The sequence below is a fragment of the Hypomesus nipponensis genome, chromosome 24 (genome assembly GCF_054491055.1).
Source record: "Hypomesus nipponensis isolate SF chromosome 24, ASM5449105v1, whole genome shotgun sequence".
NCBI classification, from domain to species: Eukaryota; Metazoa; Chordata; class Actinopteri; order Osmeriformes; family Osmeridae; genus Hypomesus; species Hypomesus nipponensis.
Genome location: NC_140384.1, coordinates 1,841,561 through 1,904,495, shown reverse-complemented (window position 1 = coordinate 1,904,495; position 62,935 = coordinate 1,841,561). Strand labels below are relative to the sequence as shown.

Genomic DNA, 62,935 nt, shown 5'->3' with positions numbered 1-62,935 from the left:
GCCCGGGTTTTTGCCTCCGTGACCGCCAAAGCCGCGTTCCGCTTGGCCTGCCGGTACACATCAGCTGCCTCAGGAGTCCTACCAGCCAATAAAGCCCGATAGGCCTCCTTCTTCAGCTTGACGGCATCCCTCACCTCCGGAGTCCACCACCGGGTCCGAGGGTTACCGCCGCGACATGCACCGACCGCTTGCGGCCGCAGCTCCGGTCAGCTGCTTCAACAATGGAGGCCCGGACCATGGCCCATTCGGACTCAATGTCCCCGGCCCCCCCCGAGACATGATCGAAGCTCTCCCGGAGGTGGGAGTTGAAGCTCCTTCTGACAGAGGGTTCCGCCAGCCGTTCCCAGCAGACCCTCACATTACGTTTGGGCCTGCCAGGCCTGACCGGCGTCCTCCCCCACCATCGGAGCCAACTCACCACCAGGTGGTGATCAGTTGACAGCTCCGCCCCTCTCCTCACCCGAGTGTCCAAGACATGCGGCCTCAAGTCCGACGACACAACTACGAAGTCGATCATCGAACTGAGACCTCGGGTGTCCTGGTGCCAGGTGCACATATGGACACCCTTATGCTTGAACATGGTGTTTGTTATGGACAAGCCGTGTTTAGCACAGAAGTCCAACAACAGAACACCACTCGGGTTCAGATCGGGGGGGCCGTTCCTCCCAATCACGCCCCTCCAGGTCTCACTGTCATTGCCCACATGAGCATTGAAGTCCCCCAGGAGGACGAGGGAATCCCCGGGAGGAGCGCTTTCCAGCACCCCCTCCAGAGACTCCAAAAAGGGTGGGTACTCTGAGCTGCCGTTTGGTGCATAAGCACAAACGACAGTGAGGACCCGTCCCCCCACCCGAAGGCGGAGGGAGGCTACCCTCTCATCCACCGGGGTGAACCCCAATGTACAGGCGCCGAACCGAGGGGAAACAAGTATTCCCACCCCAGCTCGACGCCTCTCACCAAGGGCAACTCCAGAGTGGAAGAGAGTCCAGCCCCTCTCAAGGAGACTGGTTCCGGAGCCTGTGCTGTGCGTCAAGGCGAGCCCGACTAAATCTAGCCGGAAACTCTCTACCTTGCGCACCAGCTCAGGCTCCTTTCCCGCCAGCGAGGTGACGTTCCACGTCCCTAAAGCTAGCTTCTGCAGCCGAGGATCGGACCGCCAAGGCCCCCGCCTTCGGCCGCCGCCCGTCTCACACTGCACCCGACCCCCATGACCCCTCCTGCGGATGGTGAGCCCACTGGAAGAGGGTCCCACGTTGTCTCTTCGGGCTGTGCCCGACCGGGCCCCATGGGAAAAGGCCCGGCCACCAGGCGCTCGCCATCGAGCCCCACCCCCGGGCCTGGCTCCAGGGGGGGGCCCCGGTGACCCGCTTCCGGGCAGGGGCAACTGAGAACCATTGTTGTATTTCTTCATGGTTGGTTTTTTGAGCCACGCTTTGTCTGGTCTTTCACCTGGAACCTGTTTGCCTTGGGAGACCCTACCAATATATATATCTATCTTATTGACTATGGAAACTTTATCATTGTAATCATGAGCAGTTTTGAGGATTTGTGTATTGATGAGCAAGCAGAGTTGACAGTAGAAAGGTAAATGTTGGATAAAGCAAACATTAAGATTTCTTATCAGTTAAATACTGAGAACCTAGAAATGTTTACCGTGACAAACAGTTGTTACGTTACAAGAAACAAGAAACCAACCCAATTGGCCAACGCTAACGTTTTCACACTCCTCATTTACATAAAGTTGAGAAAATCCAACTTTCGCCGCCCCGCTCGCCTTCCCACAATGCCCTACGCGGGCGTCAACGCCTGGTTTCATCGAAAAGGAATGGGAAGCCAACGCCCCGCTCTGCCCGCCCCGCTGCAGTGTGAACGCAGCGTAACCGTGCGTGTCGACTAGCGGAGCGTCGGCTTTCAATCCATTTTCAATAAAACCGGGCGTTGACCCTCGCGTACGCTCCGGGAGCGTCCGGGAGCGTACGCGAGCGTCAACGCCCGGTGTCTTGAAAATGGATTGGAAGCCGACGCTCCGCACCACTCCGCTCTGCGTAGTGGACACGCACGGTTGCCCCGGTTAGCACCAGGTAAGTTTTGAAGCATAAGTTGCCATAGTAACTGCGTTTGAAAGTTGAACCATAGTAACTGCGTTTGAACGTTGAAAGCGTAAACTCGATTTATGGAACAGGCCTCAGAGAACGGTGTTCATAGTGAATGGGGAAAAACAAAGATTACAAGCCATTTGTTATTACAGGCAGGCGGATACTACATCGTTGAACTGTGACTGTCATCAGAACCCAGTACATGTCAGTAACTCATATAAAATGGATGAGACAGAATATTGAACAGATGATAAGCTCTCTTCTTATACCTTTGGGAAACTGGGCGTAGTGTAAGACTATAGTAATTCTATTGTACATTTTTTGTTGGTTTGGTTTACTTTGAGAAAATGTAAGTCACCGACCAAACACTCCCCAGCAGTAGGTGGCGTGCACCTCATATATGTTGGTTACAATTTGCCAAGCTCTCAACCGAAGAAATTAACGAGGAAACGTGGTTTGGCGTCACTCTACGCTGACAGAATATTCGAACCAATGTGCGTTTAATACATTAGTTTCGTTTGCTGAGCGTTTCATAGTTTCACAGCAGACTGGTAATTAAAACATTTCCACCAAGACAACAAATTTACCGAGTTAAAAAACTTTCGAGGTCAAAATGAGGTTTTACGTTAGTGTCTAACGTCACTGGATAGCTACATTTGTACATTTGCTACACACATGGTGTGTATCGTGGACTTGCTAACTGTTGCTAACCTTTGTTGTTATATTTTTCTTTTAGAAATACTGCCTACCGCCAGTCATGTCTGAGGACGTTTTAACAAAGAAAAGCAAATTTGCACCAGCCAACGTGAATGATTTCAAGGTGGGGGACAAGTGAATTAGGCTTTTCTTCCTCAGCTATTATATTAAGTACTAATCTTATATAATAGATACACATTTTATTAAACGGAAATAATTCATGTAATGGTTTGGATTGGGTTTAACCCGTATTGTAGTTATTTTAAATGTATAGCTGGAAGTTCAAATTAGACTCCGGATCCGCTTTCAAATTCGGTTTCTGTCAATTAAACGTAGCCTTATTCTCAAATTCAGAGGCAGGTCCAGGCAAAGTGGTACCGATTCTGACGTAGCAGTAATGTTCACTGCTCAGGAAGTAAAAAATCCTGAAACTACATTTGTCGATCTCTTCACCAATGTTTTAACTGAAGTAATGTACCTATTGTCTTACTTCCAGAAAAAAAAGTCCAAGAAGAGAAAGTTACCCTTAGGATTTGACCACCAGGAACAATCTTACAAACAGGGAAAGATGGACCAGACGGACAATAAGACCCATATCAAGACTTCATCATTGTTCAAAAACAACCCAGAAATCCTTGATGTTGACCGGTATATACACACACACCTACACACACACACTCAAGGTACCCAGTGGTGGCTTGTGAAAATGATTCTAGGTGGGGCTGTGAAATATTCAGTAACCATCCTAAAAAAAATGAACACAAACTGCAAGTTCTCTGTGAACTAGTAATTATTTAATTAATGCACACAGCTATAGGCAAATGTCCACATTTGTGGACAACCAATATCATTACACTCAGTTCAGAAATATTGAAAATCAGACATCTGGGCACTTGAGCCACTCTCCTGAGGCCTGTTCTATAAAGCGAGTTTACCGAATAAGCCAGACTTATGTCAGTTAGTCGGACTCATTTCTAGTTCATTCGGTTCCATAAAGCTTGCTCAATGTAGGTCAAACTTTACCATGGCAACTTAGGCTGCGAAACTAGTCTGGTCCAGGGCAAGCTAACTGTCAGGCTTAGCGTGACTCGGTGCTTAACCAGACCTTCCTGTAACACTGACCAACGGGAAAACGATGATTTACCACGAATATTAAATTTTCATGTTCAACATTGACAGAAATCAACTCAAATAGCCTACATAGGCTACAACATTTAGCCTAATGCATTAAACGATGATGAACAATGATTTGATGATTTGCCACGTTACGTAGTCTAGTTTGTGATTTCAAATGTTTAAGCGTCAGGCATAGGCCTATCTCAATCTACATTATCTGAGTATAATTATTATAGCTATATAGTTGTTAACAGTAGTCTACAATTGCAAAAAAAAACTAAATTCATAAGCTACATCCTCCATTTTCCCAACAAGTAGTCTAGTAATTAATAGTAGGCTATTTATTTAAAACAATGTCAAAAGTTACGTGTTAAGACGGTGTCTGTTTTTAACCCTTGTGCCGTCTTCAGGTCACATGACCAAAAGGTTCATAACGAACCATCATTGTGTTTACCCAATACAAAAGCAAATAAAAATAATTTTCTTTTAACCTTTGCAATGTGGGGGGTCTGAGACAGCCCAACGGTTAAAAGAAAATGCTTCACTTTGTTTTTGTATGCGGTAAAGTTGTCGCAAACGAAGGTGGGTCACAATGACTGATGGGTCAGAATGACCCGAGGAGAACACAAGGGTTTATCAACGAAGTAACTAAAGGTCTAAAAAAGGACCTCGACCTACGTAGCCAATGGTTCATTTCAATCATGGCGTGTCGTTTCATTTTGATGAAGCGGTGGATGAGGGACCTGTAGTACAAGGCTTAAAGGGAACGTTCTTTCTGGAAGAAGTCACGTGGCTGGGTGCATTGCTTTTGCCATGGTGGATTGTATGATCCATGTTTTACCTCTCGGGCTGCTTAAGAATAGGGTGCACACGCAATTAGCTTGACTAGAATTAGTAGGACTGCGTGAGCTGAAATGGGCCTTTATGGAACCGCTTTAGCCCCGCCTGACATGTTAAGCTAATTAAAGTCTGGTTTGGAACTTTAAGTCCAACTTATTTGAGCGGCCTTTATGGAACAGGACCCTGGTATTATTAGGAAACACAACACAACTGTAAGACTAAATATTAAGGATTTATAGATGAATTTAACCCAATTATCTTTGATAGAACGTGCCTGTTCTTATCCACTTCTCTGTTGTGTTTCCTCACCCCAATCCAGTGACCTTTGTCCAGTTGCGTAGCGATATTGTCTGTCTAGCATGGCTAGCTGTTTTTATTTTATTTTCTCCAATAAATGTTTCATGTCCTTCAACTCCTGTAACAGTCCATGCTGTATCCGTTCCGAATGGTTTAAAAAGCAAGCACGGGAAGCAAAATAAGGCATTGACATGACTGCATCCAGGCCTTTCTGTTGTACCAATCGCGGGAGAAACCTCGTGTATGATTTTGCTCTACCCTTTCGCTCGCCTGTTGAGTAATTTTGATGTCACGTTGATCTGGGCCAAGCTCTTTTATTATTCTTTTCTCCACTAAAGTTTTCCTCTCAAAAGGATTTTGGAGAAGATATCTGACAGAATTTGAGAACGGCTGAAGTCCAGGGTGTATTGAGTCATTCATTTTCAATAATGTAAAGTAGGCCCGACAGCTGCAAAATCACTGTAGACAAGTGTTTCTCAAACTTTTTCAGACCTAGGACCACTTGGCCAATAAATAAAAACTTGCGGACTTTTTAATTAAATAGTAGGCTATATCCCCGGAACAACAGGCCTCCAGACCTTGCGCCATACAGTTGTTAGCGGCACATGATTTTTGGATAATGTAGGCTCTTCTGCTAATTATAATTTCCACTAAGAAAAAAAGTTGAGAGACTGCTTAACAATCCGAGTGTTAATCAAGCGCGGACCCAGACGTTGTAAATATTCTAGCCCAAACCAGGACATGTGGGTTTGATGTGACGCAGATAGGGTTTTCCACACAAAATGTTTGGCCATTATTTGAGCGCAAAATAGTTTTGGGAGATTTATTTAAATTATACAAATTAAATTTATTTATTTATAGCCGTTTTTCAATTGGTAAAACCTTATCTAGTGATGCCATCACGCCGGCCCTGCTCCCATCCTCCCTGATGCGTATTGTTACGGTTGGGCCGCCCGGCCCAGCAATCGGTAGCCTATCTGAGAAAACTTTTTAGAAAAGAGCATGAAGTAAATTTTAAACACTTCGCCAGGGAGGGCGGCGCTCTTGTGCCCCCTATTGACCAGCTGCTACTGTTACTATGTTGATGCATGCACAATGCATCAGGTTATCTTGGCTATTGCATTGCTCTGTCAGTTTTTATGACTTGCATCGTAGCGTTTTCAATGTGCCATGTCGTTTGTGTGGTCATTGCTGCTATTATGAGAGTATTTCTCCAGCTGATTTCATAGATTTTTTTCATGTTTATCTTTGAGTCACTGACACCCAGGGTGGTGGATGCAGCCTTGAGTGGCAGTACGATTTGCACTATTTCTGAAATATAAGTAGAGGTCCTGCAGGTGGTCCCTGAAAGTGGCCATGTATTTCATATTGTTTGATGAGTCTTTGTAGGCAAGGGCCAGTCTGTGTGCAGCACAGGCCACTGTCACAAGTTTGGGGAAGCTGTCTGTTAGCTGCTTTGCAACTCCATTCACACGCCCCAGATTTAAAAACAATATTTAGTTACAATATTTAGGGATTCAACCGCCAAGATACACTCACATGGTTTTAAATAATTACTGTATTTGAATAAATGCCGCAGCGTTTATTAAATAACGTTCATTTTTGGTGCAGCGTTTATTCGAGAGCTGCGTTTTAATTAGTAAGAGATATTTCGTGAATTATAGCTGCAGTGCAGCCATAGACAACTTTGTTGCTAGCATTGTGACAAATGAGTCATGCAGCTAAAAACGCAGGTTTCATTTACTACCGCTGACCTCTTTGTCTATTCTTTGTTTGTCTATGAGCGCGGCAACTCCCTTTCTCATTGGCTATCAATTAGGTGTGCGTTGGTAGTACAACTGTCTCAAATACAAGTGTTCTACATTGTAAAAATCTGAAGCAGCATGCCTAAACGTTCATACACTTTAGCTTTCAAACAAAAACCTGTGCAGAAAGTTATGTACATGTGTAATAAATACTGGGGTCGAATTTAACCAATTAAATAACCGTTTTCAGATTGTTTTGGTGCAGCGTTTCATCAAGGGCGGCGTTTATTCGATGGTGGCGTTTATTCGAAGTAATACGCAGGGCTCGACATTAAGGCTTGTCCGGGACAAGTGGATTTTTTGGGGTCGCATATGCGACAAAAATTGGAACGGGTGTGACTTAACATTTTCTGAGGTCGCACCGGAGCACCTAACCTCCTCGCATCTGCTGCCTCTCCAGGAACGAAGAGTTTGTTTCTTCTTTGACGAAACTCACACTCATGGTTGGATCATATCGTGGTCTAAACTAATCAGAGACAGAGATGGGGCGGGACCTTGCCTTTGATTGGCTGTGTTCCAGATATTCCTGTAGGCCTACACTGCTCCGTGCTCTTACGACCTGAGCACCAGAGAATAAGTTATGGCGGGCCTGATCCCAATCCGCCCCGCGTGAGGTAAATAAAAAATAAATGTGTTGAGCGCTAGTAAATTGTCCTGAAAGACGAGTGATCAGGCGATTTACATATGTGCGCTTGCGCAACCTCACCGACAGGAGAGTTAGCTGTTGGTTAGCCCCCTCAAAAATGAAAAACAAAAGGTTGATACAGAATGTAGAGTTAACAAGACATGGACTTCTAAGTATCTGTTTACTGAGGTCAAAGTCAAAGCTGTGTTCTTAGTTGGTGGAGAACAGGATTACAATTTCAATTGGCACTAAGGGACTAAAGAAAAAAACTAACGCGGACATAAAAAAGAACTCGACTGATTCAGTGGGCGCGGATTGTTGATGGTTTGCTACTTAAACTGCAGACCCTGATCATCAGCTGTCCTTCGCATATCCATCTCAGACATTCAGACAGATTTCGATGCACTTGTTCAAGGCCACTGGATTTCTCTCACAGAACAAAATAAACTGAAAAAAGTTTTGCTTTTTGTATGAAGTTGATCAATTGCATATCTTTAACATACTGCAAAACAACTTTTCAGTGTTTGTGAAGATTAACGAGTTACAAATAAAAGTAAACACTGATGTAGTGATGGTTTTTGTTTTCTACTGTTAATAACTTCTATAGTCCATTTGACTTACACTAAAATGTAAAATATTTATATAAATATTTATGATTTGATGCGGCCCTCCAACGTATTTTAGGTTTCTCGTGGTCCTTTGTAAAAACTTCTATAATCTATTTGACCTACACCAAAATGTAAAATATTTATATAAATATTTACAGAATATCCTTATTAGCTAATCTAAATATATACTTTACTGATTTTTACAATGGGAGAAAATGAATATTGAGCAGAATTAAGTTCAAGTTATCATTGATGCGGCCCTCCAACGCATTTTAAGTTTCTCATGTGGCCCTTTGTAAAAAATGTATTGCCCACCCCTTACGGAGCTGGGCCATGGAGCTAACCCATGGAGCTCGGATTGGAATGCTAGGGAGCGTGTGGCAAGCTGGTTTAGCCAAGGCCAAAGGTTTAGAAGTCCAAATTACAGGTGTTGGCCATCTGCAGGGCCTGCGACAACAAGGGGGGACCCGCTATAAGACTTTGAGACATGAAATGGTAGGTCTCATTTCAGGGAAGCACTTTTAAACAGTACCACTTTCTATTTTGAAATGTTTTACTTTGGTATGTGGAGCTCGATAAAAAGGGGACCTTCAATTTGTGTTGACGCGAGGAATAATTTGGGTGCACCTAAATTTTGTGCTGGTGCACCTAAATAAAAAAGTTAGGCACACCAGTGCAACCAAGGCAAAATGTTAGTCTGGAGCCCTGCTTTCAATGCTGTAACCTAACACTAACCAAGATTGTCTATGTGCTTAGAAATTTCTCATTTTCTCCCTCTTTCACCCCCTTCTCACTATTTACCATCCCGTTTATTCCATCTTTCTCCCTGATTCCACGCCCTTCCTTTGCCCCCCCCCCCCCTTTTCTCTCCCCAGACCAACTGTCACCCAAGTTAAGGAGAATGTCTTCACCAGTGACTCCTTCTCTGAGCTTAGCCTGCATCCACACCTAGTCAGTACCACAAACCAGTCAACATTTTCTGTATATGTGTTTTCCTATCACCATTTGTCACAGCTCTTAGGTCCAAACAGTGTCTTCTGTGTTTTGCTGTGAACAAGCTGACGGTTAATTGTTGTTTTTCCAGGTGGTAACTCTCAACAAAGTCCTGAACCTCACATGTATGACCTGGTGAGGTGTGACAAAATAAAATGGAAGCATGGTCTAATTTGTCGTCAGCTCTCTACTGCTTTCCTGTTTCGACAATCAAGCAGCATATCAATCACAAACTGTTCATGTATCTCTAAAACAGTTTGTTTTTCATGGAATGTCAGTCCCTAACTGTCTGTCTGTGTGTGTCTGCAGTGTACAGAAACAGACAATTCCTGTCTTGATGTGTGGACGAGATGCTGTGGTTCGCTCGCAGACGGGCTCTGGTAGGACACCTACCTACACACGCTACAGTTAGCATATGTGACAGGTGCTGGTATTTTGGTCCTCAAGTAGGTCAGGGTAATTTTTCAGTTTTGTTGGAAGTTTAATAGTTGAAGAATATATACTTTGAATCATGGTAGCACTTAATCAGTTAGGAGAGAAAAGGGGATAGGGCTTCCACAAGAAAACCATCTATGTGGGTATGAACATAAGCGTGTCTATTGCGCTTTGTCTTTGGTAGGCACTTTCTTCCTCTGGGTTCATCTTCGATTGAATAATTTCATTTATCATGCATAGGGTTGCAAAGGGGCGGAAAGTTTCCGTTAAATCTGCGGAAAGTTTCCACGGGACTTTTGGCTCAGGAATCTTGGGAATTTTGGAGAAAGAAAAAAGGGGCAACGTTTTTTGCAAAAGCATATAACAGGGAACTTTAATGTAGTTGAGAACGCCTTGCTCAGCTGGACCCTGAATTATGAACTATTAAAATGTGTGAACATGAACTGAACCAGTTAATGTAGATAGTGAACTTTCCCAACACTCATTACCAAGCACAGAGGTCTTCAACCCTGGTCCTCAGGGACCCCCTGTCCTGCACGTTTTAGATGTTTCCCTGCTCCAACACACCTGATTCAAATGAATGGGTCGTTATCTAGTTATGCAGAAGCCTGTTAACGACCATTCATTTGAATCAGGTGTGTTGGAGCAGGGAAACATCTAAAACATGCAGGACAGGGGGTACTTGAGGGCCAGGGTTGAGAACCACTGACCTACCATATTGATTACTTAGTAAACTGAAGCTATGTTCATTTTAATACCAAGTTTATTTGTATACAGTAGACTACATTTTTACAGCAGTGAGAGTAGGATGTCTCAATGGAAACGGTCGAATTTTACTGCTGTGAAATCACGTTCAATGTAGTAAATCCCTTAACGTTTCACCTTATCTAAAGAAACCATTTAGGGATTCTGTGTCACCCCCTTAAGTAAATACCTTAGCTAAGGAGAAATGTACCCTTAAGTGTCATACTTAAGGAAAAAACTTAAGGTGTTTTGTGCAACCGGCCCCCAGGGTTGAAAACCTCTGGTCTACAGGTCTACGTCTTAGTTTTAAATATTTTTTTCCAAAAAATAAGGCCTTAAAAAGTATTACATTGTCTTAAATTAAGATTGGATGGGTCTTAATTTTTTTGTGTCATTGCCTGCATTTTCGCAGTGACATCTGTTCTGCCAGGTCGAATATTTTTTTTGTAGGTTATGCGCTGCGTTGTCTATGGTTAGGTCAGAGCGTAGCCTACTGCGCAGATTTTGATGACATAAAGCATCAGCAATACATGTAATACAGCTATGGTTGATAGCCACTCAACTTAGATATATGGGGAAATGAAAGTTCAATTACAAATGGCTTGAAAAGAATGAGTATTCTTGGTTATAAATAAGTCATAACTCATGAGAATGGATCTATAAAGACTCGTTAGTACACGTCAACGTTTGTCTGATAAATCTTTCTTTATAGTGGAGGTTTGCAAAAAGATAAGATCATGCTTCATCTAGTCAGCCTATCTGATTTCTTACGTAGTGTGTAAAAGCTGTATTTTGATCGAGACAGGAGCACCTTTATTTACATCAATAAGGATCGGTATTGTGTACCATTTTACAAGAACTACAACAGTGACCTTAGAGAACTACAACTCTTTATTAACTGTTGGACACGTCCCCGAGGGTGGTGTACTGTGGGAAGGCAAGAGGTGCAGAGCGTTAAAACAACGCTGTAGTGGACACATACTGTTAGAGCAATTTAATAGATTGCCCACATGCGTACCTTTTTACCAGCTCCTATCACATGTTTTAGGATTAAAACACATGCAATCAACACATGCATTCCGTTGTTTCTGTGTTTGTGTGATAAACACAAATGGTAATACAAAGACCAAAAGTAAGGCATGTGTACAGTTCTGTATTATTCCCCAGGTAAAACTCTGGCCTATGGGATTCCACTGGTCCAGGTACTACAGTCAGTGGAGCCAAAGATCAAGGCAAGACTTCATTCACAAATATTGTTAAGGGCAGTATCAATTAGCACTTTTCAGAGACAATTTCTCACCCATTCATTTTTTTATGGGAATCACTTAAAAGGCCTGCATGTGGCAATATTGTATAACTGGACACACACAGCAAGTTATGGACACCCAGAAATGGAAGTGAATCCTATTCCATGCAAATTATTTGTCCAAGACAAATGTAGCCACCGTGTCAATGACTGACAACCAATTTCTCTGCGAGGATGTTGAAAAACATAGTTCTACTGATACCGCCCTAGATGGACAGGCTTTTCAGACTTGCATCCTCCCTCCTCATCAGTTGACTGTGATGGGCAATCCTGTACACAGGCATTGCAAACTGTGGTTTGGAAATAATTACAAGTTGTGTAACTTATTAATCAAGCTTATTTGTACGTCACAATTCATACGTAGGAGCAATTCAGTGTGCTTTGCAGAGAAAAATACAATAGAATAAAAACATTGAAATAATAGTCCAAGGGGGGTACATGATATAAAAGTTTACATTAAAAAGATAATATTAAAACAGAGAATAAGAAATTAATAGGAAACAAAATAAATACAAATAAAAACATTGCTACTAGATTCCATTGTGGATTCCACGAGGGATGTTTTGGGATGTCAGTCAGTCCCTGACACACACTTTTTTTTACCTCCATAATTTCAGAGAGGAGATGGACCTCTGGCTGTCATCATTGTCCCCACCAGAGAAGTAGATTGTGGTTTCTATCCTCTGTTCATCTTTCTCTGACATTCTCTCACAACACACACATCACGCATACAGTTCAGTTGTTTAACACAGATTTGAACTTGTGTGTTGTGCTTTCCCCCTCAGCTGGCCCAGCAGACCTACCAGATCTTTCTGAAACTTCTTAAGGTGAGTGTTTGAGCTATGTTTTGAAAATGCAATGCAGTCTAAATACTATTATCATGTGACAAATGGTACAGGGGCAATGTATATAAATTAGGGCTGTCAAGCAATAAAAATGTCATCGCATTATTTCATATGATTAATTGTGATTGAAAAAATGTATTCAATGTATTGCAAAATTATTGAATGTATTTAATCTGTTAAAATGTTACCCCAATAAATGATAAACTAAAAAAACATTGAAAGGGTGTAGGCCTACTTAAAAACTTCAAATAGGTCTAACTCGGGGGTCGGCAACCCAAAACGTTGAAAGAGCCATATTGGACTAAAAAAAACTAAAAACAATTCTGTCTGGAGCCGGAAAAAATTAAAAGCCTTATTATAAGCCTTATAATGAAGGCAACACATGCTCTAAGTGTCTATATTAGCTATATTAGTCTACTTTCAAAATAAGTACAGGGCTGCCAACTTTTGCAAAAACCTTGGAGTGAGATTTGGTATTTGGTCCCCCTCCCCGCCCCCCCTCTCCAGTGAACTTTTCTGGGGGTATCATGATTACAGAAAGGGATAGTATTATTTTTTATGTTGATACATTTTTTGAGACTGCTAACGATCCGAGTGTTAATCAGGCACAGAGCCAGACTTTGTAAAAATTATGGGATTAGCCCAAACCTTGGACGTATGGGTTTGATGTGATGCAAGATAGGTACTTCCACACGTAATGCGAGCGCACATAAGAAATATTATGGCCATTATTTGAGCGCAAAATAGTTTAATTGAGCTTCATGTAAAATAAATATAGACGTTTATCAAAAAACCTTGTCTAGTGATGCCATCACTCCGGCCCTGCTCCCATACATCCTCGCTGACGCAAAAAATCCTTGACGGGCCCAGAAGTGAAGAGGCCCATCTGGGACTCTCCCGATTACCCACCCTGGCCCTTGTAGCGGGGTCTCGTCGTGTTAAAATAGAAATACTTAATTTATCATAAAGTTCGGGGCACCACCCTAATATTGGTTTAGGACATTAGGGAATCCTATATTTAACATGTAATATTCAGTCTCATCTTTAGGAATGAATTCGTTCTAAGTGTAGAGCCAATCGTAACATCAGTGAACACGCACGTCAAAATATCTTTACAATGAATTTATTCAAGTAAGGTAAACGGATCTTATGAACAAGTTAGATTATGGATTTAATATGAGTTATTGGTTTCAATGAACAGAATGAAATGGACTAACTTAAAGAAATACAGAAATGGTAAGTCAATGATTACATCCTTACAAATCATAAACAGAGCTCACGCCAATGTCATGTCTGGGAGGAAAGAGCGTTAGCCATAGTTACGTTTGATCAGGGGTTGATCAATGAGGTTGAGGGCGGTTTGCGCCAAAGGTTCATTTGAAGAATCGGAGGTGAAAGCGCGGCTGCGCTGCCGGGTCATGTGGCTGAGTCTGGGGGATCTCAGTCAAGTCGCAATGATAATTGCGTTTTTGGTTCTTCTGTTGAAACGTCCAGATAGTGTCGCGATCACTATAAAGTTGAATCTCAGGAGAAGCTTGGAGACGTCCTTTGGAACGCCAATCCCAATGGCGTTCATGCCATGGTTGGTTTCGCTGGAGTCCTTGATTGATGGTCATCTCGGATATTTATACAGTTCAGAGTTTGAGGGAGGACCTGTCTGGGGTCAGACGTTGATTGGGGGAAGCTGGGTTGTCAACTCCCCCCTCCTTCCTTCACACCTACCAAAGGTGTGATCTGGTCTCTGGCTGGTTCAAAAGATCATTCAAATATTGTTCTGGACATCTTGGTACAGTTACAAAATATAGTTGAATGATTGTTTTATTAAGAGAGCTTTGTGTCGATACCAAGAATGACATGGTTATCTTTCAGGAAGAAGGAGTAGTTACTAGAATCAAGATTTCAGTGAACACAACATTAAAACAAAGTAACAAACATGACACAAATATCCCTCTCGTAATTCTCCACCTTGTACTCTCGTGGTAAAGGTGAAGTCTGAAGAACTTTCCCCAAAAGTTCTGATTAAGGTATGTTCTTTGTTCAAATGCCGCCAAAACGGATGCAAATGGTTGCTGGAGACGTGTCGTCTCAAGCACGCCCTTTGAAGCTTGCAAGCTAGCAGGAGGGCTGAGATTGGGGAGGTCCTCCCCCCCAATTCTATGGTTCCTTTGCATCGGCGTTTGGTGGGTAATCAGCATACTGAGGGTGTCACAAGGGCTGATTAGGTTTGTCTGATGTGATTGAATCACTCTTCAGGTGTGGCAAGATGTTGGCTCCGTGTGGTCTTGCTTACCTCACTACACCCTGATTACAACGTTAACAAGGCTACTTGGTTGTCGTTGCCTTTTCAGCGTGAGATATACAAGGTGTGGCGTGAGGGCGTAAATGGTTGAAATGCGTGTGTCTCACGGCCAATTCGTGAGAGTTGGCAGCCCTGTAAGTAGGCTAGGTCAATAAGATAGATAGGTACTTTATTATCCCCAGAAGGGAAATTATTTTGTCCAGACAGATAGCTAGAAAGCTCACGCAGTCCAGAAAATCTTGTAGCAACAGCAGTAGCTAGCGATCTCAGTCACTACGAGTTTGATACACGCTACAATATTACCATTATTAGCGAACAATATCAACAGCAACGAGATCTGGAACGTCTCGTTTTTCAATCACAAGCATAATCATGAAACGTGTTATAATCATAATAATCTTAAAACGTGTTTGTGGTTGAATGACATGGAAAATCCTGTTCGCGTCAATGGCTTGTTAAGGTTAACTATCGCTAGCCAAGATCGACGTTATCCACCCGGAAGTAAAATATTTGTTGTTGTGACGTCAGGCTGAAATGTCCTATAGTTTTTGTCTATCGGAAAATAGTAGATTGGAATGTTCAGAATCACACGTGACGGTACTCTGTGAGGCCCGCTTTCGAACAATCACATATCTGTGACGCTACAAGTTTGTCCCCCCCCCCCATGTTCAGAGATGACTGATAAGCAGACATGCTATTTATGACTATGTAACTTTTTATACTTTGCAGTAAAAGTGGCTCTTGTATTGACTTATCATTGTGGCTCATGAAAAAAGTTGTGAAGACCACTGGGCTATAATAAAAAAAATTGGGTCTGAGCCAAGAAAACCAAACTAAGTGTGAACACGACAGTCAAACTCCACCAGCAATGAGCAGTAGTAAACTAGAAAACTAGCATAGAGTTTTTGCACCATTTCGTGTTTATGTAAACACACAAGCCACAGTCCAATTTATTGTTCAGGGATCAAACATTTGAGAGCAGGATAGCAAGCAGTGATCATAGCTTTTAGCGAGAAGTTCAAAATTAACAGGCTACACTTGTCATTTTCTGCAATACTTTGACCGTGCCCTGTCAATAAATAAAGAACAATACATGTTTTGCCAGGACAACTGGATCTATCAGACTCTTGAATGTTTAAGAGACCATTTCAATAGCTCTTTATAGACCTACTGATCGCAAACTATAGTTTGAGTAGTTTTTAGCTTTGTAATTCTGTGAAAGTCAAACACTGCCTCACTAATATATCACAACACTTACATTATTTATTGGTGAGGGGCTTAGTGAGTGTGTTCCGTAAAGCTACGATATTGAGCTTAATCAACGCTTGTTGGATAACATTTTGGAGCTTCTGTAATTAATTGTCTTGTATTCTCATAGACCAGTGTTTCTCAACTGGTGGGTCACGAGCTGGTGTGGAGAGGGCCTGTCAAAAGATATAACTTAAATTGGTATAAGTTACACAACTTCCAATGTTGCGCTTTTATTTTGAAAGGTACGCATTCACTGTGAGACACCAAGGAGATGGCTGTCTTGGGTTATACTGTTTTGGTGCCATTTACCACCCAAACAGAAACACCACCAGCACCCCCCCCCCCCCCCCCTGTAATGTTGTATGTCTTTTTGGGGGGGGGGGGGGGGGGTCTGGCTCCTGTTTAATTATTTAATTTCATATTAATCTTTCCTACTTTTCCTCTCCCTAGCCTTTCAACTGGATTGTCCCTGGTGTTCTTATGGGGGGAGAGAAGAGGAAGGCAGAGAAAGCCAGGTCAGTCTTGAAATATTGGTATCAAAGGCAATATTTGTACAGTAGTTTGATAAAAGAAAAATAGCATAGGAAACTTGCATAAAAACTAGTGCTGTCAGTTTAACGCGTTATTAACGGCGTTAACGCAAACCCAAATTAACGGCGTCAATTATTTTATCGTGCGATTAACGCTCTTTTTGGCCTAGCAAACTTTGTAGTTTTTTTCACATGCTGTTGCAACAACTACCGACGTTAGAAAAACTACAACACCACACCGGATCTAGCTAGACCGGAAACAAAACAACAGGCACGCCAAACACTCGTTTGGCTTGCGAGGTGGCTAAAGAGTAGTAGCAGAGCCCGTTTACGGATATTAGACATTCTCTGGTAGTAGGCTAACGTTACGTTTTTGAGTGGATGACGAGCGCGAGATGCCGAAATGGATGCCAATAAGATTCTGAATGGTAAGTTTGCTTTTAAAAAGTTGCCAAATGGTTCTATTGACAAGACCAGTGATCTGTGTGTTTTGTCGTTGTAAACTGACCTATCATCGCAGCACGTCCAGTCTGAAATACCACTTGATGGCCAAGCACACAGCTGATGCGAATTCTCTGCCCCCTCGTCAAAGCCAGGCGATTGCAATGTTGTTTTCAATAAAAAAAATATTTGCACAAAGCAATCCGAACCACTTTTCTATGTTGATAAGAGCATTAAAATTTGAAAAAAGATTGGGACAAAAAGAAATCAGGGACATTTAGAATAGATAAAAATTTGCGATTAATTGTGATTAATCGCGAGTTAACTATGACATTAATGCGATTAATCGCAATTAAATATTTTAATCGTTTGACAGCACTAATAAAAACCTATGAATGTGTGTGAATAGTTAGCAGATTAATGTGAAAGCTTTTAAATATCCAACATCAGTGACCAACCTCACTAATGCTAAGCAAGACCCACAACAATGTTCCAAAATGTAGAAAGCCTTTCTACAATAGTGGAGTATATTATAGCAGCTCCATGTTAACCTCTCTTGTGTCATGCCCCTCTGGTAGGATTATTATATAGAGAATGACATGCTACACATTAGGGATGGGCATAATTAATCGTCGATCGATTATTGATCATTAAGAATTTCATCGATGACATTATTTGTTCATTGATAAAACTAATGCGTGTTCTGTTGCGTAGTGCGAGTCTTGAAGGAATGCAATGGATTTTGCTATGTGGCAGCAATTAAACATTTTACCAAACAAAGCCAATGTTTGGAAAAAAATGCCACAGCCCTACTCAGTTACCGGCGAGTTTCCATGTATTTCAAAACTAAACATGAAGAGGTTACGGTGAAGTGTAGTGTGAGACAATTTTGACTTAAAAATTACTTTGTTCACTGCCAATAGGGCTGCCACGATAACTACTTTTTCTTGTGCAATATATTGCACCAAAATTAATTGTGATAAACAATATTATTGCACACACGTCAATTGTAATTTTCAGTCCATTTTATGCCACTGATTACATAATGACCTTTTTCTGCTTGAGAGGTGTGGCGTGAGAGCGTGTGAAATGGTTGAAATGTGTGTGTCTCACAGCTAATGCGTGAGAGTTGGCAGCCCTGTGTTTGTCAAAAGTTTGCAGCATATTTGTAAATGCTGGGTTTTCTGACCGTGTTTAATGGCTGCATCTCTTTGGCTATATAGCGAGTTACGCTATCCGTGAGTGTGCACCATTTCGCGCTGTCACGTTTACATTTGCACTGTCGGGAAAAGGCATCTGTAACAGAACTGTATGGAAGACCCCTTTCCAGCTCCAGCTGCAGTTGTTCACAGGTTGAAAAACTGGGTGGGATGACAGTTATGTATTGCTAGGTGAGATGTTAGGTTAGTTGCCTCTTCGTTTCCACTTGTTTTAAACAAAGTTGACACACCGGCTCGTTGACGTTAATTGACTCATCTCATTCGTCTTAAAGACAAAATGTTCCCACACTGGAACTGAAGATTGCGGCTTTGAAACCAAGTCCATTTTAACTTGTTCTTAACTAGCTGTAGATGTCACAAAACAGAACACTTTATGACACAGTGAGTTCACGCCTTCTCTTCACCTGTCGGTGTCCACTCTGTGTGTGGAGACGCTAGTCCCGCCTACGCTTTCAACACAGAAAGCAGACAGGATGACTGAGGCAGCTGGATCGACTAAAATGTAGGTGACATTCGTTCTTATGTAAAAATTAATGTAATCATTATTTGTTATAAAAATGATCAGTTGCAATATATCGCAGCACCAAAAATTATTACGCTCATTTCCATATACCGTGCGATAAATCAATATATTGACTATCGCGAGAGGCCTAACTGCCAACACTGCAAAGCTGAGTATAAATACAACTCCTCCACGACTCAAATGATGTACCACTTGAAGAACGTATACGACCCTGGTTAGTGGCGGTGCATCCTGCTCTCGGTGTTAGCACGGAGGAGCTGCGATGCACAACGAGCAGAGAAAATTACCCAACGGATCTGCAAGTCCATCAAGATGGAAATGCTACCCTTAAGTATTCCAGGGCTCCAGACTGAGAATTGTAGGACGGCAAGCAGAACATTTAGGGGCACACCTTAAATTGACCTGCAATGCAATTATTAATGTATAACTTTTAGTGCTGTCAAACGATTAAAATATTCAATTGCATTAATGTCATAGTTAACTCACAATTCATTGCAATTAATCGCACATGTTTCTATTCTTAATGTCTTAATGTTCATTGATATCTTTTTGTCCCATTATTTGTTCTCATTTTGATGATCTTATCAACATGTACGAATGGAATGCTTAGTGCAAAGTTTTTTGTATTTTTTTTATTGAAAACAACATTGCAATCCCCTGGCTTTGACGAGGGGGCGGAGAATTCGCAACAGCTGTGTGCTTGGCCATCAATTGGTATTTCAGACTGGACGTGCTGCTATGATAGCTCAGTTCACAACGACAAAACACACAGATCACTTTGGTCTTGTCAATGGAACCATTTGGCAACTTTTTAAAAGTACATTTTCCATTCAGAATTTTGTTGGCATCCATTTTGGCGTCTCGCGTCTGCCATCCACTCAACGTAACGTTGGCCTGCTACTCTTTAGCCGGCTCGCAAGCCCAAACAAGTGTGTGCGGCGTGCCTGTTGTTTTGTTTCCGGTCTAGCTAGATCCGGTGTGGGGTTGTAGCTATAGTTTTTCTAACGTCAGTAGTTGCTGCAACAGTATGTGAAAAAAAAACTACAAAGTTTGCTCGGCCAAAAAGAACATTAATCGCGCTATAAAAAAATTGACGTAGTTAAAATGGGTTTGCGTTAACGCCGTTAATAACTCGTTAAAATGACAGCACTAATAACTGTATTACGGACAAATGCTTTGATAGTAAATAGACTTAACTCACAGAAATTAAATGGCTAAATTTATAGAAAATCAACTTAAATAGTTTGGTTCCCAAACTTTTTAGGCCATGCACACTTCTACATCCCGACCGGGTTCACGCACTCCCCCACACCTTAAAAATGCCAGGAGGAGTCAGGTGGTTGAGCGGGTAGAGCGTCGGGGTAGTAATCTGAAGGTTGCTAGTTCAATTCCCGGCCTAAAATCCACAAGTGGCTTTCTTTTGAACTGCAAATGCAGTGCTCCATTGGATAACAGCTGCTCCTGAAATGACAGCTGTGGGACAGGGATGGAAACTTCATATGGGTTGCGAATCTACGTCTGAGATGTGTCCATCGGTGGGAAGTATTTCCGTAGCTGCTCAGCAACTTGTTTGAGGTGTTCAATTATGAGTCTTTTCACATGTTCACCCATGATCACGTTGTTTACCTCCAAGAACGCTTGAAGCGAAGGGAAACACAGGAGCGTATTCCCACTCACACAGCTTGTCCAGAGGCCTGTTCCATAAAGCAAGTCTACCGAATAAGCCAGACTTATGTTCGTCTGACTCATTACTAGTTCATTCAGTTCCATAAAGCTAGCTCAACCTAGGTCTAACTCGGTTACTATGGAAACTTAGGCTGCAAAATTAGTTTGGTCTGGGGCAGGCTAACTGTCAGGCTTAGCGTGACTTGGTGCTTAACCAGACCTTCCTGTAACACTGATCCAACGGGAAAACGATGATTTACCACAGATATTCTAATTTTCAACATTGATAGAAAATCAACTTAAATAGCCTACAACATTTAACCTAATGCATTAAACGAGGATGAACAATGATTTGATAGCCTACACGCCACATTACGTAGCCTTGTTTGTGATTTCAAATATTTAGGCATCAGGCATAGGCCTATCTCAATCTAAATTATCAGAGTATAATTATCATAGCTATATAGTTGTTAGCAACATACTGGCATGACACATTTCAAACATACATTCATGTCGTAATCGAACAATGCACTAAAACCAGTTCATACATACTTCTTTAAAAACACTGAGCACCCCTGCTCCAATGATCGCTTCCCTCCCTGCAACATAAACAGAGAAAAGCTTTTCCCGCCCTAAACGCTAAACATTTTGAAGCTGTTCAGTGCACACACAAACCCCGTCCCGTGTTAAATCACCTCTATGCACACCTACTACCACAGTAACACACCCTTGTTCATATTCATATCATACACGACTATGATCTGGCGGAGAACCACCGCTTTACGTGACACTCATTTGTTATATTTGCTGAAATGTATTTACTGTATATATATATATATTTAAAAAAAAGCATTTTCTCTAGACCACACCCCACCAGAAAATCTGAGTATAAACTGCACTGGAATATATGCCGCACTTGATACGGGAACCAAGCAATGCACAAGTATAGGAAGTACAGCATGCCATTGTGTAACACACTTCGAAAACGAAAGTGTGTAAGGTATGTTTTCTATTGCCCGGGAATGAACTAATATTTACCTTTTTAGACTAGTTTTTTGACGATCCTCAAAGCGCAAGTTATTTTTCCAAAACTGTAACTAGCTTGCTTTAGTTAGCTTCTGGGCTAAGTTACCTAGCATAATACTGGTAGCAATGCTACTACCAGACATTCCAACCTGCAAAAACTAATTTCAGGGAAGTGGCTTCACCGGCTATGCATATGCGACGTTACGCTGTGAGACCCGTATTTGAACGATCACATATGTGCGACACTACTCCTTAACGGGTTAAATAGCATTCACAAAAAAGTGTTTCTACTGTTGTTTTATTAAAAACGTTCTTTAAGTCGCTTCAAAATATAAACCGCACCACCACAAGAAAAATATAAAATCGGGTTATAAACCGCAGTTTTATTTCAGAAAAATACGGTAACTATTCATATTATATTTAACTTGAATATATCAGTTTTGCACAAATTTGTGCAGAGAATTGTGATACTAAGGCCCGATCCCAATGTCCCCCCTAAGCCCTGAACCCTCAGACTTACTTGACGTCACCTTGTAAGTGATTGAGTGCAAGAGACTGCAAGGGCTCAAAATGCTATGAATTGGAATAAGGTGGTGGGCTGAAGCTCAAAATCGTGCATTTGAACGATCCCTGGTGATGGGGGAGCTGGATTTTTCTGTATCGCTTTAAAACTTTTCTGTAACCCTTAAAAAATATATGTTGGCATGTCCACATTTTTCAAGAAACAAACATTTTGTTTCTTTATCGACACAGTCATGTTTTCCGGACAACTATGGTCCGCATCCAATAAGAGCTCATTACATGACACCTTCATAAAATCCACCAATTGTATACCCCGATATTCAAGGCGAGTAAAGTAGGAAGTAAACATTCACATGTGCATTTTGGTTAGCAGGTATATTGTCAGTGGTCGACTGGGCTTCAAATGTATGGAAAAAAGTAAAACAAATGGCTAATTTAGGTATTCTCTAAAGAATCATTGCAACATTCCACTTAAATGAGCATATTTGTCATATTATTGCGCTGCTATTAGTCATCAGAGCAAGTTAACAGTTAAGTGATAATGATATGTGGAGAACATTGTTCAAATAAATGTACAGTATTGTTTTGTGTGTTGCCTAAACATATAAATGACATGAATCAATGATATCCGCAATTATAATTGGCCAAGAGTAGGTATACCACATCAATACAGTGTTTCCCACACATAGACTAATTTGTGGCGGTGCGCCACAGAAACAACACTGGCCGCCACATATTTTGTTTCGTAAAAAGAATGTTTTTACACATTATAGCATCAGATGTTTAAAAACAGTCCAACTCAGATGTTGTGTATTACTTTTTACAGGGTTTTTGGGGATCACTTGCAAGGGCTACCCCATTCAGGGTCAGCCAGTGTCGATTTTAAGTCTTCTAAACACAAGAGGAAGAGCCAAGACTACATTAACACTTTCAACATGCTACATATTATGGTATTCGTTGTATAAAAACTTCTCAATAATTTTCATATTTCTTTGTTTTTTGGCTATCCTGAGCACAGCCAGCTTAGTCTCCAGGTCAGAGAGGGCCCAACAGTTTTAATCACCACCACTGATTTAAAAAATGAAGAAAATAAGTTAAATTAAAGACACAGTGACACAGAAAGCAAGAATTTAATTAAAGCTCACCGAGCTACCATTGTGGTGCCGAGACTTGTAGGCTTACTAGGCCAGCTACTTGACGCATGGTCACCTAGGTTGTTTTTACTATAAGCTGATCCTTTTACAAACCATTCGATTAGCTGAAAAGATGATACACAAGTTCTGGTTGGTTAGAGACTTGGGTAGTTGAGACGATTGCCTGATAAAGTTGCTAACTTTGAACTAAGCTACAGAAAAAATGTGCAAGAATTGGATGTGCCAACAAACACAAATGTTTTAAGAAAAAAAGGACGTTGATAATATCAAAAATCCTGCTCCTCCATCGACAGGGACAAATCATTTCAAAAACTAAAGCAGATACGCGGGCTCGGCACACCACCTAAATGGTACCATACTTTGCTGCATTATCGGCAAAATGCTGTTGGATCAAATCTGATGTAAGCATATTTGTAATGTTAATCATCAAAGGACAACCTTTGACAAAGGACACAGTTCTGGCTATATTAATCAGTGAGCTTTGTGTTTAAACTAACATGTAAACTTTTATTTTCTAACTATGTTAACATCAGGGTTGGTTGCTCCTTCCATGCAGGCCGCCACAAATAAGTCAATGTATGGGAAATAGTAAGGCACATACTTCTGGCCATATGGTGGATGTCACACCAACAGGTGATTTCAACAGGAGCCTCTATATTTGTGTGTTTATTAGAAAAGGTAACCCTGAGTCTTTGTATTTCTTCACAGGCTTCGTAAGGGCATTAACATTCTGATCTCCACGCCAGGCCGTCTGGTGGATCATATCAAGAACACCCTCAGCATAGCCTTTAGTGCTACTCGCTGGCTTATCCTGGACGAAGCAGACAGGTAGGCCCTGACCTCTTACCCTGTACTAGCAACATGACCAACATCTATGACTTAACCTCATCTATAACTGATACTAATTTCTATGAACAACTCGGATTTAGATTCAAGTTCTGTGTGCTGGTGGAATACTGCAAGATAACCTGCTTGTGGTTCCAATTCAAGATTTGGTGGTGTGTTTGTTTGCTCGCCCAGGACTCTAGACTTGGGTTTTGAGAAGGACCTTACAGTAATCTTAAACTCCCTCAACTCTACTGCCCCCTCCAGACAGAATGTCATGCTGTCTGCAACTCTCACAGATGGTACTCATTATTTGACTGGCACCATTGTATCTCTCTCTCTCTCTCTCTCTCTCTCTCTCTCTCTCTCTGTCTCTCTCTCTGTCTCTCTCTCTGTCTCTCTCTCTGTCTCTCTCTCTGTCTCTCTCTCTGTCCTGTCTCTCTCTGTCTCTCTCTCTGTCTCTCTCTCTCTCTGTCTCTCTCTCTCTCTGTCTCTCTCTCTCTCTCTCTGTCTCTCTCTCTCTCTCTCTGTCTCTCTCTGTCTCTCTCTCTGTCTCTCTCTGTCTCTCTCTCTCTGTCTCTCTCTGTCTCTGTCTCTCTCTCTCTGTCTCTCTCTCTGTCTCTCTCTCTGTCTCTCTCTCTGTCTGTCTCTGTCTCTGTCTCTCTCTGTGTGTTTAAAAAAAAACATATATATATATACACACAATTCTTCCTGTCACTAATAGATTTGTGTGTGTGTCAGGCCTGTCTCGGTTGACGGGGGTGTGTATGAAAAACCCTGTCAGTATCCATGTATCTGAAAACTCAAAGACTAGCTCTGACATCGCCTACCTTGATGTTGCCGTCCAGAGCCAGACGATGAGCTTTAGTGTGCCAGACAATCTGCAGCAGTATGTGGTAGTAGTACCCAGCAAACTCAGACTTGTCTGCCTGGCGGCCTTCATCTTGGCAAGATGCAAGGTAAACACTGGGAACCCTAATGCAATGCAGTCAAGTTTAAGTACAACACATACCAGCACATTATGTTGTTGAGTTGTACAATTCCTTGTGCAAACCAGATCATTTTAATGTGTGCTCATTCACGTATTTCCTCAGTTTGAAAATGGCCACAAGCTGATTGTGTTCGTGTCCAGCTGTGAGGGGGTAGAATTCCTCTTCTCTGTCTTCACCTCCGTATTGTGCCACCCAACCACCAATCAATTGCACCCACTAAACTTCCTGCGTCTCCATGGCAACATGAAGCAGAGGGTAAGGTCCCCCTTATTTCACCTTTCTCCTTAACTTTGCCTATTTCCTCTCCCAGCACTTACCCCATCAATACCTGCGAGACCCATTTTGTTTGTTAAATCAACATTTTAGATTAAAAAATAAATAAAGTTTTTAGGTAGCGCGAAATCTGCTATGTGACAAAATAATATGGGGTCACTAACATTGGCCATTTTTTCACCGTTTTCATTTTCACTGAACTGCACCATAAGTGTCCTATTGTGTGAAAAAAGTAAAAGTCGTAAGTAATATACAAATAGCATGAGAGCGATTTATATTTATTGTTACACACTTGTTTTCATATAATGGCATTTATTTAATGCAAAATTATGAATAGCACAATTTACACCCCATAACTTGATAATAAAGTCAAATGTTTTCTTTCAGCCTAACAAAACTGTTTAAAATTAGTAGTATCTTAAGATATTCTGAGAACACTTTTTTTTGTCCTTTTTAGTGCGTCACAACAAAGGACACATTTTAGTTAATGCATGATAGGAAGTGAAAGGTGTTACATATCTTCTTTTAATAATTTTAACTTTGAATAATAAATTATATTTAATTTTAATTAACAATACAAACTGTAGCATGTATACCATGTTTTTAGAAAAAACTTTTCACCGACAACTTTTCACCCGGACATGAGTAACCACGGTTGGCACCCTCTGCTGGGAGTGTGTTTGAAACTCAAGGACAGTGGGAGGGTTAGTTTGATGCACTTGGGAAATTGCCGCCCCCCTCTTCATGCTGGCCCGGGCAGCTGCCTGTTTCGCCCGGCCAAAAACCGCTACTGTTCAGATGGTCAGTGTGAATCATGTTAAGGCTGTCCTAATGTTTACCTTTTAGGAGCGGACTGAGGTGTTCCAGGAGTTTTCTGCCTGCAGAGACGGCGTACTGCTCTGTACTGTGAGTCAGACAATTTGAATACACAAGTCTGTAGGACCATTAACATTCAGGTTGGCCATCTAGTAAATCATGAGGCCTTAAACTGCCACTTTCTGCATTGGCTATGTCTGTTATAACACATTGATCAATTGTTGTGTTAAAACAGCATTTCCTGTTTCTCTCCCGTTCAGGATGTGGCATCGCGAGGTTTGGACTTACCCAAAGTCACCTGGATAGTACAAGTGAGCATTCCACCTCCTCTTCTCATCTCACTGTACTTTTCTTCCCCTTCTGTTAACTGTCTTAACCTACTGTGTGTGTGTGTGCGCATGTGCGCATCAGTACTCCCCTACCACAGCAGCAGAATATGTGCACCGTGTGGGTAGGACAGCTCGCATTGGGGCACAAGGAAACAGCCTCCTCTTCATCACCCCTGCTGAGACGTCCTACATATCCGAGCTGGCCAATCACAACATCAGGTTGGTAATTCAGTGACCCTGACAGATGTTTGGTTATGGGTTTCTGACTCTTTCAGCACTTTCATCCAAAGCGACTTAGAAACCGTGCAGGTGGTAAACTGTAATCTAGGCTACAAAACTCCCATCACTGCAAGATGGTACTCACTTGGTAATGTTGTCTCTTTTTGATTTTTAGCCTTTCAGAGATGAAGCTGCAGGATATCTTAAGTTGTCTGATGCTGGATGACGCATATAAAGGGCGAGGAAAGTACCACAAGGTCAGACTCTGATAATCATTTGTCAAGATTATTACCACTGACTTAATGAGAAACTGTGTTTGAACTGTAGTCTACTTTTGAGTCTGGAACTTGCTTATCTGGACTTGCAGTCTCTAACCTTACTTTAACTTGCAAAGTGCTGTGGAAATCTACGCCATAGAGTGCACAGTCATACGGTTCAAAAGTTAAGTATGTAAACACACTTTCAACTTTGCCCCATTGGTGGCGATAGATTGCTTGAGAAACTGGGATGAAACTTGGTCAGAAGAGGCACTGTACTGTCCCCAACCACTGACAAATTTCAAAACATCCCATAACTGGTTCTATGGGCTGCCATAGACTAACATGGCTGAAGAAAAACTAAAGAGGGTGCCATTTCTGGGGAAATTGTGAGGTATGCTTGCGTCGGTTGAAGATGGGTTCGTTTTTGTACTTATAAATACCAAGTATGCATACTTAGTATTTAAGAAGATTGCATAGATTAAAAATCATACATTTGTTACTTATACTTATTTCCCTTAGTGTACAAGGTAATGGTGATGGGCTATGTTGCAGCCTTACAAAGTTGAAACAGGTGCATCAAAACGAAGAAATTGGGCAATCCTGTGTAAAAATTGTCCTAACCTATATTATTTTTCTTCTAGTGATATATTTGATCATTTACTCATATTGCATTTCATTAATAAAGAACCGTCTTTGAAACAAGCTGATTCCAACAACGTTGTCACTGGAAGTATCAGCTGGAATCGTGATTCAAACAGTAGCCTACCATCTGCAAGGTGAAAATATGCCCCCAAAACTTGAATAAGCTTGAAATGTATTTCTGGAAAACTGGCTAATATAACGTTCAGAGTGATCATTGACTCATGACTAGCGGGTCATGTGACCGGCTGTCTGCAATTCTGGGAATTGCAGGAGCTAACCAGTCAAAGGGGATATAAAATTACAGGCTGCGTAATCGTGTGTTGGTTTTGTGATGTTGTGATAACGGCGTATAACTAGCACTGTGGGCTTGTGGGATGCCCGAACTACAGCAAATATATATATTTTTTTTATCGGCTAATGATTCGTTAGTCCCATGTTTGAATACATGCAAAAATGCTTTTATTTATCCCAAGTTTATCTGCTTTTGAAAACATAGCTTATTGGCTATTTGGTCAGCAACAATACTCTGGTAGGTTGTTGCATTTAAACAATGCTCAATTGGTACTAAGGAGCCCAAAGTGTGCCAAGAAAATATCCCCCACACCAGTACACCACCACGAGCAGCCTGAAACGTTGATACAAGGCAGGATGGATCCATGCTTTCATGTTGTTCACGTCAAATGCTGACCCTACCATCTGAATGTCGCAGCTGAAATCGAGACTCATCAGACCAGCCAACATTTTTCCAATCTTCTATTGTCCAATTTTAGTGAGCCTGTGTGAATTGTAGCCTCAATTTCCTGTTTTTAGCTGACAGGAGTGGCCTTCTGCTGCTGTAGCCCATCTGCTTCAAGGTTTGACGTGTTGTGCGTTCAGAGATGGTGTTCTGCATACCTTGGTTCTAGGCATGGGCCGGTAGATTTTGACTGTATGATAACTTTGAGGAATAATTGTGCAGAACACAATACATTTGATTTTTAAGCAACATATAGCCCACATTGTTTGAACTGCAATAAACATGTCAAGTGGAATAGTTCAATTTTTAGTTGTTTTTTTTTACAAAAAAGAATACATGATTATTGTTTTAATTGAACTTATACATACATACAGATGGTGGAAAACCTCAAAGGGGTCATTCACTGCAAAACCGAGTTGACTTAGTCATAGTTGAATAAAGACAGTTCGGTGGGTAAACTGGACATACAGTGGACCTCAAAGTCCATTGACACCAGAGGTGGCACCACAGGTCCAAAAGTGGTAGGGCAAAATTTGGGAACCTTCCGCACTGACGTTATATAGCAGTAATGAGTTGTTGACTGGGGTGGTCGATGGTCTCTCCTGGGGCCGGGTTGGCTGTAGCTAGGAGATCACTGTGACTGACGGGTGCATTCACTTGTTGCAGTCAGCGTTTGAAGTACTGCATTATTGACAACAGAGTAAACGGGCTGAAATTTGGATTTCTAAGTATTCTATCAACTTGTTCAATTGCAAGAAGACTTTTTGTTGTATTCAGTTGCAAAAGTTTTTTTTGTTTAATATAAATACATTAAATGCACTCAATGCTCCGCTGGGTCGAAAGTGGTGGGGCGGGGCCCTACCACTTTGAAAAGTAGTGGGGCAAATGCATGCTTGCCACACATGTGCCAGTGGCTCTGATTGACACCGCTTTCCTATGCAAATCTCACAATTTGAAACTGCTGCTGTAAAACGGTCGGTGGCTCCACCTTTTTTGGCGCTTGTTTGTATCTTTGTCATGCCCCAAAATGTGCTGCGCTCTGCTCTGTGTACTTCCAGGGAATTACAAAGAAGAACGTTTTTCAAGGATATTGAAAATGGACTACGGTCATAAATGCAGTGTTACAAGCTGTACAGGGGATGCTGACACTTTTCAGAGTCTTCCAGGGGATCCAAACAGTCGACGGGCTGTGATGTTTGTCTATGAGAAGATCCCTCAATTACACAATTGCTCGGACCATTTTACCGAGGACAGTTTTGAAAACCTGGGAGAATGTAAAGCCGGATTTGCTATAAAGCTGTTGCTGAAAAGAGGTGCTGTTCTGACCTTATGTTCATCACAACTGCAAGCTGTAGTATGATTTTGTCGCCAAGTTATTGGCTGTGTTTCCCAGATTCGTTAAGAAGCTCTTAACGCTAAGTTAACTCGCTTACTCTTATCTCCCAAATAAACGTACCTGTACGTTGATTTTTTTTTTACCAAAAAAATCCACCCGGTACGTTCTTATTTTGGACGATACGTTTATTTTTGGGGGGGAAATCAAGACATAATTTTAGAAAATTCCATGCATTTTTTTTCGGAAAGGAAGATACATTTTAACACTGATGTGAAAACGTTAGCTACTTTAGCTAGCTAGCTACTGGCAAGTAGCTTACATTAGCTAACGACATTAGCTACCAACTGAAGGTTGTCAGTGCAAGCTAGTAAATGTTAGCCTCATTATGGCTCTGATGTTATGCTGATGCTTTCTAAAGTTACCAGCCAATCAGAATTTCCACTAGCCAAATTCTTCCCGGGGAAAATAAGAACAATTGAGTTTCACTGAATACATTTGATCATTTTATTAACATTGTTGGCATGAAAAACACAGAAAATTAAGTAAAATGAAGCACAGAAGTATGATGCAAGGGTATGTGAAATCACCAACACGTGACTAAGTAAGGACACGATTTATTGTAAATGGCTAAAACGTCCATTCGCATCATGCACTGCCATTGACTCCTGCCCATGCATTTACACAGGGCTGCCAACTTTTGCAAAAACCTTGGAGTGAGATTTGGTATTGGTGCTCCCCCCCCCCCCCCCCCACCCACTTTTTTGTCTACCAAACAGGGTGGATGCAGCCTTTTCTGGGGTATCATGATTACAGAAAGGGATCGTATTATTATTTATATTGATACATTTTTTTGAGACTGCTAACGATCAGAATGTTAATCAGGCACGGAGCCAGACTTTGTAAACATTCTGGGTTTAGCCCAAACCTAGGACGTATGGGTTTGATGTGATGCAAGATGGGAACCACCACATGTAATGCGAGCGCACAGCGCGTGACCAAAACATTTTGCCCATTATTTGAGCGCAAAATTGTTTAATTGAGCTTTATGTAAAATAAACATAGACCGTTTTCAATTGGTAAAACCTTTTCTAGTGATGCCATCACTCTGGCCCTGCTCCCATCCATCCTCGCTGACGTGTATCGTGGTACGCCCCCCCGGCCCAGCGGTAGCCTGAGAAAACGTTTTGGAAAAGACGGGCTATAGACCCAACCAACTCGATTTGGGAGGGGAGAACTCCCTCACATGGTACAATCCATGGAGAGGCTGAGGTGTCAGAATGCGGAACGTGTGTAGCCTACTTTAAAAGAAGATAGATAATACTAATGTGACAAATGTCAACAACAAAAAGTCCTTGACCTGACCAAAAGTGAAGCGGAACTATCCCGGAACTATCCCGATTCTCCCGATTACCCACCACGGCCCTGTTACAACGTTAACGTTGCCTTTGCCTTTTCAGCGTGAGATATAGAAGGTGTGGCGTGAGAGCGTGTGAAATGGTTGAAATGCGTGTCTCACGGCCAATGCGTGAGTTCGCAGCCCTTGTTTACAGTAATGTTTTGTCCTAAGCAGGCTTTAATTAAACTGACCTAGCGTTAATATACTCTTTATTAAGAACAGTGTATTTACATTACACTAGACTGTGTCACTAAGCATCATAATATTTTTTATGCGTAGACTACATGCGGCAATCCTTACAAAACATCACAACATTTTCATTGTCAAACACAAGCCATTCCCGACCCGTCAGCCATTTGGCATTACATTTTATTTTCTTAGTTTCTCTAGTGCTATCAATATCTTCATCCCCTGCCTTGTTCCTCTTCTCGCCCCCAGAACTTTGTCCTAACCACCGCCGTATTAGGTTAACTTTTACTTTACTACTCTAGCTAGCTCTTATTACCTCCTATGATCCGCTGTGCTTCGTTTGACTCCTTCCTTGGGTTTTCTGGTGGACGCCCCGTTCGTTTCCACGGTTTCTCGCGCCGGTTTCACTTCAACTGCGTGCAGCCAATGGCGTATAAAACGTTATCACGTAGCATTACGGCACAGTGTTCATAGGAAACTCAGGAAGTACTGCCAGGGGGATAAATGACCGAGAACCATGCCGAGAACAGAGCCTTATGTTTCATTCATGTAATGCCTCATGTATCACCGGCCAAACTGGCTAGTGAGTTTTTATTAACACCCGCCAAAATGAATTTGAACCCGCATTTGGCGGGTGTTAATTTAGAACCCTGGTCACAATCTATAGACCAGTGGTTCTCAACCGGGGGTACGCGTACCCAGTCCAGGGGAAGGCAGTCCAGGGGGTACGTAATATTTTTAAAGATTAGCATCCATTAGCATCCATTCAAAAATCTTTTAAAAATATTTATTATACGGGTCTTCAGAACGTTCCAAAAAAGTTCTGTTGATTTGTATGGGCCATATGTAGGTTAAATGTCTGCGTTCGCAGGTCTGTAATTTCTTGATATTCATCGCTGCGAAACGTTTATGACCGCTGTCATTGGCAACGGGTTTTGTGCTTCTAATTCACATCTTTCATATCATTCCGCAATTAGTCCGGTCATTTAACGTAACGGAAAGTCATTGAAACTTGAAGTCAGAAGGTGGGTTGCTACGCACAAAGTTTTACCAATTGAAAAATGGTGTGCTCAAAGAAAAGGAAAAAATTGGGTTGCGCGCTACGCATTAACTATTGATCTTCCAAACTAGCATCACATCTAACTCAGAATGTGCATGCATTAGCAGGGCAGGGCAGCTGTGGTGGCGTATATGGGGGCCGGTTCTGGTGGGCGGGTCTGGATCAAAATCCACGGCCTAAACTACAAGTGTTTAAGTTTTTTCCTAGCAATAGTATATTTGTAGGGCTGTCATGATAACTACTTTTTCTTGTATATTGCACAAAAATTAATTGTGATAAACGATATTATTGCACACACTTCAATTATAATTTTCTGTCCATTTTATGCCACTGATTACATAATGCCCCCCCCCCCAAGGCGAGTTTTCACGGGTGTTCGCGCGTCTGTCGCTTCACTCCATCATCCCTTACGGTGCGTTCACACTGCAGCGACGCGATGCGAGCGACAACATGTATTCCATTCATTTTCTATGGAGCCAGGCGAATCGCTTGCGTGGTGCATTGTGGGTAGCGTGGCGACGCGACAGAGTTGAGATTTTTCAACTTTATGCAAATGAGGAGCGATTTTCGCTAGCGATGGCCAATCGGAGTGTTTTCTTGTTTCTTGTAACGTAGCAACCATGGTAAACATCTCTAGCTGTCTAAGTTTCAAGGTGGAGGAGAAACTAATAGTTTGTGTGGCTGCTTACCCAGTCCTGTACGATACATAGCTGTATTCGTACAGAGATGTTAATTTTTAAAAAACGAAGCATGGCGCAAGGTTGCCGAAGTTGTTGGTGCTTGTACTTTCTAATTCAGTTAAGTGACATTACGTAACTTTGTTCTGTAGTAACTAGCTAGCTAGCTAGCCCGGCTGGAACTCCTTATCGTATTGACAGATTAGCAGAGACTGAGGAATATAGTAAAACGTTTTTTACACATGTCAACGTGTATGTCTATTAAACTGTTTTGTATTTTGTATACAAGTTGTATTTTGATCGATGTTGCGAGTACGTAAACCCAAGTCTGCACACTTTAGGACTACAACAGTGACTTTAGAGAACTACATTCTACATGAATCTGTTTGAAACGCCCCCGAGCGTGGTGAACTGTGGGAAGGCGAGCGATGGCAAGCAATTCGCATCGCTGCAGTGTGAACGCACCGTTATTGTTTACAACATTAACAGGGCTACTTGGTTGGCGTTGTCTTTTCAGCTTGAGATATACAAGTGAAATGGTTGAAATGTGTGTGTCTCACAAGTTTGCAGCATATTTGTAAATGCTGGTTTTTCGACCTTGTTTAATGGCTGCATCTCGTTGGCTATATAGTGAGTTACGCTATCCGTGAGTGTGCGCCATTTCGCACTCACTGTAGCTCCCTTCGCAACAAACGTACACAGGTCGGTTCTTTCGAATAGGCGTTTATTGTTTTGCTCTTCTGCTCTTCAGGCATTCACGTCACGCCGTGAGAACTATGTGAACGAACATAGTAAGCACGTCAAATACATTTTCTAAAACTGGTTGTTCCCATCCGTGATTGTGATTGGCTATATCGCGTTCCATGCCGTTGTAAAATCCAGCATAACCTCACAGGTTGTCCTCATAACATTCTTTAACCTTCCCTATTACTGCGCATCGAATATTTCAAATTGAAAAAGACGGCAAAGATGTCCATCTGGCTGTTGTGTGGCAACGATTTATGTAGGAACTATACTTTGTAGTAGCGGAAGAATGACGGTTTATTATTAAACTATTTTGTTTCTTATTGTTTTTATTGATGAAACCATATTAAATATTTGTAGTAACAGTTTTAGAAAAGCAATAAGCCCCGCGAGTCTGTGGTTTACGCTGATTTTAGAACAGGTAAGGGGGTTTTCAAAAATACAAATTGCGCTTAGCACCAAATATAAATAAAGCTTCAAATGCAAGATAATATACCTCATTGGCTGCTTGTCTCGAAAAGAGGTTCCTAAATCTGTTTAACTGTTGTTATTCTTCTTGGCCTTAACAAAAGTGTAACTCTGTAAGCTTAATTGGCAGAGCGCTGAAACGTGCTTGATTTCTTTGGTCTATTAACAAATTACACAGCGGTGGAAACCACAACATAGAACTTTAGTTCTGAGAGGAACAAAAAACACAATAAATAAATCTAACTGTTACATAACATTCATTTTAACCAATAAGTTTCCTATGTATTTACTGTATGAGATTTGAACATAAATTTTGCACTAATTATGCATCGTAACACAGCACATATTTAAACAACATTTACACTCACGTTTGTATTTGCACTGTCGGGAAAAGGCATCTGTAACAGAACTGTATGGAAGACCCCTTTCCAGCTCCAGCTGCAGTTGTTGTTCACAGGTTGAAAAACTGGGTGGGATAGTTATGTATTGCTAGGTGAGATATTAGGTTCGTTGCCTCTTATCGTTTCCACTGTTTTTAAACAAAGTCGACATACCGGCTCTATTTTGGCTCTCATCTCATTCGGATTAAAGACAAAATGATCCCACACCGGAGCTGAAGATTGCGGCTTTGAAACCAGGCTTTTGAAGTCCATTTTTACTTGTTCTTCCTAACTAGCTGACTGTCACGAAACAGAATACTTCCTATCACAGTGAGTTCACGCCTTCTTTTCACCTGTCGGTGTCCGCTCTGTGTGTGTGGAGACGCTAGTCCCACCTACGCTTTCGACACAGAAAGCAGACAAGATGACTCAGGCAGCGGGATTGACTGAAATGTTGGTGACATTCGTTCTTATGTAAAAATTAATGTAATAATTATTTTTTATTATAAAAATTATCAATTGCAATATCGCAGCACCAAAAATTATTGCGCTCATTTCCATATACCGTGTGATAATTCAATATATTGACTATCGCGACAGGCCTATATATTTGCTGTCCATTATTTATTCCTGATTGATAGTGACAGTAAAAGATGTGCACTTACACTGGTAGGAACACATTTTGATAGCATATGGACACAGTTACTTTTATTCTGGGGGTTACTTTTATTAGATTTTGAGGATTTGTCCAGGGGGTACTTTCAAAATCAAATCAAATGTATTTGTATAGCCCTTTTCACACGCAAACATATCACAGAGGGCTTCACATACGCCCATAGAACTGCCCCTCAACCAACCTAAACCCTCAAGGTACTTTTATTCCGGGGGATACTTTTATTTGGGCGACAAGAGTTCTAAGAGCGTTCTTAGAATGCTCCTAAGAAGCTCTTTGGCCAGTGTTTGGCTTTGCCCATGCAGTGAAACGCCGAAGAAGAGTAAAGCGAGTGGGGATGCTAGTTTGGCGACGCAGACGTGGAATCTGAACAGTGCTTCTAAGTTTTTTCCTCTCCAAAGTACGTTCACTGTGCAATAAAATGGACGAACATCAGCTACTGATGGTGAAAAACAGCGACTTTCTTTCATCTTTGGTTTTGTGCTTCACGGAGACATGGCTATGCGATTTGATCCCGGACATCGAATTACATCTGGCAGGCTTTCAACTTGTGAGAGCTGACCGGGACACTGCACTCATAGGCAAAACCAAAGGTGGTGGTATTTGTTTCTACGTCAACAGTGGCTGGTGTGTAGATGTGACAGTGATTCTGCAAAATTGTTCTCCGGATCTGGAATAATTTTTTATAAACTGTAAACCTTTTTACTCGCCACGAGAATTCGCGTCACTTATTTTGGTCGGAGTTTACATGCCACCGGGTCCACAGGTCAAAGAGGCCCAACGCATGCTCGCCGACCAGATTCTGAGTGTGGAGCGAGCAAACCCGGATTCCCTTGTTATCGTACTCGGCGACTTTAACAAAGGTAATCTCAGCCACAAACTCCCTAAATACAGACCATTCATCAAATGCCCAACCAGAGAAGAGAACACTGGATCACTGCTACACTACAGTCAGCAGAGCCTACCACTCCGTCCCTCGTGCAGCACTGGGTCACTGTGACCATACCATGCTCCACCTGATTCCTGCACACAGGCAGAAATTAATGTGAGGACCAGTGTTGGGTGTAACGCGTTACTAAGTAATTAAATTACTTATTCACTGAAAAAGTAAAGTAAGGGATTACTGTTCATCTTTAGGTAATTTAATTAGTTACTTGCGTAGTATGTACTTGCGTTACATACCTACTATAAATTAGTCAAACAGTTCTGTATAAATCAATATTGAATTAAAATCTAAATGTGTAAAAGTGAACGCGCCTCTTTAAAATCGTTAGCTGTAGTGAAGTTGCACGGGAGACTCGAGTTTTTGCTGCATAAGCGTGAGCTCTAGCGGTTTGAAGTGGTAGATGTAGGACTTGGTGGAAGCAAGTAGCTCTAGCTGTTTTACCAAATGGAAATATTCCAAATACTTTACCTTTTTGTCACAGGTTAACAAGAACATTAAGTCCAAGCTATGTCCTGGGGAGAAAAACGATACGCACAAGTAACCTACTGAAGCACCTCACAAGGCAGCATCGACTAACAGTTTTCAGTGATCCATGTTCATCAGAATCAGAAAGGGTTTTAATCGCCATGAAAGTTTGCACAGACTAAGAATATACTTTGGCATCGACAGATAACACCTCAGCAACACCTGTTAAGCAGGCAAAACTTGATTTTACATCGCCAGTGCAAAAAGTGTTTGAAGGCGAGCTTAAAATGATTGCAAACGAGATTGCAGGAAGAGATGCTACGTACTGTAGAATCCTGTGATGTCATCTTTAACTTAAAGTTAAGCTTTTGTGTTATGCACATATTGTTTGGTAACTAAAGATGAAAGAAGGTTACACGTGTTACTAAAATGTCAAGTATTAGTAGGCTATGTTTTAAAAAGGTAAAAGGCTAAACTGTTCCAAGTTTGACTTGTATTTAATTATTGAAAGACTTTCCCTTCTGTTGTCTGTCCAGTCAAGGTTTATAGGGATTGTAAGAAGTAATGCATTACATTACGTATTCAGTAATTAAATTACTTTTCAGACAGAGTAATTACAAAAGTAATTTAAATACAATATGGATTTAGTAATTAGTAATAAATTACTTTTTTGAAGTAACTTACCCAACACTGGTGAGGACATCAAAACAGTGGACCAGTGAGGCTATGGAGGATCCGCGGCCGTGCTTGGACTACTGACTGAGATATGTTCACAACTGCTACCAATAGAATTGATTAACTCACAAAGGCTGTGACATCATATATCAGCTTCTGTGAGGACTGCTGTATTCCAACACGCACCAGGGTGAACTTCAATGCCAAGCCCTGGTTCTCAGCAGAGCTCAGAAGGTTGAGGTCAGAGGAGGAAGCATTTAGGAGTGGGGATAGACCGATTCAAGGAGTCAAAGAACAGGTTTAGCAAGGCGGTGAGAGAGGCTAAACGACTGCACAGAGACTGAAGCGTTGGTCCTCTGTTAACAACTCTGCTTCTGTCAACATGCCAAAGACAATGATGGTGCACTTCTACTCAGCAATCATTTAGTCCATCCTCACCTCTTCCATCACCATCTGGTACGCTGCTGCCACTGCCAAGGACGAGCAGACTGCAGCGTATCATCCGCACTGCTGAGAAAGTGATCGGCGGCGATCTGCCTACCCTCGAGGACCTGCACGCCTCGAGGACTCTGAGGCGTGCGAGGAAGATTGTGGCCGAACCCTCCCACCCTGGTCACTCCCTGTTCCAGCTACTCCCCTCTGGCAGAAGGCTGCGGTCCATCAGGACCAAAACCTCACGCCATAAGAACAGTTTCTTTCCATCTGTTAAAGGACTCCCATTGACATTCATTCACTTATTTAACTATTATAAGTCCATCTAATGGCAATTACAGTATGCATAAGCCACCTTCTCAGTATCTGATGCACTATGCTGACCACTCGCGCTGCTTATTGTTATTCTCATTTTTATATATATTTTATTTTATATTTTAATTGTTGTATTCTTAGATTGTTTAGTTCTTAGAAATAGTTAAACTTTTGTACTTTCACTTAATTTAAGATTCGTATATGTTTAGTGTTTGGCACCTCCCTGCCACAGAAATTCCTTGTTTGTATAACAGACATGACGAAAAAAAACTATTCTGATTCTGTTATTGCACAACTTATAACAACGGCATATCACATAAGACGGACCAGCCGTTCGCCTCGTCCCCCGAGCTATTAAGCTGTAGCATAAGGATGGTATTGACTTGGGTACTCAGTATCATACTGAGGAAATGCTATGGAAGCTTTTATATATTAGCATTGAGGGACGAGAGGTTTCACCCAGGCCGAGTTGTGCAGAGATGACTGTCAGCAGGGGAGAGAGCACGTCATGTTTGAGGTTAAAAGTAAATTGTTTTGCTGACTTACCTATACATCATAAAACATTTCAATTTATTTGGCTAGTTCACCCCTACAACAGTAGCCTAGCCTACTGTATATGAATGAATGAATGAATGAATGAATGAATGAAAGACTGATCTAACAAAACAATATTAAACTCGGAGGAAATGTGGGAATTGGGTTAAACTGAAACGAGGATATGATTGTATGAGATAGCAGTTTGTCATCCGACTACACTTTCAAAATCCACGATGGGACTGAGCTTGTATACCTTTGGTGACTTTTTATAGTACAAAATCGCTGTCAATCCAAAGGAGATGCAGGGACATGAAGTTTGCAGTTTTGCACAAAAACACAAACTTGGCCGTTAAATATAAGAAAAGCTCCTTTACTTCAATAATTATTTACTTAATTTGTAGACTGTCACTGTCAACGTCATTACTCAATTGCAATATAGAGATCAAATTCACAATGTATAACCTATTAGTGAGATAGCTACAGACTGTGACATAGCCTAGGCTACTGTCATATAGAAAGATTGTAGGCTAAATTTTACAGGGGCATTGTGTAAAACTTTGAATTTGTATAGAATGCCTATAGACCTTTTTTGATGAACATTCTAGAATTTCCGTTAAAGTTTGGCCAGAGCCCGTTTAAGGAGACCCTGTCCTCTCCCTATTAAGCCCCATGTTACCGAATTTGGTTGCATTTCCACCAGAGTTCCACTAGGGGTGATCGCGGGCGAGTGCAAAATGAATGGGAGTCTATGGAGTTAGCAGGCAAAATGTGTCTCTTTCGCCTGATTGTCATTGAGAAATCAGGATCAGATTTGATTTTAGTTTTTGCATGTTTAACATGGATTTTTTTGTTGAAAGTTGAATGAATGAGTACTTATGTCCGTTGGATTTCTTATAGGATGAGTCGTTGTTGTCCATAACACGCTGGCATTCTGCTAATGAATGCTGATTGGTTAGTGAAGGACTGACTACGAATCAGAATGTCAGCACATTAGCAACATTAGCAACAACATTAGCAAGCCAAAACTCTTTCAATCATGTGTATTGACAGGGCCTAACCTGTCGGCTGTGTTGTCATGCCTTGAGAGAAAAAAGGAAGTGATCAGAGCTTGCCGTAAAGCAGTATCTCTGGTGCGATGGTCTCGTACGATGTGTATGACGTCATTGACATTTTAAATGGCTTTTTAGAACAAAAAAGCGACTTGAAAAAAATGTAACACCCAGCAGTGTGTATTTTTTTTGCCTCCCCTTTCGAATTCAGAATTCAAATTACTACATAAAAAATTTATATCCTGAGAAAAGTGGATTTTGAGGGGTATAGCTCCAGACTTCATTCATTCTGCTCTTGCTCGTTAGTGCCCTCATATGGAACCAAAGTGGAACTGCAACCAGTTCAGAACCCGGAAGTTTCCCGGGGTGTCAGTTATCCCCATATCAGACATTCTCTGGTTTGGGTCTTGAAAGCTTCCAGTTTCAGACGCGCAAATGATTGTTTTGATGGAGTTTAGAAGCATAAGAAGTGAGCAAGTTTTTAAACAATGTCAATCCTGTTGCTGTGTTCGGCTATTTGTTGAGACAATGGGATGACTGGTTTGCTGCTGTAAAGAATAGCTTACTCGTAGTTCTTTGAAAAGGTTGTTTGGGGTGCCATAACTTATCATGGAAGGGAATTTCAAATCATGTCTTGCATCAGTGGCAATGTGTCCTGGCTTAGGTTACTGAAATGAATTTGCGCAACAGGCAAGAGATCCACCTGAACAATAAATATACTTAATTAGAGCTGACTCGGCTGTGAATCTGACCTACCATGCGTAGTCTAAGCTACTGCTGACTCTCATATCCACTTGTTTTTTAACCTCCGACCATACACTGGGTTCAGAAATAACAGATGGGCGATGTAAAAACAGCAGATTATATTGAACATCTATCGGTGTGTTTATTAATTACTGCAATTTCACAGCAGTTTTTCAACAATTAACCACAAAATAAACATATAGGCTACCCGCTGGTGCTCCACACACCTCCCCGTTGTCTAGGTCTTTTTAATCCGTGTCTGTCTTAATATGTACATTGCAAGCATCAAACTTTTGTAGGCTTCTGTAGCCTCTTTACTGACTGTAAATGCACTCTATCAAATATTTTGGTAGGTATTGGTAGTCTAGCTACTATTTGAAATAGTTGTAGACATCAGCATAGATTAGCTGTAGCTCTACCGTAGGTAGCCTATCAATTTCAGATCAGCTGAAAATAAATTATAGCCTAAAATAAATGCTCGGGTTTCCCAGATTCGTTAAGAAGCTCTTAACGCTAAGATCTTAACAACATTCTAAGAGCGTTCTAGAGCGCTCTTAGAACGTTCTTAAGAAGCTTCTTAACAAATCTGGGAAACCCGGCCAATAACATTCTGATCCAGTGGGTCAGTTAGGGGACACTATTCGAAGCATCGCTGCTATTCACAACCAGTTAATTGATGGTAATATGCGCTAGTCATGATAACTCTAACGTAGCTACTGACTAATGTACAAAACGCGCTAGCCGGATGTAGTTCATGGCCTTACAGTCTAAACTGATTTGTTGTTTACGTTTCAAAAAAGGTCTATTGTAAAAATATTGCCATAACTCTACAATACAAATGATTTTTTTTTGTATTGTGCTATATTGTTCCACAATATATTACACCCCTAACAGCTATCAATACAGTCAATGATCATTTTATAATCAACAGTGTAAAATACTGCACTCAGGTCCAGGAGAACCAGGACAGAAAGAGAGAGTCTGCGTCGGAGGCCAGCTGTTAGTCATTCACTATATTAGCGAGTGCTGTTTCTGTAATGTAAAGTCCAATTGATTAGAGGAAGTGTCCAGTGAGCTGGATCCAAACACCTTTTTAAATTGACAAAAATACCAATGCCATACATTCTCCCTTACACAAAAGGTGTAGCAATAACCTCGTTTAACGTAATAATAAGGAATTAATGAATTGCCAGCCCAATTCTGGCCCACGGTAACAAACTGTTTCTGTCAAAATATATTCATATTAAACTTGCAAGCTGTTGTGGACAAGCCTGGCTCTTTTTCAAATAGAAATACCTCGATTTAAGGTGTGTTAGCGTTGCATATAAAAAAAAGTATGCTGGAGAAATTATTAAGTTAAATAGTTTGATATATTTGAAACTAACTAATGATTAAACATGTTACTAACATGCATTATGCTTAATACGAGTTTGGATCTGTTTTTTGTATTTTCCATACTGTTTCTGTTTTGTGTACAATGGGGGTAGGAATTAAAACCTATTGGTCAGGTGTTCAAATGTCCATAAATTGCTTCAATCAATGACACAAGTAGGCAATCTACCTAGCCAACTCATGGATAAGTACTGTTGTCCTGCATTCTGTTGGTTGGCTGTGGCATGTCTGCTGTAAAATGACGTACTGACAATAACATTACTTTGTGTGTGTTTGTGTGAATGCATAGTCCTCAGGGGCTCTGGAGCAAGAGATCCGTGAGAGGGCTACTGTTCTCCAGACAGAGTTTGAGAACGTTGTCCATGCCAACGAAGAAAATGTCCAACTGGCAAAGAAAGGTCTTGTTCTCTCACTTACTCTTTCTTTCAGTATAACAGCTGTGAAAACACAAAGGCCATTTTAGTAAATGTAGTATTCATATTTTATTTAACCTGCTTTTTTGTTATTCCTCCTTTCCAGCAACAGAATACCTATTCTGCAGCTTTAGACAGTTTTACCTATTTTAAAAGATCAATCATGACATGCAATTAATAACTTGTAACTGATTGTCAAGAGTGGTGGTACCCAACTATGTGGAACCACTACCCCTGGTGTGGCGCTGCTCTGTTGTTTAAATGTAATTACATTTAGTTAATTTACTTTCTTGTATCCCTTCAGCCCTGCAGTCTTTTGTGCGAGCATACACTGCCTATCCTTCCAGCGTGAAGCACATCTTCCACATACGCACCCTCCATCTGGGTCACGCTGCGAAGAGCTTCGGCCTGCGAGATGCACCACAAGGCCTGACACAGGAGTGTTCAGCTCACCATGCCAAAGGCTCTGGGAAGGCTAGGAACCAAGCAAAAAGACATGACAAAATCCAGTGGTGAGCTTTCAGAGAGCATTCAATCGGAAATGCAATACCACCTACATCCACCTGGGCCGTTGCCTCAAGCCTAGGGGTGGGGGTCTGTCTGTGATACATCTGTTTTCAATTGTTAAAATAACATTCCTCACAAATAAAGGTTTGTATTAGGATTTATTATGACATTAGAGATTACAAGTAAACAATGGTTTTAAACCAGCCACTGCACCGCTGTACGCAACACTGTCACTGGTAAGAAAAACTATTCCACCGCTGTTCAACATAAACTTTAGGAAGCCAAACGGCGACAGAACATTTTCGGCGTCGCAAAGGTGAGGAATACAAAGAAAAATGCATGTTGCCTACAGTGAAACAAGTTGGTGGCAGTATCCTTATGACACCAGCTGCATGAGTGCTGCTGGTGTCAGGGAGCTGCATTTCATTGACGGCATCATGATTTCACAGATGTACTGCTCTATACTGAAAGAGAATATGCTACCATCACTCTGTGCCCTTGGTTGTCTTGCACTTTTCCAACATGACAATGATCCTAAACACACATCGAAGGCCACTGTTGGATTTCTGAAGTAAAACCCTTGAACAGTCATACTGACAAGGTACTAGAAAAGTGCTTGAATTATTTAAACACAATATACATGAATTTACAAGTCATTTTGAAGTGTTCATTTTTTTTCTCTATTAAACATGAATACAGCCTTTTAGCTCAAAATTAACGCCTCAGCCCATCCCCCCTCCTGCTAATTAAATTATAGCACCATCCGTTTTTTCTGGTATTCTTCGGTTTGCATTATAGCATACGATCATGCTCTCAATTCATTTAAGTGTTTTTCAAGCACAATAAGAGCCAAAGTAGAAATCAATGGTTCTGAAGAAGCATTAACACACGCACCCGACTCACACACACTGAAAGAAAAGCCGCTTCTTCTCAGACAGTGCAGTGTGCCATGCAGTACCGTATTGAGTAGGCCTACTTGAGGACAGAACAATAACATGTCAAATGACCATTTTTGGGGAGTATCCCCATAAGCACAGTCTTAAATGAGTTTCAAAGTCTTATATGAAGGTGAAGAGCTGGAAGAAAACCGGATTTGTGTCAGATCCGCGACATGTGCGTCAGGTCTTATAAACCCACTGTTGTCCGTCTCATTAATGTTAATCAAAGAACAAAAGAAAAAGAGAATCACTCGCTGCTCTTGATTGAATAACATTTGTAGCTTTAATATGGATTAATTTAAAGTAAATAAAGTATGTTTGATAAATGATATATCTATTGTAGTCCTTTAAAAAAAAACAAAATAGTGCTTGAAAAGTCCTTGAAAGTCCTGGAAATTCATTATACATTATCTGTACGAATCTTGTTTTTTGGAACGTTTCAATTTGCCAGGCGGTTCACTACTTACTCCTCCTACTGAGCCTAAGAGTCAGACCCTGAAGAAGAAAGTGCCCATTGTTCAATAATAATATTATGTTCACCTCACATCAGCCCTATAAAGAATTCAGAGTATTTTGGGGGGGAATGTATACTGAAAAGTATTTATGGATTTGCGTTAAATTGAATTGACGTAGCCTAAATGTCTAAACAATATGCAGTCAGTATAGATCTCATCTTATGACTGAAGTCAGCCAGGATCATGATTTCCACATAATATCGTAAGCTTAGCAGAAGAACAATACAATGCATTGAGTTACTCATGTTATCTACTCTACAAACCAATTATGTGAAACACTGAGACGGGTATTTAACATCTTATAAAATGTCTCACATATTGTGAATGCTTGCTGCAAAGTAAGCTACAGTCTGTAGAGACCAGTGGTGGCCAATCACTTTTCAGTGGTGGACACTCCCTGGACATGCCCCTGATCCCACCCCTTTGAGCTATTCTCAGTGTTGGGAAGTAACAAGGTCAGTTACTTTATGAAAAAAGGAAGCAATTTCTCCTGTGGTAAGCGTTGTTAGATTTGGATAAAGTTTAAAGAGCTCTAATTAAATCATATTTTGACATACCAAGGTAAAATTGTGCAGGGTACTTCAATGTAATCTTGAAGCCAATAAGGTTTGAAAAACCATCAGTCAAAATTATATTTGATTTATTGACACAAAGATATTGAGGCAAGGTGGACTTTTACATAAATTCACCCCTTTCAGCCATTTTGTATTGCATTTTTTATTCAATTTCACCCAATATAAAGACATGTATTCTACACATCTGTTACACATTTCAAGTCGATTCGATCTATGGTTCATGAGGAGAATGGTTTTAAAGGTTGTACCAAATTTGGACAGTACAGCAAACTCTGTCATGGCGGACCTTATGGGTCCTTTCGGCTTTTTTGTTCCCCATGAGAAATAAGACATGCATACCAATTTTCTTTTCCATTTGAAGAAATGGGGCGCAGAGGAAATCACAAACTTATAGCGCCACCTACGGGCATATGTGAACCATTAGCAGTCAGGGAGTAGTGAGTGACCGGTTGTATCATTGGACCAAATTTGACAACATTGGGTTGAGGACTTTGAGATATTGAGCCATTTCATGGAGAAGAGGAAAAATAATAATAATAATAATTCTAACAAAAACAATAGGTTTCTTTGCACCGGTGGAACCCTAAATATATATGAGAGAACAATGGTTGTGGTCGCCGAAGGTGACTTTTAAATTCAGTCTCGTCACATTAAGTGACTATTCTGTGCCACTACTAGCTCGCTAGCCCAGCCAACACACAACTGGTTGTGTGGCCGGTGGCGTAACATGTACTGTAATCTTGCAAAAATAAAATATATATTTTAATCAGTACCATTATATAATATATTAAGTCATGCTACATCTAGCCAGGACGGACTATGTCTCGGCTGGCCTGAGAACGCCTCGGGGTCTCCCAGGAAGAGCTGGTGGAAGTGGCCGGGGAGAGGGAAGTTTGGGCCTCCTTGCTTAGGTTGCCCCGGATAAGCGGTAGATGACGAGACGAGACATCTAGCCAGCAGATCATTTCTTGCATGATGTGTGTAAAAGTGGAATTTTGACACGCACCATAAGGATAATGTAAATGACTAAAAGTAACACTTTCTCTCCTTTTTTCCCCTTAGGAATCATAAACTTAGTGCTAAAGAGCGAATGTCGACTCTCCTGTGCTCAGAATTCTCCAGTGGGATTTAAGAAGACTCAAAAACAAAGAAGCAGCTGCAGCATACATAAGACGAGCATGGTACGGAAGAAAAAAAGGGAGGAGGAAGAGTTTAAAGAGAAGATAGTAGGGGAGTCTGATTGGCGCTAAAGTGGCTAACTTTCCCAACACCGGCAACCAGCTGGCAGGCACACTTCTCCAACTTTAAAACCACCTTGTGGCTCCTTGACCTGTCTTCCTTTTCCATGGCTCCTACACGCGTAACCCCTGATTTCATTTGTGTTTTGTACTGTACAACCAAAGCAGGTACTTGACCTTACAGATGTCTTTCTGTAATATGTTTGTCATCGGAAGGTGAGGTGGCCTCAGGTGCATACAGGACCAATGAGTTGCAATTAAACCATAGTCTACCATATTTACTTTGGTCCGTTTGTCGTTTTTCTGCTGTTTGTATGTTTGGACTCCCATTTTCCTGATAGTTATTGTTGTCCAGATGTTACCTAGCTTTCAAAAAGTTGTTGTAACAGACACTTTTATCCAAAGCGACATACAGAGGGGATACGCAGGGAATCCCCTCTGTATGTCATGATGACTGTGACAGGGAATCTACAGACATAAAATAATTATCAAATAAATCATTTAGATTTTATATATTTGCTAGATTTAGCAAATTGTTTTTGCATAGGGAGGAAGCCAGGAGGGGCTGAAAAAGCCAGGTTGAAAAAAAAGGCATTGGAGCAGGATGCTGCCAAATGTAACAAGCTTACCGATTTATTTTCAAGAGGACACATACAGTCAATACCACAACTGGTATTGAGAGAAATAGCTCTTAATGATTAGCATTAGGAATATAATTATTTGGCTAATATCGTAGGGTTGTCAACCTATTCGCAAGCAAAATATTACATTTAATTACAATATTAGCCTTGGTGTACAACAAAAAAGTAGGCCGGTCTTGGGCCTGAAAGCAAAATATTACATTTAATTAAAATATTTGACCTTTTGTATCACCCAATATATGATACAAAAAAAGTGGGCCGGTCTTGGGCCTGAAACTCCCAGGCTGATAAGTGGTCCCAATCCGGCCCTGCATTACACTGTTGGTTGAAGACAGAGGTAAAGTTTCATATTTGAGTTTCAACAGACATTCATATTAGTACCTCCGTTCAGGCTCCGCATCATATTTAGGAATCGGGGTAAAAGAGTTGACAGTCCGAATGTTTCTTCAATATCTTTGTCAAAATTTACCATACAAACTTCAAACTTGTTGCACATTCTTCTACTACTGACTGACCAATTTGTCCAACCTTTTTTGGTGATAATGTTGATTATTGATTAACCCATAGCCAATAAATTAACAAAACACATTTTCAAGTATTTCCTCAATATCTTTATCAAAAATGAACAAAGAAACTACACACTTGTTGCACATTATTCTAATATTAGCAGACCAAGTGGTCCTAGTTTTGGTTTGGTGATAAAGTTGATTATTGATTAACTCATAAAGCCAATAAATCTATAAAAACACAAATTTTCCAGTATTTCATCAATATATTTGTCAAAAATGAACATCAAACTTCAGACTTGTTTCACATTCTTCTACTCTTGGCTGACCAAGTTGTCCAACCCTTGGTTTGGTGATAAATTAGATTATTGATAAATCCATATTCAATAAGTCAATAAAAAAAACAATATTTCAGTTTTTCCTCTCTTTGTCCAAAATGAACATAGAAACTACAAACTTGTTGCACATATGTCAGCCAATTTATTCTCTTTCCTGTTTAACATGCAATCCTTTGGATACAAATTAAGAATACAAAGTATAGAACATTTGGGTACTGGATTCAAGGTCATCTGAGAAATGCATTTTATAACTTAATTCCCGAACTGATACCAGGTAGAACATGGCTATATACTCAGTAAGTAATCTGAAACTGGACTGTAAAAGGAAGCCGTGTTTGTTTCCTTGATGTTACCAGGCTCATTTTCAACTGTTCATTCCCTTTTTCATGCAAGAAACACAGACTTTTATTTTCTGTTGTTGCAACGTTACCATAGTATAACATGATGAACACAGAGGTTATATTTATACAAACTTCAATATTTAAAATGTATATTCACACACCCTCTTACTATAAAACACAAAACCCTTCAAAAGATCTGTAATATTAGTTTGTACAATCTCCTTAAGACTTATGAAAAGTAGTTAGACTTTGTAACATGCTCTGATATCTTGAAATATGCATCCAAGAATGCCCTCCCTATGCTCTTTTCCAAGCCAGTGGCTCCATTCGATAAACCTTAAGTTCATCTTTAACACCTCTGTCAAGTTTCCCCTGTATCTATAGATGTCCTCTTTGTAACTTCGCCATGCCCGTTCAATGTGCTGTGTATGAGCACCGCTCCCAGGGTGGACAAAATGTGTCTGGTGATTCACCTGATAGTGAATGTAACCATCATGTGACAGTCTGTTGTAGGCAGCCCAACAATCACTAATCACTTAACTACCATGTCTAACATATTTTTGGATTATTGGAAGCAGTCGCCTCTTGGAGCGTGTTTTTACAAGTTTTAAGACAGGAAGTCTGCGGGGACCTCTTAACTGCTAACATATCGAAGACCAATGAACGTCTTCGCCAGGTGTGTCCACCTTGTCCACGTCCATGCTGAAAAAATACATATTTTTTATTGTTTAAATAATTTGGGGTTGTCTATCTCCTCAAGTTACTTATAATAATACCTGATGTCACTGTATTTGTACTACAATACTTATACTGACAGAGATTACAATTTAATTTACAAACCAAGACCTTACCTTTCTTTTGTGTCTGAATTTGCTGAAGATGTCCTCCCTCCAATCCTCATTTGCCGTCTTCTCTCCAGTCGCTTGACTACTTCACCACAGATTTCAAAAGTGTAGTCACCCTGGTCAGTGATTTGCTGCTTCCACATACTCCATCCCCTATCATGTCCACCTGTCTCTCTCAAACCCTGTGACAAACCAAGACACAACATACTAAACACACAATCACATTATCAATAAATTCTATCTGATTGTAATAACACATCTCTGATGAAGCATTATATTAACTGACAACAAACTATCAAATGAGCATTTCATATAGGCTAATAAACAGCAAATGACAGGTCTGCAAACGCCTTTGTAAACCGAAATTTGCTAAAACGTTTGTTAACCGAGAAACTGTTAAGGAATGTGTTGCTGGGTAGTGGAGAATAATACAAGGTTAAATATCGGACCAGGTTACTTGTAGTTTAATGTAATGTAAGTAATGATGCAATCACAAGATACACAATGAAAACAACACACCAGGATGTTCGTAGTCTAATACAATGAATCAGATGATACAACAGCAGTCTCACAGAAACAGATTCTCAGAATAGAACAAACGAAGGCCTTCATTGAGAAAGTGGTCGTGACAGAGATCAAAGAGAGTTCTGCCCAGTCCAAGTTTTGTCTCCCTGTCCTCGGGAGACAGGTCTCGTACCCCCTAGAGAGGGAGTGCCTTTGATGGGTGATTGGTCAGAAGACCATAGGGTGGGGATGTGATAGTCCAATTAAATGTCCAGGGCATTCACGGTGGCACAAGGTGGGCAGTCCAGGGATCTGGTGTTGGAGTGGGAGGGGGGCAAAGAAGACCCACAGGTCTACTCAGGGAGGGGGGCAGGGAGGGGGGCAGACAAGACACAGGTCTGAGGTAATCCAAGGGAGGGGGGGGCTCCAAGGAAGGGAGTAGATCGCCCCAAGGTCCTGATGGCGTACAGGGAGATGGGAGCTGCGCCTCCAGGGAAGAGGGGGGGGTCGTGTCTCCTGGAGAAGGGGGTGAGGCAGACCAGGCCAGGGTCGATGATGTATGGGGAAAGGTGGGGCAGGGTCTCCAAGGGAATGCAGGAGGGGTAGGGTCAATGATGTATGGGGGAAGGTGGGGCAGGGTCTCCAAGGGAAAGGGGGCCTCAGTACAGAATATATCCAAAGTTGCTCAGACCAGCTGGTCTAAGCCGTCCTTAAACGGAGAAGAGTTACAGTCCCAGCATCACCTTATCTCCCAAGTTGACACTTTTACTCTCAATAGCTGAGAAGCCCTATTGTGCTCGCACCAGTCTCTGAGCATCTCAAGCTCTCCTCCTGTCTGACCTTGGCATGTTTGCACACCCCAGAGTTACATTGACGCACACACCTCGCTGCACACATTCGTCTCAGCCTGGCCTCACTTGCACAGAATGCATCCTGTTGCATGATCTGATTAGTTATTTGTTAATTCAATTGATTATAATTGGATACATGTTTTAGTAGTAAGCATTATGTGAAATGGGTATACATACATATACAAGGTAGTGATTGGTATAGTAGCATCGATAAGCAGTATGTTATCATTCCTTCACAAAACGTAGGACCGTTTTAACAAATCAAGGCGACAAAGCGTTTGCTTTTGTATATTGTATAGTATATTGTACTTGTATTGCAAGCATATCTAGAGCCAGAGACTCGCGAGTCAGAGACGTTCACTTTTTAAACCGTCATTTATCTTCACAAAGAAGGAGCAGTCGTTGTTAGGTAAGTAAATGAAAGTAGAAAAATATCAAAACGTTTTGAGATCAGTAGCCTATACAACAATGTGTAAAGTTACTGTAATAAGCTAGGTTTGAATGAACGTTATGCTACAGAGCTAGCGCAAAGGGACCACAACAGGTTTGTTCGACACTGGACATTTTACAAAAATGTAAATGTAATTTAAAATAATAACATTTTCAGGACTACACTGCCTATTTCTCGTCACATTAATTCAGATGCTGATTTACAAGTACCGTTTAGCTGAAATATGAAAAGTAAAAAATTACAGTTGTGAGGTTTGTCCGCCTCACTTGACATCTTGCAATGACTTCTGGGGAATCAGAAACGTTCTGTATGGTGTTCATTTTAGGACAGACTCAAACGAAAAGGCGTCAAGTCTCTATGGAAGGCCTAGTGGGCAAGTATTAAGACGCCCCCGTGTGTTAACCACGCGTAATTAACGCCGACTTGGCATGCAAAGTCATCTCAACCACGCGTAAAAAACGCCGACTTCCATACAAAGTCGGCGTCTTTTTCGCCTCGAATTGACGCGTGTCAAGTGACACGTTGCCATTTACACACGTTAATTACGTCTCAAACTTTGAGACGTGTCAAAAGCACGCGTCTAAAAAAACGCGTGCATTGAACGTGTTACGTGACACGTTGCCATTTACACACGTAAATTGCGTCTCAAATTTTGAGACGTGTCGAGCAAACCACACAAAATTAACGCCTGGTTTGGCACAATCAGCGTCTGGTTTTCCAAAATTAGAGTCTGCTTGCTTGAATCTCCGATGGGAAATTATGACAACAATTGTAACATCTAATACGTAAGTCAAGTAGGTCTAGGGATGCTCGTGCGAGCTACTATGAAATGCAATGTTGGTTAGCTAGTTAGCTATTAGTATGAAGTTGGTGGTCACACTTGCAATACTTGAAAGGGGTGCAGACTAGAGACAAATAAATGCAGTAATATCAGGCTGGCTGGCTGGCTTGGAGCTTTGTGAACTTTCCTTGCACTGCGATTGCGTTGCCTCAGTATTGTGCGCGATTTGGTTTCACTGCCAACATTCCTTAATGTAAGAGGCAATGTGCAAACTCAGTTGGTGGCAAAATACAACTGTTGTTACTATTCATGTCAAGTGTATTTTATTGTCATTTTTAATTACTTATGGTTGTACAAACAAAACAGAGTTTCTCCAGGACCATGATGCCATATTAAAAAAACATGACAGTAAGGTACCAGGGTCAACGTATATGTAGCCTACAGTGACAGGGCAGTATGTACACTGACAGGAAAGTATGTACAGTGACAGGACAGTATGTACAGTGACAGGGCAGTATGTACAGTGATTGGAGGTAGCAGTTATGAAGTGATAGGTTCTCGTGCCAATATATTGTGATGCCAATTTGTTGAGCGGTCATCTTTCTTGTATAGACTTAGAAAAGTGAAATACACACGGTGAGATAAATAAAGGTTCATCGGCTGTCCTTCACATTCACACACTGTTGTCTTTATACTTAACAGATCATCTATGATGTCCCAAAGGCCCAACTCATTTCAGGTCAACTTATGGCAGCAACCTTGCAGGTGGGTTTCACTGTGCAACCAGTCCAAACCAAGCTGCTGCTGGGCCAAGGGATGATTTTAATGGCACACTGGGACTTGTAGATTACCTGAAATAAATATTTGTCTTTCTGCTGTGTAAGATGTAGGCCTAGTGCTTTTAACTTGAGTTGAATGCTGTTAAACACTGCCATGGTCATCAAACACTAGCCATGGCTCTACTTCAGAAAGGATACTGTTCACAGCTGTATGAGTCAATAGGACATTACCATTACCTGAATGACTTGTAGTGACCGGGAGGCTATGCCTGTTGTGATGATAGTATATAAACCAGATTGTTGCCTTTATGTGCACTGTTTGAGTCTCCTTTCTCTGTCTTCTGTTGCTGTGTCTTTGGTTCTGTTGCAGGTTGGCAGGCAGGTAGAGGAGCTGTGATTGCTGCAGGGGCACAGCTGTGACCTGTGCCTTGGTCCTTAATAAGCTGTGCCCTAACAAGCTGGGTCTCTCCATTACTAGCAGGAACATCATCACTGTTTACTTTTTAGTTTGTAATGATTCTCTATACTTGCACTGATCCCACATCCATTCCCTACACTACTAATTTACATGACCGTCACATACAACCGTTTTTTTGCAAGCACTTTCTATTGAATAAATACGCTGTTATCCATGTTCATGTGGCTTGCCACTTTCTTCATTTACTTCTGGAGCAATAAAGTATCAATCTAATCTTTCTATGAACCCGGTTAACACAAAATATCGTACACTGCTAATCGTCAGCTAACTAAATAGTAGGCGAATAGACAATCAAGCTTGATATGGTATAGTCATGAACTAACACTGTTCAAAGATGTCCAACCCAAGTTCTCAATGTCTGCAGAAAAACACAAAAGAGCAGAAACCTGCTCTCGCAATGCAGTGTTAGGCTACTAATAAAATAATTGTGATAACTTTCATTTATCTTCACAGTTCCCGCTCACTAGGGATAATTTTCCATAACAAATAACGCAATGCGTCCTCTACTTTTATGAGGTGACCTGACGCTCAGGTAATTGACCCTTTAGTGACACCATCTATATGGGTAACACCATTTTCATTATCTGGGAAATCATACTCTAATCTTTTGTTACATTTCCTTCTCATGTAATACACTTTCCCCTACATTCAGCCTAATAACATACTCCAAACTAACACAATGTACCATCATTAGGCTACAGTGTCTTGGTAAAGGGTGAAAAATACTAGATTTTAACTAAGCTTCCATTCAGGATTACGACTGCAGATGCATTGATTAAAGAGAAGTTTAAAGAATTATAATAGACATTTTTGTAAGTCCAACGGTAATATCTGTAGGTTGCCACCTACACTCAGAAGCCAATTGCTACTAAGAAACCCTTTTAAAATCAAGCACTCTAAAAGTAAGGTTATACAATTTAATTTGATGTCTTTAATTAATTCAATTATGCCTTACGTGTCATGGTGTGTGGTGGGGTAGGACCCAAACGCAGGAGAGTAGCCATACATTGCCTCAAACAAAGGGTTTATTCTTTTAAACGGGAAACAGCCAGGGTCAGTAGCGGTGTTAGCACATTTGGCGCCCTAGGCAAGATTTTTCACCAGCACCCACTCTTATGCCGCCCTAGGCGGCTGCCTATGTCGCCTATAGGAAAGACCGGCACTGGACAGGGTACTCACATTAACAAGGGTAAGGACAAGACAAAGACTGGACACAAAACAGGAACCTAAAATACAAAGAACCAAACAAGACACAGGTGGACAAGATAATACAAACAAGAACTGAAACCACTCAACGAGACACAGGTGAAGACAATGGCAGACACAAGGACACGGTAGGCCAGGGCAAAACCAAAAACGGGGGCACGGCTGTGGCCGTGACATTATGCCTGTCCAAAGGTGGGTGACTGTATTATACCAGACTTCATGTACTGTTTGTACAGTTGTACATGGGTTGTGTGTATGGGCAGTCTCAGGGTTATGTCACAGGTGTTGGCCTCTGGGAACACCCTTGGTGCTGGGGGAGGACCAGGGGGACAGAAAGATAGTCAAAATATAGTATTTTCCTTAGAGTAGAGGTGCTAGACATGTCGTAAATGGATACAGGTCACTATACAGATGTTGAATGTATTCATTAACACAAGATGGTAGCCTACACTAAACCTTTCAAAGTGCCAATACACACATCTGTATAAGCCCGGCATGAGGTGTGTAGCCAACCAGTGCTTGTTTAATGCTGTCATAACTGGATTCATAAGAAGATTAGATAAGAAGTTCAGGAAGTGACAAGCCACGGTAATAAGAATAAACATGTATTTATTTAATAAAATGTGCTTACAAAGAAACGGTTGGTAAATTAGTAGTGTAGGGAATGGGTGTGGGATCAGTGCAAGTGTTGAGTGTAAAGAATCATTACAAACTAAAAAGCAAACAGTAATGATGTTCCTGCTTGTAATGGAGACCCAGCTTGTTAGGGCACAGATTATTAAGGACCAAGGCACAGGTCACTGGTGTGCCCCTGCAGCAATCACAGCTCCTCTACCTGCCTGCCAACCTGCAACAGAACCAAAGACACAGCAACAGAAGACAGAGAAAGGAGACCCAAACAGTGCACATAAAGGCAACAATCTGGTTTATATACTATCATCACAACAGGCATAGCCTCCCGGTCACTACAAGTCATTCAGGTAATGGTAATGTCCTATTGACTCATACAGCTGTGAACAGTATCCTTTCTGAAGTAGAGCCATAGCTAGTGTTTGATGACCATGGCAGTGTTTAACAGCATTCAACTCAAGTTAAAAGCACTAGGCCTACATCTTACACAGCAGAAAGACAAATATTTATTTCAGGTCATCTACAAGTCCCAGTGTGCCATTACAATCATCCCTTGGCCCAGCAGCAGCTTGGTTTGGACTGGTTGCACAGTGAAACCCACCTGCAAGGTTGCTGCCATAAGTTGACCTGAAATGAGTTGGGCCTTTGGGACATCATAGATGATCTGTTAAGTATAAAGACAACAATGTGTGAATGTGAAGGACAGCCCATGAACCTTTATTTATCTCACCGTGTGTATTTCACTTTTCTAAGTCTATACAAGAAAGATGACCGCTCAACAAATTGGCATCACAATATATTGGCACGAGAACCTATCACTTCATAACTGCTACCTCCAATCACTGTACATACTGCCCTGTCACTGTACATACTGTCCTGTCACTGTACATACTTTCCTGTCAGTGTACATACTGCCCTGTCACTGTTGGCTACATATACGTTGACCCTGGTACCTTACTGTCATGTTTTTTAATATGGCATCATGGTCCTGGGGAAACTCTGTTTCGTTTGTACAACCATAAGTAATAAAAAATGACAATAAAATACACTTGACATGAATAGTAACAACAGTTGTATTTTGCCACCAACTGAGTTTGCACATTGCCTCTTACATTAAGGAATGTTGGCAGTGAAACCAAATCGCGCACAATACTGAGGCAACGCAATCGCAGTGCAAGGGCAGTTCACAAAACTCCAAGCCAGACAGCCAGCCAGCCAGCCTGATATTACTGCATTTATTTGTCTCTGCACCCCTTGTTATATCATAGTATTGCAATTGTGATCCCCAACTTCATACTAATAGCTAACTAGCTAACCAACATTGTATTTGATAGTAGCTCGCACGAGCATCCTAATACCTACTTTAATTACGTATTAGATGTTACAATTGTTAATTTCCCATCGGAGATTCAAGCAAGCAGACTCTAATTTTGGAAAACCAGATGCTGATTGTGCCAAACCAGGCGTTATTTTCGTGTGGTTTGTTAGACACGTCTCAAAATTTGAGACGCAATTTACGTGTGTAAATGGCAACGTGTCACGTGACACGTTCAAAGCACGCGTTTTTTTAGACGCGTGCTTTTGACACGTCTCAAAGTTTGAGACGTAATTTACGTGTGTAGTAAATGGCAACGTGTCACTTGACACGCGTCAATTCGAGGCGAAAAAGATGCCGACTTTGTATGGAAGTCGGCGTTTTTTACGCGTGGTTGAGACGGCTTTGCATGCCAAGTCGGCGTTAATTACGCGTGGTTAGCACACAGGAGCGTCTTAATACTTGCCCACTAGGCCTTCCATATATAAATGGCAACGTGTCACGTGACACGTTCAAAGCACGCGTTTTTTTAGACGCGTGCTTTTGACACGTCTCAAAGTTTGAGACGTAATTTACGTGTGTAAATGGCAACGTGTCACTTGACACGCGTCAATTCGAGGCGAAAAAGACGCCGACTTTGTATGGAAGTCGGCGTTTTTTACGCGTGGTTGAGACGGCTTTGCATGCCAAGTCGGCGTTAATTACGCGTGGTTAGCACACGGGGGCGTCTTAATACTTGCCCACTAGGCCTTCCATACATGAGTAGCTCACGGTGTTCCGTGCACTGTATTATTTAACGCATGGTGTAATGTTTGCTTCTTTCCACCAGGGGTCCAACAGATGGAAACATGTTTAACTGACAACCACAACGATAAAACACTTAAAGACACTTGTTAGACACATTTATATGTGTTTACATTTACATTTATTCATTTAGCAGAAGCTTTTATCCAGAGCGACTTCTAAGAGAGAGCTTTACAAAGTGCATAGGTCACTGATAACAACAAGATAGCCCTCAAAACACTGCGGGCATAGCTAAAACATGAAGCACATATTGTGAACAACCAAAAATAAGTGCCAATGGAAAGAAGCATAAGAGCATGTAGTTAAGCAAGTTACAATTAAACAACATGAATCGATATAAGTGCAAGTGTTCCCGTAGAAAAGTACAACAATTTAAATCAGTTACCACTAACCAACAAGTGTCTAAGAGTCTTTGATCCTTAAGGAAACTAACATTGGGTCCAGCAAACCATTTTTAAGTGTTTATACTCATAATATAATATACACAATAAGCATATGTATAATATTATATGAATAATAATAATATGTATAATAACTTAATATACATTATTAACATTAAGTAAGTAGGCTAAATATTAAACTGTTGAAACGCTGAACATTTTTAAAACATCAAACAGAACTGGGTTAAAATAGCCAAACAGATATACAAACATAGCAATCGTATATATATACAAAGATAGCAAACATATATACAAAGTGCTGTATCTCACTGAGGAAGCACTTGGGTGAGTCCCAATCCCCTGCTGGCACACTTACAATCCCCAAACAAGTGAGGTGGAACCAGAGCTCACGATGTTTGCACTGGACCCACTTGTGGATGGCATCCTCCTCACCTGCCTCCTCACTTGAGGGAGGGGATAGGCTATGGCAGACAGCGCAGTGTACGCCAAGCTCCTCCACTACTGCCATCTGCCTCTCCTTCTCTGCTCTCTTCCTCTCCTTTTCCTCCCTCTTCCTCTGGGCCTCTTCCTCTGCGCCTTCTCCCTCTTCCTCTGCACTTCTGCCAGCCTCTGAAGCTGACCATCCTCCTCCTCTTCCTCCTGTCATACCAGCAGCTCGTTGTACTGGTCGCTGGTGACGACCCGAGCACCAAGTGGTGGCCTCCTCTTCACCACTGGTAGCCGCTGGTCTTGGCGGTTGGCCATCACAGGGGGCATTAAAATGTCTCCCCACTTGGCTGAGACCAGACCTGCTCGCACCAAAGGATTGGATTGAGCAGGTCGATGGCAGGGGGGGCAAGGCCGGTGGTGGTCGCCGTGGTGGGGGCTGGGCCGGGGGCTGGGCCGGTGTTGGTTGCCGTGGTGGGTGCAGGTCTGACTTTGGTCAGCTGGGTCTTATCATAGACTTCCCAGTTGCAGGGGAAGAGGCCTGTCCTCCTGAAGGCTGCCTTAGGCCAAGCCTTTTTAATGAGAGAGGAAAAGTTTCCCCTCTCACCAGGCCAAGGCGGACAGCATCCCGGTCAAAAATCCTCTTCAGAGGACAAAACACCCCCACATCCAGTGGCTTCATCATGTGAGTAGTGTGCGCAGGGAGGCACACAACCACCTCCATGTTCTCCCTGCAGAACTGGATGGCTTCCCTGTTGTTGTGGGGTTCTGCCCGGTCTACCACAAGGAGCAGAGGCCTCTGTGGGGGGGCATGTTTGATAAAGTGGCCTAGCCACTTCAGCCACAGGCCACTGTCCATATAGCCCTTTTCTGACTTGCAATAGATAGGGTTTGGTAGGGTTCGGATTTATACGATTCCGATGCCGAACCGGTACTTTTAAAACGATTTCGATTCCTAAACAATCCCTAAACCGATTGTTGAAAAACAATCAAAGTAATCAAAGAAAGGCTCTTTTATAGTTTTGTATTTAATGGAATTTTTTTAAATGTAACAATATATTAACGTTTTGAAGTAACCTATAATAAGTAAACCTAAGTCACCTAACACACAACTACAATAATTTAACAATAAATAACAGTTACACTATTAACATATAACAACAAAATACATGTTGAGTTTGTATGCTAACTAAACCAGCTTCAAACTTCAGTATTTATTTTGCAGAAAAATGACCATATTTGCCTTCTCTGGCAAGATACGTCTCCTGACTTATGGCATGTCCTGCACAGGAGAAAACTCGCTCAGACAGTGTCGAAGAGGCCTGTACACACAGGTATGAATTTGAAAGGGCAAACAAATTGGGGAGGCTGTCCCGGGATCAGGGACTGATGTCCGCAAGCTGTCGAACACGGTGCATCTCTCTACTTGAAGAAGTATTCGGTGTGTCGCAGCATGTATCAATACATTCGACGTGCTTGCAGGTAATCGTTTTGAAAAATGTTTTGCATTTTGCGAGGCTGTGAAATACAGCCACACTCTCGACTGCTTCGCTTAGGCATTTTAAATGCACTAAAAGCTAGCTAACATAGACGGGCAGAGCAAGTGTAATGTTTACTAGCGATCACGTGCAGTGAATGGCTAATATGCTTAACGTCCCTCCGTGAGACTCTGACCATCTCCAGTGCGTAAACCTTTATGGTGGCCCGCCTCGATGGCCACCCATGGTCTGCCATCCACAGGGCACACTTGATGAGCTCCTTCTCCTCATACTCCCCACACCAACCTGACCATCACTCTGATGGTCAGGTTGGTGTGGGGCCCATGGGTGTACTTTCCAGTCACCCATTATGTTAACGTTTCCTGAGGTAATAATAATAAAAAAATGGTCTTATTGGATAGTTTTGATAATGATTGTAAAGGAATACATCGGCATCAAATAAAAATAACATCAGTTTGACGTAATTCAATACATAATAATACATTTATATTGGTTTCACTCAAAAAGACGCGCCATGACGGTCAATTTTCTGGCGGTGATTCTATCATTACACCATCGCGGAATCAAGACTATAATAAGTCATTTTAAAACAACAGAATTGTATGAAATGATACGTAAAAACATACTTAAATATGTTGTTGTTTAATGTAGACATTTGTAAGTTGATAAAACAAGGTTTAGATAGCAGTTTCCCGAACTAAAATATGGCTCCGGCTAGCTAACTGCTATGCAAATTCCTCTCCCGGCACCATTTTGATTCGACGGTAGGGGGAGCTTCGCGATTTACTGTGCTCTTGTTGACAGCAGATGTCCAACTGATGTCAATTTGATTTAGCTGGAAGCGGGAGAAAATTAACATTGTAACAGTATCGATTACACAATTAGCCCGGCAGTAATATTTATTGTCTGGCGTGTTTTAGGTGATGTGTACGGAACACCGTGAGTAAAAGTTGTGCACGGAACACCGTGAGTCTACAGTATCAGTAGTGGTAGTAGTTGTGTTGTGGTGCTCTTAGTCTTTTAATGAGACGAGTTGACTGAATCGCTTGTCTTGTGTCTCCACCAGAGCCATAGAAAAAGAGAGTTGCGACACGCTTTGATCTCGCCGACACGTGATCACGTGGTTCATGTAGCTCGCTGTAGTTCCAAAAAGCCCCACTGTTGTCAACTTTTTTGAATGGTTTTCAATGGAGCTGGCCAACGGAAGTCGCTTTCTCAGGCAAATTACGAATGAAACAGGCTTGCATGAAGAAATCCGATATTCTGGCTATCTTCAACTGACTCGTATCTACATAACGCAGTCCTCTCTGACGTTTTTGGTGTAAAATGGAGTAAACTACAACATTGTGAAAACTCACTGCCAGTGAAACGCAGGAAAAAAGCTAGAGCTTTTTTGTGACGTGATTCCGGTAGCTCGCTGTTGTTAAAAAAACCCCCACTGCTGTCAACCTGTTTGAATGGTTTTCGGCGGGACAGACAGCAGCACCATCTCATTTCACGGATATTTTCGGTATATTAACACAATGTCAATTGGTTACTGGTGTGTTGTATCATGTATGTCTGCTACTTTATTAACATGTATGTATAACATTAATTTATAATACATAACGCAATATTGTGAAGCAGAGCTAGAAATGGCTATGCTAGCTACCATACTTTACGAACTGTACATACCAAACAGTAGCCTAATGAGGACTAAATTGTTCCACTTAACGTTTAACATTCGACTGTTGAAGTAACTGGTATTTTTTAAATTCATCATTCCACTTACAATTTACCACATTAACAACACTTATATCTGTAGTACTTGATGCAAGTTGAATCAAACCATGATCACCAGCAACTGTTCAAAAGATAAAAATAGAACAGAATATACAAGGCAACCAACTGCAATTCAATAAAACATTTTATTGTTTACTGTACAAAATGTCCAGTGTTCTTCCGATCCGTTTGTTTGTAGTGATCCAGTGATCTAAATGTCTGCTGTTCACAAACCTCAGCCTAGGCACACACACAATTATTATAGTGGTTGAAATGCAGTATAAAATGTCCAATGATTGAGCTCCTGCACTTCATTTGATCCTAGAAAAAGTGTTGCTTAGCTCTGCATTAGATACTAGCCCTAGTCTAGCTCTAACTGCAATTAGAATCTAACAAGTCATAATCTTACGATAAATTGTATCCAAAGCTGGCTATATGAAATACTACTAATAACAATTGATATGTGTTGGTCGTCGTCGTCGTCGTCATCTACCGCTTGTCCGGGGATCGGGTCGCGGGGGCAACGACCTAAGCAGGGAGGCCCAGGCTTCCCTCTCCCCGGCCACTTCCACCACCTCTTCCTGGGGGACCCCGAGGCGTTCCCAGGCCAGCCGAATGACATAGTCCCTCCAGCGTGTCCTGGGTCTTCCCCGGGGCCTCTTCCCAGTGGGACGTGCCCGGAACACCTCACCAGGGAGGCGTCCAGGAGGCATCCTAATCAGATGCCCAAGCCACCTCAGCTGGACGCGGAGGAGCAGCGGTTCTACTCTGAGCCCCTCCCGGATGACCGAGCTTCTCACCCTATCTCTAAGGGAGAGCCCGGACACCCTGCGGAGAAAGCTCATTTCGGCCGCTTGTATTCGCAATCTTGTTCTTTCGGTCACTACCCATAGTTCGTGACCATAGGTGAGGGTAGGAACGTAGATCGACTGGTAAATAGAGAGCTTCGCCTTTCGACTCAGCTCCTTCTTCACCACGACGGACCGATGCAGAGCCCGCATCACTGCGGACGCCGCACCGATCCGCCTGTCGACCTCGCGCTCCATTCTTCCCTCACTCGTGAACAAGACCCGAGATACTTGAACTCCTCCACTTGGTTCAGGATCTCCTCCCCGACCCGGAGATGGCACTCCACCCTTTTCCGGTCGATAACCATGGCCTCAGATTTGGAGGTGCTGATTCGCATCCCAGCCGCTTCACATTCGGTTGCGAACCGCTCCAGTGAGAGCTGAAGGTCACGGCCCGATGAAGCCAACAGGACCACATCATCTGCAAAAAGCAGCGACCCAATCCTTAGGTCACCAAACCGGACCCCCTCAATACCCTGGCTGCGCCTAGAGATCCTGTCCATATAGGTAATGAACAGAATCGGTGACATAGGGCAGCCCTGGCGGAGTCCAACCCTCACCGGAAACAAGTTCGACTTACTACCGGCAATGCGGACCAAACTCTGGCACCGGTCGTACAGGGACCGGACAGCCCCGATCAGGGAATCCGGTACCCCGTACTCTCGGAGCACCCCCCACATGAGCCCCTGAGGGACACGGTCGAACGCCTTTTCCAAATCCACAAAACATGTGTAGACTGGTTGGGCGAACTCCCATGTACCCTCCAGGACTCCGCGGAGGGTATAGAGCTGGTCCACTGTTCCACGGCCAGGACGAAAACCACATTGCTCCTCCTGAATCCGTGGTTCGACAATCCGGCGGACCCTCCTCTCCAGGACCCCTGAATAGACTTTCCCAGGGAGGCTGAGGAGTGTGATCCCCCTAAAGTTGGAGCACACCCTCCGGTCCCCCTTTTTAAAGAGGGGAACCACCACCCCGGTCTGCCAGTCCAGAGGCACTGTCCCCGATGTCCACGCGATGTTGCAGAGTCGTGTCAACCAAGACAGCCCTACAACATCCAGAGCCTTAAGGAACTCCGGGCGGACCTCGTCCACCCCAGGGGCCCTGCCACCGCGGAGCTTTTCAACCACCTCGGCGACCTCGGCCCCAGAGATAGAAGGGCCCCCCCGATGTCCCCAGACTCTGCCTCCACGTCGGAAAGCGTGTTGGTGGAATTAAGGAGGTCTTCAAAGTATTCCTTCCACCGATCCAGGACGTCCCCCGTCGAAGTCAGCAGCGCACCGTCCCCTCCGTATACAGTGTTGACAGAGCACTGCTTCCCCCTCCTGAGTCGCCGGATGGTGGTCCAGAACCTTTTTGAAGCCTTTTGGAAGTCATTCTCCATGGCCTCGCCGAACTCCTCCCATGCCCGGGTTTTTGCCTCCGCGACCGCCAAAGCCGCGTTCCGCTTGGCCTGCCGGTACACATTAGCTGCCTCAGGAGTCCTACCAGCCAATAAAGCCCGATAGGCCTCCTTCTTCAGCTTGACGGCATCCCTCACCTCCGGAGTCCACCACCGGGTCCGAGGGTTACCGCCGCGACATGCACCGACCGCTTGCGGCCGCAGCTCCGGTCAGCTGCTTCAACAATGGAGGCCCGGACCATGGCCCATTCGGACTCAATGTCCCCGGCCCCCCCCGAGACATGATCGAAGCTCTCCCGGAGGTGGGAGTTGAAGCTCCTTCTGACAGAGGGTTC

General features: G+C 42.0%; 1 protein-coding gene across 4 annotated transcripts; it reads left to right on the top strand.

Annotated features, from left to right (window-relative positions):
• Positions 1-2,515: 2,515 nt before the first annotated feature.
• Positions 2,516-46,070, top strand: ddx31 (DEAD (Asp-Glu-Ala-Asp) box polypeptide 31). 4 transcript variants are annotated; one of them, XM_084690145.1, is made up of 21 exons: positions 2,516-2,647; positions 2,833-2,916; positions 3,289-3,440; positions 8,959-9,034; positions 9,168-9,211; positions 9,386-9,456; positions 11,405-11,487; positions 12,179-12,223; positions 12,347-12,388; positions 16,407-16,471; positions 23,746-23,865; positions 24,058-24,164; positions 24,604-24,821; positions 24,957-25,109; positions 25,974-26,033; positions 26,204-26,254; positions 26,355-26,491; positions 26,667-26,748; positions 41,897-42,005; positions 42,325-42,532; positions 45,618-46,070. In XM_084690145.1, exons 2-21 carry the CDS (start codon positions 2,854-2,856, stop codon positions 45,685-45,687), a joined length of 1,956 nt encoding a protein of 651 aa, XP_084546271.1. In that variant the 5' UTR covers positions 2,516-2,647; positions 2,833-2,853; the 3' UTR covers positions 45,688-46,070. The 4 variants fall into 4 exon arrangements, with proteins under 4 accessions (XP_084546271.1, XP_084546272.1, XP_084546269.1 ...); XM_084690146.1 differs by having other exon boundaries at positions 2,571-2,590; XM_084690143.1 differs by lacking the exon at positions 2,516-2,647 and adding an exon at positions 2,687-2,721.
• Positions 46,071-62,935: the final 16,865 nt, after the last annotated feature.

Excerpts from the sequence above, each read along its gene's own strand:
- ddx31 (XM_084690143.1), top strand. Across the intron at positions 16,472-23,745 it reads AGGAAGGCAGAGAAAGCCAG|GCTTCGTAAGGGCATTAACA; the intron begins GTCAGTCTTGAA and ends ATTTCTTCACAG. Across the intron at positions 24,822-24,956 it reads TCATCTTGGCAAGATGCAAG|TTTGAAAATGGCCACAAGCT; the intron begins GTAAACACTGGG and ends GTATTTCCTCAG.